Source organism: Symsagittifera roscoffensis, chromosome 4 (assembly GCF_963678635.1).
Source record: "Symsagittifera roscoffensis chromosome 4, txSymRosc1.1, whole genome shotgun sequence".
NCBI lineage: Eukaryota > Metazoa > Xenacoelomorpha > Acoela > Convolutidae > Symsagittifera > Symsagittifera roscoffensis.
Window position 1 is genome coordinate 42,995,049 of NC_087065.1, and position 72,089 is coordinate 43,067,137.

At 34.6% G+C, this 72,089-nt stretch overlaps 4 protein-coding genes across 4 annotated transcripts in view; all 4 read left to right on the forward strand.

Annotated features, from left to right (window-relative positions):
• The first annotated feature begins 11,063 nt into the window (after positions 1-11,063).
• Positions 11,064-14,823, forward strand: LOC134844107 (DNA mismatch repair protein Msh6-like). The gene has a single exon (XM_063860592.1). The coding sequence runs from the start codon at positions 11,068-11,070 to the stop codon at positions 14,683-14,685; it is 3,618 nt and encodes a 1,205-aa protein (XP_063716662.1). The 5' UTR covers positions 11,064-11,067; the 3' UTR covers positions 14,686-14,823.
• Positions 14,824-26,403: 11,580 nt separating this feature from the next.
• Positions 26,404-29,805, forward strand: LOC134844894 (interaptin-like). The gene is made up of 3 exons (XM_063861720.1): positions 26,404-26,449; positions 26,548-26,982; positions 27,176-29,805. The coding sequence occupies exons 1-3, from the start codon at positions 26,404-26,406 to the stop codon at positions 29,767-29,769; spliced, it is 3,075 nt and encodes a 1,024-aa protein (XP_063717790.1). The 3' UTR covers positions 29,770-29,805.
• Positions 29,806-41,965: 12,160 nt separating this feature from the next.
• LOC134844612 (uncharacterized) lies at positions 41,966-45,700 on the forward strand. Its single transcript, XM_063861375.1, has 5 exons — positions 41,966-42,375; positions 43,160-43,917; positions 44,125-44,485; positions 44,704-44,936; positions 45,266-45,700. The coding sequence occupies exons 1-5, from the start codon at positions 42,133-42,135 to the stop codon at positions 45,585-45,587; spliced, it is 1,917 nt and encodes a 638-aa protein (XP_063717445.1). The 5' UTR covers positions 41,966-42,132; the 3' UTR covers positions 45,588-45,700.
• Positions 45,701-71,498: 25,798 nt separating this feature from the next.
• Positions 71,499-72,089, forward strand: part of LOC134845050 (G protein-activated inward rectifier potassium channel 2-like) — a 59,237-nt gene continuing 58,646 nt past the window's right edge. The window contains exon 1 of the mRNA XM_063861885.1: positions 71,499-71,718. The gene's annotated coding sequence lies outside the window, so the exon portion shown is untranslated. The remainder of the gene's footprint in view (positions 71,719-72,089) is intronic.

A 72,089-nucleotide genomic window follows, 5' to 3' on the forward strand; every position in this document is an offset into this window, starting at 1 on the left:
TCGCTGTGGTAATGCTAGGTCGAATGTTGTAATTACAAAAAAGATTGTGTAAAATATTTATTTAAATTTTGAGTATATACTTCTGCGCTTGTAAAAACTCGATTCTCAATCAGGGGCTTTGGCAAATTAAAAACGTTGCCGAATTGAATGCATGAAATATGCATTTCTCTGAGTTATGTTAGTAGAAGTTATTGCATCTTATTAGGTAGGCAGGTGGCAATAAAAAGGTGTCGGTGGCAATAAAAACTAGTTCTTTTCTTTTTGAGCCAAATATCGATATTTCAAATCGAATATCGAAGATTATCGATATATAGATACTGTATTGATTTCTATTTTTGATTTTGATCTACTTCGATATATAGAAATCCCTGGTTGCAATGAGTTCTCAAGGCGTGTTTCAGAACTTTGTTTTGACAATTGCGAAAAGTTTTTCTCAAAAATTACCCTCGCGAATTTTTTCTAATAAGTAAAAACTGAATCGGAACAAAAAACTTACGAATCTTCCTTGCATTGACGATTCTCACCTATTTTCCCTAAAAAAAACCAGCATGATTTCTGGAAAAATGTTTTTGTAGTGGTGTATGGAAAAGTATTTTTTCAAATAGATAATTTCAGTGTTAATATGAAAACAAGGGGCAGCCTTGGTGGCCCAATAGACAATATTGAATTGTTGAAAAGTTTGATCACGACGATATCTTCTGGATTACTTATCACTGGATACTGGGTGGTACTACACTCTGGACGGCTCCTGACTTGCTGTGTTGACCATCCCAATTCCCAATCAGCTGAGTACACTCCCATCTTGTTTAATATTTTATTTTTCTTAGTTTCTATACCTTATGATCAAAATAGTAGCTGCTAGTTCTCCTTACCATTCAATCAACAAACTTGAACAATCGGAACCAGCTAAGCTTGCTGATCATGTTCACTCTTTCGTGGAGCTAAATCTTGACCCTAACACATCAAATTACTGACTCGATTATCTAATATCAGTCCCTTTTAGGAACTGCAAAGTTGTTCTCTCGCACGATTTTTTAAACAACACAAAAACAACGCACCCAAAATAGACAACATAACCCAAACAGTTGAAGAACTCATCGCGACTCTTAAACTATTCCAAATCTCTATTGCATCGTTACATGTCATTGCAAACGTGATCCCTATATATTAAATGATCTTCTAATTTCATTAGACTGTTACGTCATCGAAACGACCAAGCACATTATCAGTGCTTCCGAAAGAATTGAGGAATCGTTAATTGCCGAATACCCAAAACTGCACCAGACTGCTGACATAGAGTTGAGGACTCTAGCTATTGTGCTGCCTTATTTTACCGACTTTAGTAGAATACAAGCTTTAGTATTCAATAAGCTAGGTCGAGACGGTGACAAACAAGTAGAAAGAAGCTATCTGACGTCAACGTATCGTCGCTGTGGTAATGCTTGGTCGAATGTTGCAATTACAAAAAAGATTGTGTAAAATATTTATTTAAATTTTGAGTATATACTTCTGCGCTTGTAAAAACTCGATTCTCAATCAGGGGCTTTGGCAAATTAAAAACGTTGCCGAATTGAATGCATGAAATATGTTCGAATGTATACATTTCTCTGAGTTTTGTTAGTAGAAGTTATTGCATCTTATTAGGTAGGCAGGTGGCAATAAAAAATGTCGGTGGCAATGAAAACTAGTTCTTTCCTTTTTGAGCAAAATATCGGTATTTCAAATCAAATATCGAAGAATATCGATATATAGATACTGTATTGATTTCTATTTTCGATTCTGATCTAATTCGATATATAGAAATCCCTTGGTTGCAATGAGTTCTCAAGGCGTGTTTCAGAACTTTGTTTTGACAATTGCGAAAAATTTTTCTCAAAAAATACCCTCGCAAATACTTACTAATAAGTAAAAACTGAATCGGAACAAAAAAATTTACGAATCTTCCTTGCATTAACGATTCTCACCTATTTATCCCTAAAAAAACAGCATGATTTCTGGAAAAATGTTTTTGTAGTGGTGTATGGAAAAGTATTTTTTCAAATAGATAATTTCAGTGTTAATATGAAAACAAGGGGCAGCCTTGGTGGCCCAATAGACAATATTGAATTGTTGAAAAGTTTGATCACGAAGATATCTTCTGGATTACTTATCACTGGATACTGGGTGGAACTACATTCTGGACGGCTCCCGACTTGCTGTGTTCACCATCCCAATTCCCAATCAGCTGCGTAAATTCCAATTTGGTTTATCAATATATTTTCTTAGTCTCTATACCTTATGATCAAAATAGTAGCTGCTAGTTCTCCTTACCATTTCATCAACAAATTTGAACAATCGAAACAAGTTAAAGTTGCTGATCATGTTCAATGTTTCGCGGACCTGAACCTTGACCCTAACACATCAAATTACTGACTCGATTATCTAACATCAGTCCCTTTTAGGAACTGCAAAGTTGTTCTCTCGCACGATTTACTAAACAACACAATAACAACGCACCCAAAAAAAGACAACATACCCCAAGCAATTGGAGAACTCATTGCGACTCTTAAACTATTCCAAATCTCTATTGCATCGTTACATGTCATTGCAAACGTGCTCCCTATATGTTCAACGATCTTCTTATTTCATTAGACTGTTACGTCATCGAAGCAACCAAGCACATTATCAGTGCTTCCGAAAGAATTTGACGAATCGTTAATTGCCGAATACCCAAAACTGCACCAGACTGCTGACATAGAGTTGAGGACTCTAGCTATTGTGCTGCCTTATTTTACCGACTTTAGTAGAATACAAGCTTTAGTATTCAATAAGCTAGGTCGAGACGGTGACAAACAAGTAGAAAGAAGCTATCTGACGTCAACGTATCGTCGCTGTGGTAATGCTTGGTCGAATGTTGCAATTACAAAAAAGATTGTGTAAAATATTTATTTAAATTTTGAGTATATACTTCTGCGCTTGTAAAAACTCGATTCTCAATCAGGGGCTTTGGCAAATTAAAAACGTTGCCGAATTGAATGCATGAAATATGTTCGATAGTATGCATTTCTCTGAGTTATGTTAGTAGAAGTTATTGCATCTTATTAGGTAGGCAGGTGGCAATAAAAAGGTGTCGGTGGCAATAAAAACTAGTTCTTTTCTTTTTGAGCCAAATATCGATATTTCAAATCGAATATCGAAGATTATCGATATATAGATACTGTATTGATTCCTATTTTTGATTTTGATCTACTTCGATATATAGAAATCCCTGGTTGCAATGAGTTCTCAAGGCGTGTTTCAGAACTTTGTTTTGACAATTGAGAAAAGTTTTTCTCAAAAATTACCCTCGCGAATTTTTTCTAATAAGTAAAAACTGAATCGGAACAAAAAACTTACGAATCTTCCTTGCATTGACGATTCTCACCTATTTTCCCTAAAAAAAACCAGCATGATTTCTGGAAAAATGTTTTTGTAGTGGTATATGGAAAAGTATTTTTTTGAAATAGATAATTTCAGTGTAGTTATGAATACAAGGGGAAGCCTTGGTGGCCCGTCAGACAATATTGAATTGTTGAAAAGTTTGATCACGACGATATCTTCTGGATTACTTATCACTGGATACTGGGTGGTACTACACTCTGGGCGGCTCCTGACTTGCTGTGTTGACCATCCCAATTCCCAATCAGCTGAGTACACTCCCATCTTGTTTAATATTTTATTTTTCTTAGTTTCTATACCTTATGATCAAAATAGTAGCTGCTAGTTCTCCTTACCATTCAATCAACAAACTTGAACAATCGGAACCAGCTAAGCTTGCTGATCATGTTCACTCTTTCGTGGAGCTAAATCTTGACCCTAACACATCAAATTACTGACTCGATTATCTAATATCAGTCCCTTTTAGGAACTGCAAAGTTGTTCTCTCGCACGATTTTTTAAACAACACAAAAACAACGCACCCAAAAAAGACAACATAACCCAAACAGTTGAAGAACTCATCGCGACTCTTAAACTATTCCAAATCTCTATTGCATCGTTACATGTCATTGCAAACGTGATCCCTATATATTAAATGATCTTCTAATTTCATTAGACTGTTACGTCATCGAAACGACCAAGCACATTATCAGTGCTTCCGAAAGAATTGAGGAATCGTTAATTGCCGAATACCCAAAACTGCACCAGGCTGCTGACATAGAGTTGAGGACTCTTGCTATTGTGCTGCATTATTTTACCTAATTTAGTAGAATCTTCAAAGCACGTGGCATGGAGCGTCGAACAGCTGGCGAGAAGCGCGAAGCTAACCGATGAAAAATCTAAATCGGTACGCAAATCTGAATCCTAAACCTAAATCTCAACGGGCGTGCTCATTGAGTCTGTGGCTCTGAGCCTCTTCGAAGAGGTGTAAATATAACACCCAAAATCGGGTCAAGTCAGTCTCTGATTCTTACAGTACATGCTGCGAGAAAACCCTGAAAAATGAAAGCTGTTTCGACTGCTTTTGTTCTGGTTTTAGAATGCATCTGATTGTAGACTGCACTGGTCTAAGTGAATCCGCTATCAATTGAGTACCAGCTTGTTGAGGAAAGAATGCGCTATTGATATGCAACAAAAGCGTCGAAAAAAACCGCAAGATAAGTTGACCCAAGCCGCCCAAGAAATTACAACCTCAAAAAGAACTGCGAGAAATTCAAATGAAACCCCTGGAAAACGAAGTGACTGACCTCAAGAAAACTGTCAAAAACAATCCTTTTAAAAAGTGTCCAAAGCACATCAACGACAAATGATATTGCTATCTATAACAAAGAACTCATCGCGACCCTTAGACTACTCCAAACTTCTATTGCGTCGTTTCCTGTCATTACAAACGTGATCCCTATATATTAAACGATCTTCTAATTTCATTAGACTGTTACGTCATCGAAACGACCAAGCGCATAAGGAGTGCTTCCAAAAGAATTGACGAATCGTTAATTGCCGAATATCCAAAACTGCACCAGGTTGCTGACATAGAGTTGAAGACTCAACTATTGTGCTGCGTTATTTTCAAGACTTCAATACAATCTTTAAAACACGTGGCATGGCGTCGAACGGCTGGCGAGAAGCGCGAAGCTAAAAGGGGAAAAATCTAAACAGGTACGCAAATCTGAGTCCTAAACCTAAATCTCAACAGGCGTGGTCATTGAGTCTCTGGCTCTGAGCCTCTTTGAAGATGGCCAAACATAACACCCCAAATCGGGTCAAGTCAGTCTCTGATTCTTACAGTACATGCTGCGAGAAAATCCTGAAAATTGAAAGCTGTTTCGACTGCTTTTGTTCTGGTTTTAGAATGCATCTGATTGTAGACTGCACTGGTCTAAGTGAATCCGCTATCAATTGAGTACCAGCTTGTTGAGGAAAGAATGCGCTATTGATATGCAACAAAAGCGTCGAAAAAAAACGTCAAGATAAGTTGACCCAAGCCGCCCAAGAAATTACAACCTCAAAAAGAACTGCGAGAAATTCAAATGAAACCCCTGGAAAACGAAGTGACTGACCTCAAGAAAACTGTCAAAAACAATCCTTTTAAAAAGTGTCCAAAGCACATCAACGACAAATGATATTGCTATCTGCGAGGAAACTGAAAAACTACCCTAAACCAAGACAACTGACAAAGGAAGAAGCTGATCTAGAAAACCTTGCCCTCGTCAGAAGAAGGCAACTTATCATCGGCGAATCTGTAGACAGAAAGGACCTGAGAGTCCGAGATACAACTTTGTACATTTGGAATGGTGAAATGTGGATAAAAGAGAAACTATCCGAATCAAAAGCACCAAATTGACTAACAGCGACAATAATTATCCTTGTTTACAATGTCAGAACTATACTTGAGTATCAAAGGCGGACAACCTTCTCCAATACTGTCCAAGTAAAAAACGCTTATCAAGTCATCTGCCTAACTGAAACCTGGTAGAAAGGAAGAATCGGCGACACTGCACTTTTTCTGACAAACTAAGTTATTCACCAAAATGACGGATCGAGTGATAAAGGTTTTGGAAAAACATGATGGCGTACTTATAGCAGTAAAAAGAAACATTCCACGTGGCCAAATCAATTCCTCATTTCAAGACTATGTTATCATCCGCATATCCCTGAACAAGCCGAAATTAATATGCTTCATCTACAGCGCTGCTTCAAACAGTTCCTACACATGGGATATCTCAGATCTAGTCGAATTCCCAAAATTCATGAGGCGTGAGCAATTTGAACAACGTGCTATTTGTTCGTCATGGGTTGAAGATATAATTTTTAAATGTACACACTGGCCGTCAATAACTTGAACTTCTCTAGATGAGCAGTCAATTCTCGACAAACTCTGAGAGTCAAACGTCCAACATTTAATTAAAACCCTTGATGGAAACTCACTAGACGTTCTCCTTAAAAACAAAACGCATTTTGTCACTAGCGTAAAACTTGACAATCGTCTGAGAAGTCTAAATGGGTGAAAAGCGATTCCTCCAACCTCATCAAGTAATTAAATACACTTCAATTAAAAAATCAGCGAAAACCTACATCACCGAACGAGTTTTTTTTGTCCCTAGTAAGGTCAATTGTTCAAAGATCAACTACTTAGAAATTTGTATCGATTTTTAATTAGAACTAAGTTCTGAGGTTAATTTGGCTCACGAAACATGGCAGCAGGCATTTAAAACGATTGATGCTATAAAAAAAAATTAACCCAAATTTTCCTTGAAAACACTTCTTTAATGACTTGTTATTAGTCAATTTGATTACTCGTCCTTATTTTTGTATAATATTACTGAATTGCCCATAAGTTTGTTAGAAACGCAGGTGAACTGAGCTTTTTTCCTAGCCTGAAGCATATCATCGTGTCTTATTAAAAGGCAAGAAAACCCGAATTAGAGGTAAATCTTCAATTTATTCGCACGCATACATTAGAGGTCACAAAGGAGCGTTTTGTGGCGAAATCCAGTTTGAAACAAAAAATTTATTATTATCAATGAGAGAAAATCTAAGTCATCTTCAAGAATCATAGCACAACTGCTTTTTCCATATCGCTGCTACATAATGGACTTCACTTGAAAGGAGACAATGATTGAAAGACCACTGACTTCAAAAAAAAACTGATAATAAAGCATCTGGAAGATAACAAGAATTTCGTTTTGTTTAATTTAATTTGAAATATTAAATTGTCAATTTAATTTTCTAATAACTTAACATTTTTAGTTCAATTATTTATGAGCAGTTAATTCTCGACAAATTCTGAGAGTCAAACTTGCAACAACTAATAAAAACCCTGATGGAAAATCATTAGACGTTCTCCTTAGTAACAAAACGCATTTTGTCACCAGCGTAAAACAATCGTCTGAGAAGTCTATTCAGTTTCGACCATTTGCCACACAATGCCAAAGTCTCAATTGACTACCGACTTGTTCATAAAAAAACACCAGCCATCAAACAAAAACTAGACTTTGGCATTTTCGCGTACAGGAAAGCAAACTGGGAAGAAATGAGTGAATTCATTCGTCAACAACCCTTCCAACCACTTTGCTTGAGCAACGCTGAAATGATGGTCGATCTTTGGTACAAGTGGTTACACAAAATATCACAAGATCTGTTATCAATCACTACAAAACACAGGTCTGAACTAGCTCCTTGGGTGAGAAGCGATTCCTCCAACCTCATCAAGTAATTGAATACACTTCCATGAAAAAATCAGCGAAAACCTACCTCATCGAACGAAGGCAAAATTGAAAATCTGCAAAGTGAGCTAACACTCTCCCTTCTCAATGACCAGGATTTCCACGAAAAAATGCTTTTTGAGAATGGGAAATTCAGCAAAATTCAACGATATCTGAAATCGATCACCAAGTCTAGAACGATTCCTTCAGAGGTCTTCCTAGATTAAAAAATAGCCAATACAGACGATCAAAAAGTCGAATTGCTTAACAAATATTTTCAATCAGTTTTCACACAAGACGCCAACATTGGAAAAACAGAACGACAAGATAACGTTCTTCTGAACAGTATCAAATTCACTATCGATGAAATAGAAGAAACCCTAAACGAGCCGGACGTAAATAAGGCCAATGGACCAGAAAGATTGGTAATGATCTTCTGAAAACCTTATCAAAGTCACTATCAAAATCAATTCACTTACCGTTCAACTTGATTGCAAATAAAATGATATTTCCTACAAAAAGGAAGATTATTGAAATCACACCAATTTTCAAAGACGGGATAAACAAGACGTCTCAAGTTACAGGCCTATCAGCCTGCTCTCATCAGTGTCAATACTGCTTGAGAAAGTAATTTTTGAAAAACTGGCCCTAATTGTCTACCAACCCTAATATCAGACCAACACGGCTTTAGACCTAACCGATCGACAATAACAAACCTAATAGAGTATCTACAAGAGTTATTTGGCTGCCTAGATTTGCCAAACTGCAACTACCTGGACAACTTCTAATTGACTTTCAAAAGGCATTTGACAAAGTTTTGCACGGGATCCTCATAGAAAAGTTACCGACGTCTAGAGTTAGAGGAAATTGTTTATCTCTGATACACAGCTACCTCTCGAACGGGAATCAACCAGTGAGGCTGAATGACACAATTTCCGGAGAGCTGGAAGTCTTCAGCGGCGTTCCCCAGGGCTCTATACTCGGGCCGCTTTTCTTTCCAGTCTTCATAATTAATCTACCGTCCTGTGTCAAGTCCGCAATTTTTGGTTATGCAGACGACTACACAATTGTTGGAGACAACCCTTTAACTCTCAATATATATCTTAGGAGACTTCAGAGGTGGTGCGAGGAAAACTGCATGTCAATGAACCTGACGAAAAGCAAAACCTCCTTATCAAAGGATCAGCTAAGGTTGCACTCCTCAATTACAGCTCCGAAACCACTGAAGTAACAAAAAATCTGGATATCCTGATAAACGACAGGCTCTCTTGGACGCAACACGCAGAAAAGATGGCTGAAAAAACCTTAAACGCTCTCTTCGTACTGAAAAGAAATCTCTCAATGGCAAATTTCGCGACCAGAAAAAATGCTTTAATCTGAGACTTGTACCATTTCTGAGCCATGGTTTAGCTATCTGGAAACCATCAAAAGAAAATTAGGAACCATTGAAAGTGTGCAGCGGAAAGCGGTCTTGTGGATTTTCATGTCAAGCAATAGCCATATCTCTTATAAAGACAAACTCGTAAAACTCAACATCCTTCCTTTGTCTCTGTACCTAGAGCTTCATGTTGGACTGCTGTTGGCAAAAATACTAGCTGGAAAAGTTGAAATCGACTGAAGAAGCCATGTAAGCATCAATGAAGTTGGAAACCGAAGAGCTGAAACGACACGAAATTTTGTCTGCAAACAAATGCGTCTGAGGAAGTGCCAGTCGGATTTCTGGTTTCGGGCATGTCGTTATGCTAATCTGTACATTGAATACTTCAAATGTGACATATTGTTTGACCCAGAATGCAAAAACAGACTTCTAGGAATGTACGCGAAATTTTTCAAAACTCGTCACAACGAATCAGATACATGCACTTGGCGCATTTTATGCGCATGCAATAACTGTAGAGACCTAAAGAAACGTACACTTATAACTGAAAATAAATAAACTTTGAACACTGCAATGACCGGGTTGAATGCGAACCCTTGGATTTTATTCCTTAATCCTTTGTTATTCTTATCATTATTATATAGTTGTTGAACGTTTTTTGGTATTTTTTACATTGTGTTGAGGATTACCCTGCTAGATCTGAGATACATGTTTCAATTGGATAAACAATTGAATATAATTTCTTGTGCGTAACTCGATTCTTAAAAATTGCAGAGAAATCAGTATAAACCAAAGAGATGTTTGACCGTTTCAGTGAATTTTTTTCACTGTTCTCAAAAACTTCCCTGCCAAATCAGGTTGAGAATTCAATGGAAAGAACAAGTTTTTGAGATTTGGCCTGCTTTAGAAGAGAAAGGGCTATGGAGTAACGGTAACTTTTAGTTCTTCTGACCTTATTTTGGAAATTTTTTCAGTTTTCTCAAATTTATCCTGCTAAATCAGATTAAGAACTCAGTTAAAAAAAAACTTTATTTGCCAGTTGAAAATATTTTCAAATGTCTAAGTGTAAGTCAAATTGTGATGATAATAATGATAATCTTTGTCAAATATACCCAAGATTAGTAATACAAATTTACGCATTGAATGATAATATCATTATCTTTCGAGATTTCCATTAAAGAAATTTGAAATATTTCTATGAAGTTTTTCCATAGGTTACCACTGTTGGATCTTCTTTAAATAATAATAAATAATAATCCTTAGAAGTTGTTTTTGCTTTTCTGTACGTAAAGATATTCTTGAACTTAATTTGGTCATCATGTAACCTGTTCCAAATTGTTACTGATTTAAAAAAAAAGAATTTTCGATGTATTGCCAATTAAATCTTTCGACAAAAATTCCCTGCTTTCAGTCGCTTTTGCCGTTTTCTTGCTTGTGTACCCGAAGAGCAGCTTCGCCTCTCTTTTTAATACTTATTTCAAGTCGGCCATTTGCTGGTTGTGTGTTCCTCTAATTAAACATTGATCGAAACAAACTTTTTGTACTTTTTGGTTTTTAGACCTTCTTTGTTATTTCCGACTGGTTTTCGTTGCAATTATTTGTCTGCTAGCTTCCAATGCTATGTTTTGGTCATATCGCAAGGGCAAAAGTTTTCCGAGAGCTTTTTTCTTAACGTGAATTAAGGCGATTAAAGCTTTAATTCTCAAATGGGGTATTGCTCATGGCGCAGACAAGGAGAGATAATTGGCTCAAATTAGATCGTTGCGCCGTGGAAACAAACTGAAATAACAGTTCTAGTTTCTTGGTCTTGTTAATATCTCTAATAAATATAGATTTCTGTTGCTGGATAACTTCTGTTATTCGATGCATAAAGTAAGATTCGATATCCCAAGTTTATATGTGTGGTCCAGTTGCATGGGTTGCAGATAAGTTCAAAGCAGTGTACTCCATTATGAAAGGCTTTTTTTCCCCGAATATAAGTTTTTTTTACCGATGTTTCTATTGATTTTTTTAAATTCAGAGTGAGGGATGAAAAAGCAACAACAACAGTCTCTCATTAATTTTTTTTCGCCGACTGGCGTAAAGACTCTTGCGAAGGCTTCGCCTGTCCCGCAATCTGTGACTAAAAAACTGAAAACTCCGATCATCTCAGGACATGACAAATATGGAAAAATACGTGTTGAGGAAATTGGCGATTCAAGTGAAAATTTCTCGCAACTATCCGAACCTTTAAGCGAAGATGTTAATTTGGGTAATACTGAAAAAGAATCAGATATTAAAAATTCAGATCTCGGTAAACCCTCCAGAAATACTGAAAGCGAATCCCCTGTTAAGAAAACTCCGGTTGCATCGAAAAAGTACAAAAGGATAAGAATTGAGGATAGTGATGAAGACGATGGATCAGATAGTTCGCAGCTTGCTGAAACGGAACAGTTAAATAAGAGCTTGTGTACACCTGTTGCCAAGTCCCGAAAAGTTCAACCACCTTTAGAATCTGAAAGCCCTTCACAGCTACTAAGCCCTTTCTCGTTTTCATCAGCAACACCTGTAAATGCAAAAGAGTCGAACATCAATTTCAATGAAAGTTTCACTTTCCAAAAAACTCCGAAGTCCAAGTCTCTGAAAAAGATAGAAGTCGCCGAAGATGCAGAAAATGATACGTTTAAACACCTGGGTTTTAAATTTCTGAAGATGAGTCAGGTCAAGGACAAACTGATGCGTCCTGTTGATCACCCTGATTATGACCCGACGACATTGCATGTCCCGAAAGACTTCTTGAATGATCAAACACCTGGACATCAGCAATGGTGGATGTTCAAGTCTAATTATTTTGACACTATTTTGTTTTTTAAAGTGGGCAAGTTTTATGAATTGTACCACATGGATGCAGTTACAGCTGTAGAAGAACTGGGGCTAACGTATATGCGCGGAGATTATGCCCATTGTGGTTTTCCTGAGATTGGGTTCGACAAATTCTCAGATATCCTGGTCCAAAAAGGATACAAAATAGCCAGAGTAGAACAGACTGAAACGCCAGATGAAATGCAGTCACGAATTTCGAAAATGTCTAAGAGTGGCAAGAAAGTGATGAAATATGACAAGGTGGTGGCGAGAGAACTTTGTCAAATTACAACAAAAGCAACTCAGTTGCCAACATCAGTTAATAATCAGGGAACTTCTCAATCTTGTGCGAACAATTTTCTCATGGCAATTGTTGAAAAAACTGGCGAGTTTAATACGAGCAGTTATGGAGTTTGTTTTGTGGACACAAAAATTGGAACTTTAAATTTTTCACAATTTGCAGACGACCGATTTTCTTCACTTCTGCGTGTTTTCTTTTCTCATTTATGCCCAGTCGAAATAATACACCCCAAAAGTAATTTGTCAGCGAAGACTATGCAGGTCATAAAATCTCTTCTTCCTTCGGTGAAACTTTTTGCTTTGAAAAACGAATCCCAGTTTTATAGCGGTGTAACTGCACTGAAAAAAGTCCAAGAGAGTTCTTATTTCGATAATGAAAAACAATGGCCTGAGCTGCTGCAGAAAGCATCCCAAGACGAACTGCACCAGTGCGATAAAATTGACTCGCAATACGAATTGGCAGTGAATGCTTTTGGAGGAATCCTGTTCAAATTGAAACAGTTTTTGATTGACTATGACATAATCACCCTTGGTGATTTTGTGCTTGTAGAGCCTCCAATCCCAAGTGAACGCTTGAATGCTCACAATTCATTGAGTAGTTTGAATACTAGTGCAACCAATTCTCGGACTTTTGCTCGAGGAGCGAAGATGATACTTGATTCATCGACCATTGCGAACTTGGGTATCGTGGACAATTTTGGGAAGTCTAATTTCACTTTGCTGACTACACTTGATACTTGCATGACACCATTTGGTAAAAGGATGCTCAAACAAGTTTTATGCTCACCGCCTTGCGACCCTTATTGTATAAAAGAGCGCCAAGAAGCTATAGTTTGGCTGATGAATAACCGCAATGAATTCGTAGAAAAAGTTCAAAATGTTCTTCAAAAGTGCCCAGATCTAGAGCAGCTACTGTGTCGTGTTCATTCATTGAGTGTCGATCGATGTGCTACAGACCATCCCGATTCACGAGCAAACTTTTTTGAAGTATCGGTATATAAAAAACGTAATGTTCAAGACTTTGTCTTGACGTTGAACACACTTAAAAAATGTCTAGAAATTGCCCGAATTTTCGGAAAGTTGGACTGCGAATCTGATTTACTGAATTATTTATTGAGCAGCAAAAGTGAAGGAGGTAAGTTTCCAAGTGGTATCGACGAGTTCATTGGAAACTTTGAGTCGTCGTTTGACCAAAAAGAAGCATGCGAAACAGGTGAGATACAGCCTAAACCGGGCTTGGCTGAAGCTTATGACAGAGCATTAGAGGAACTTGCGAGAATCAAAAATGAAAGTGAAAGATACTTACGTGAACAGAAAAAGATGTTCAGGTGTGAAAGAATTCAGTACGCAACTAGCAAATCTTCTCAGTTTCAACTAGAAGTTCCAGCTGATGAAGTTTCCAGAGTTCCTGATGAATATCAGTTTGCTTCTAAGCGAAAAGGATGGGACAGGTTCCAAACAACCGAGACGTTGAGGTTTGTACAACGGTGGACAGCCGCTGAAAGTAATCGTGACGAGTCTTTGAAAAATCTAGCTCGACTAGTGTTCAGCGATTTCTCGAAAGAATTCGCGAAATGTTCAAAAGTCGTCCGTTCAATTGCAACGCTGGATGTTCTAATCGCCTTGGCAGAATTTAGTAGAACGGCAGACCCTGTTATGTGTCGCCCTCAGGTTTTAGACCAATGGGATACATTTCTGGACATTAAAAACGGCAAACATCCGTGCATGGAAAACGTAATGAAAGGAGGTTACATACCCAACGACATGAAACTCGGAAAAGGTTTCGGTGATCCAGAATCGCAATCATGTGATTCGCAAACAAAAGGTTCTTACTTGGTTCTACTGACAGGGCCAAATATGGGTGGTAAATCAACTCTAATGCGTCAAACTGGTTTGTTGGTGATTCTGGCGCAACTAGGTTGCTTTGTTCCAGCTGAGAAGATGTCATTTACTCCTGTAGACAGAGTTTTCACGCGACTGGGGGCAATGGATCGAATATTGTGTGGAGAAAGTACCTTTTTTGTTGAAATGAGCGAAACTTGTGTGGTGCTGAACTATGCCACTCGACACAGTTTGGTGCTGCTTGATGAGCTTGGCCGTGGTACGTCAACATTTGACGGAACCGCCATTGCTTCGGCTGTTGCACGAAAACTTGCCAATGAAATTGGATGTCGAACTTTGTTCTCAACCCACTATCATTTGCTTGTTTCTGATTTCCGAGACAACCCGAGGGTTTTTCTGGGTCACATGGCATGTATGGAAGAAGACACCGAAGAGGAAGATGAAGATGGGGTCACTGAACAGCGCGTGACCTTTTTGTACAAATTTGTTCAGGGGTCATGTCCTAAAAGCTATGGGTTCAATGCTGCGAGAATGGCCGGGATAGATAGCTCAATCACGAGGCAGGCCCAGCAATATTCGAGCCAGTTGGAAGATTTGTTCTTAGAGAGGCAAAAGTTTATTCATTTTGGAAAACTTTTTGCCAACCTTGAAGTAACCAACTAACTTAACTGAGTTGAGTTTTCTTAATGACTGATTTGAGAAAGAGTTAGCAACTCTGAGATGCGATTTCTAATGATGAGCTTGAATTTGAATTGCAATAATCGCTGATTGATTTGATTTTGAATTAATTTTGTTTGAATACTTTTTAAATCGTTATGCGCATCGTGAAATTTATTTTTCTGAACGAAATTAGAGGATATGCGACCAGCGAATTGTTTCCGTGCGTTTAAAACTATTCTGTCTTGTCTCATTCACCGTTAAAACTAGCAGGATCCAGCAATTTTTTACGGTGATTTAGTATTAATTTCTATTTAATTTCTAAGAGGTTAAGCAGAAGACACTTCAAAAATAAAAAAGGTTAAGAGATTTCAAAAGTTTTTGTGTCATCTAAATTTCCAATTACTTTTTGTTCCATTGTTGATGTTGTTTTTCCACTACTGCAATGCTTGTGTTATATTACAATTTGATTTTTTTTCCAATGTGATTCGAACATTTCTGATTAAAAGTAAAGAACGTAGTGAATAATCTTAAACAGGTCATGGTGATTTTTTTTCAGGAAAAAGACTAAATATTCTACTAAAAATTTTTAATGCATATTAATGTATTTGTGAATGCTTTTAGGTGTATATGAACTTTTTGAGTTCAACTCTAATTCAAAAGTTAGGTAAATTGCGCTCTTCAAATACGAAAGTCGAATTGGCGCGAAAAAAAGATGTGAATGACCACGTGTTTCGAAAGTGGATTTGATTTTTACGTTTTTCAGTGGAATGAAACTTAGCCTGTTAATCCAGTTTCCTCGAATTGATTTAATTTTATCAAAAAAGTGTCAATTATAAATTATTCCTGAAATTCAAAGAGCTGTAAAGCCATATACTTTTTAATGTGAAATTAAATCAATACTTTTAAAATCATGCCATGCGTTCATGACTCTTTTCCAATTGTCTGCTGGCTGTTTAGTTTTAATGAAATTTTGAATAGCTGTTTTCGATGTATTAGTTATTTTCATTAGTTTTGGTTATGTTAGTTCATGCTTTTTCCTCAAGCTTATTCTTACTTTTAAGAGTAATGATCGGAGTGAAGACTCTTATATAGATCTTGCTGATTTTTTTGTTTTTTTTTTCAGGAAAAAATCTTAAAATAGTAATGCACTTAGGCATAATTCACTTTTTGAGTTCAATTGAAATTTATCTGCTGAAAATGACATAAATAGCACTCTCCAAATACGAACGTGGAAATGGCGCAAAAAACGTGAACGATTTCTAGTTTCGAAACTGGAATTTATTTTTCAGATTTACCAGCGGAAAAAAAACTTTACCTATTGATTCAGTTTTCTCTAGTTGGGTTTATGTTGTCAAAAAAGCGTCAATCATGAATTGTTCTGGAAATTCAAAGAGCTTAAAGGTCATCTATGTTTTTATTTGAAATTCGAAAGTTGAGATTTTTTCAAGAAAGTCAGTGTTTTTTTATGTTTGCTTGCGTTCATTACTCTTTTCCAATCTTCGATTGCTTATGTTTTTCTTTAATTTTTTATGCAAATAAATTTAAAATTTGTTTTAATTCGCAAAAAACGTTTGTTTCTTGTGCCTGTATTTTCTTTGCGGGAATTGAAACTTTTCGAAAGGTTTTATCCCCAAAATATTTGTCAACAACCTTTTTTTTGGTCAACGGCTGTCTGCCCAATTGTTGTCGGTTTCATTAGTTTTTCATCAATTTCATTTGTTTTTTTATCGCAAGTAATGCGAAGCTCCGCTTCGCCTCTGTGAAATGCTTCGAATTCTTTTCATAGTTTGAAGTATCTTTTGATTTGGTTTTTTTTTTCAAATTGATGTAGTCGAATGGAAAGTCTCAACATGAAAAGATTCATGATTTTCAAATAGTCGTTTCTTGGGTTCATTAGCAGTTTTCAGAGCAATCGTCTTTTGGCAAGTTTACGTTTTGCTGATCAGGTCATATCCTATCGTCGTGTGTTTATTCGGTCTGTTTTTAGGTCTTAAGCAATTGTATACATGACGGTATAATTTGGATTTTTCTGAAATATGATCTAATTGATGGAAAAATGTTGGAAAAACTTTTAGCCCCAGTTCTTCCGAATTACTTTCATCACCTAGCTTACATTGGTCAGTAAAATTTCTTTCAGTAATTAGGATTTGTGTATGTGGAAATCTGCTCCTCTTGAACTCTATTTTTGAAGAAGTGTTTTCAAGTAAGATTATTTCACCTTTCTTCGCATGAAGGCTTTCATGTTTTGTTGCAATGTTCTTAATCAAAAGTCCATTTTCTGTGGGGAAATTGTCTATTCAAACTGACTGCTGGTAGCATTCATTTTTCCTTGAATTTGAGTAACATACTGTTTTTGCGAAAAGTTGTTGTTCCGACCATTGAAAATGGGAGGAACTTTGTTTGGGTGTGATAAGCAATCGGTTACTAGACTTTTTTCCCGTAAATATCTTTGTTTACAGAATGGTCAAAATTAGAAATAGTAAATTTAGATTCAGTTCATAATAATATCGTATTTCATTGCGTCTCCGGCGCTCGTGGTACGAAAGTAACGAATAGGCGTGGGATGGCAAAGATCTTGGGTTCTAATCTGACAAGACCTTTTTTTTTCAAACGGGAAATATTCCGTTTGAAAATGTAGGCTTATTATTTGCCTGCTTATGTTTTGTCGTCTTAGTTACCACGTTGTAGAGTTTCTTTCTCTTTGCTGTTCGCAATTATATCGTAGTTGCTTATAGTGTTTTGATTTTTTTCAGCTATCTGTAATTTTACTAACCTTGATTTTCGCTTAAAACAAACTTTTTCTGCACAAATGAGTTCGGCTTATATTTATCGGCTTGTTGACCTAATTTTGAGCAGTTTCAGGAAATTGTAAGTTTTTTGCTCCCCTCTGGATGGCCTTAAGTGCTAAAAAACTCTGGATGGCTTAAAGTGCTTAAGTCAGCTTAAAGAGCTGACTTAAGAATTTTAGTTCGACTTTTTTTGAATTTTTTTTCGGCTTTTTTAAAGTTTTTTTTCGGCTTAAAAGGTTTCAGCTTATAATATATCGGCTTAGTGACCTGATATTTTTTCATTTGACGAGCAAACAAAATTTGATGTGTTTTTGTTTTGTGGGACTTAATATTTTTTATGTCTTCATTTTTTTACTGACAAGGTTTGCCAAGGTATTGTCAGCTTTATTACAGCTTGGTAATTTTTCTTCCGATGCTAATTTCGCATTATGTTGTTTTGGCATATTTTTATTTCAAAAATAGCCTTATTCAGTTCGATAGATCTAGTTTTTTTCAATTTTTTTTAGATTTAGCGGCTTTCTTGTTTTGTCTTGCAAGTGATGCGAAGCTCAGCTTCGCCTCTGTGTTAAGTTTTATGTTCCACGCAAAATCAGGTGTCACAAATAATCATCGGAATGGTTCGGGTTAGTATAATTTTGAAACCAGTTCAGTTGTGATTCGAACGACATCAAAAATGTCCCAAATTGCTTTCCACTCTCGAGAAAAACCGGTTTGAAACTTCTGACTCTGACTTTTCGTCTAATTTCGAGCTAGTAACGATCGTTATATGGAAAATTACTGTTTATTTGTGGTTGTTTATTTGTGGTACTTCACTAACTTTCTACGCCATCGTATAGTTCTCGAATCAGACCACCCTATGAAAATGATACTAATTTAAAGAAACTTAAAAAATCTATTGTTGTATGAATGTGGTAGGAAGGTTCTGTGCTACTTGTGCGTTCTGTGCTACTTGTGCGTTCTGTGCTACTTGCAGAGCAACCGGCTAGCCTTGATTTTTGTGTAATTGTTGTGAAAATTATTACGACTCAGCGGAGACATATTTCGCTAAAAGCATGCAGTGATTTAGATCTGTTTTCAAGAGCACAGTCATGGAAGTGACGTTTGCCTAGTTTTCATTGTACAATTTTTCCATTTGCTTTGGAAGATCAATTCAGTTCTGTCAGATTTAGTTTTAAATTATGCTGAAAAAGGTTGCCGAGAACTCTTTCGCCTGATATCATTCAAACTTTCGGTAGTTTCAGGTTTTTAATTTGGTTTTCAAATATTTTTTTGAGCGGAGAAGAGAAAGTTACGCTTTTCGAACTGCAAATAAAAATAATGCCAAAGAATGTTTTTTTAACAAAAATGAATTTTTCGTCGTTCTCAAACAATGGAGCTAGTGTTAGATTAAGAATCCATTTTTTTCTGGAAATAGTTGCTGAAAAATAGTGCTTATTTAGTAGCACTGTTGCTGCCTAGCAGTGGCAAATTAATAGCATGTGATTATCCCTCTTATTTAGAGTAATGAACGAAGTGAAGACTGTTATAAAAGTCTTCGTTATTTTTTTAAGGAAAAAGGCTGTATTTTGATTGTTCACGCTCAATTTTTTTGCGGTTTGATTTCTTTTCAAGTTCAGTTCATTTCTATTGTGGTTCAGATCAGCATAAGTTAAAGGTCATGAAAAACTTGATCGACTTCTAGTTTTGAAAGGGGATTTTAATGTTCAAATTTCCCAGCGGATTTGATCATTTATCTCAAATTGAGTTAGTTATATCGAAAAGCATCAATTGTTTTTGATATTCAACGAGCTTTAAGGGCAAATATTTTCTGTAAAAGTCTTTTTCATACACAAATTTTTTTGTTTTCTTGCGTTCATTACTTTTTCCCAACTATCAGTTGGTATGTTTAGTGGCTAGTGTTTTTATGAATTCAAGAGCACATTACGTAGGTCTGATGACGCGAGACTAAAGTATTTTTGAAGGATTATTTTGCCTTTTCATTTTTTGACATATTTAGAGCGATTTGTACCGTTTTCTAGCTTGTGCTCGCAAAGCGGAGCATTGTGCAGAAGTGATTGCAAACAAGATAGAATAGTACCGAAGGGACCCTGTGGGTTTTATATGGAGGGGCCCAATTATTGGTAAGGCGGGCACCACAACTCTTCCGCTTCGACGTCAATTACATACTGGAGAGCAGTGCTCTTAGCAGAATGGTCCCTAGAAGAGAGAAAGGTCCCTAGAAGAACTATTTAATTGAGCAAATTTATAGTCAGAAACTATTAACAATACCGCTATTGAGTGTTATTTGTAAGTTAAAAGCATAAAAACAACTGAAAAAGATTATTCGAATTTTTGTCCATGTTTTCGATTTTTTTTGTCTTTTTGCTGATGTCCGACTTTCATGTAATTGCCCTTGTGTCTTAAAAACGCTTTTTGCCTGGCTATTAAAGATAAGAGAGATGTCTTCCTATTGTGCAGATAGGTATGTTAGGAGCGTTTATTTTTGCTTTACTTTTTCATATTGCTTACTGAACTTTGAAGTAGAGATTATATTTTTGGAATATCAATTTCCTCAGCTCTCCACCAAAATTATATGGTATTGTTTGCAACCGAATAGGTCTTTTGTGAGGTTAATGAATCATTTAGATAATCAGATTGGTAAAATAAACACGTCTGTTTCATTTTTCCATGGAATTATATAGATTTGACAAAGCAGGTGATATTATTGAGAGCGTTTGAATCAGACTTAACTTCGCTCGATTAGATTTAATCTCTTTATAGTAAAAAAAAAGCCTGATCCCCAGTACTTTTAAGAATATGTACTGCTAATTAAACTTCGTGCATTATCATATTGAACACTTTTAGTCTTCAAATGCAGGTTCATTTGCATTTTTGTCAAAATGAGGAAAATTTTGTCTCGAATGCATTATTAATGCTCAGTACATTTTTGATCAGGACAAATTGTGTGGCAAAATAGAAGGCAGATGAAATTGAAAAACAAGGGAAAGTGGCTTCAAAAACAGAATTATTCTCTGCTACTTCTGATCGACCTGAAAAATCTGAACCACAGGTTAAAGGTGAGTTGCAACGTGCGCAATCAAAGATTTTTGAGGTGATTTTTGTTTGTGAAAAGCGTTTTCATGATCGGACGGCAACCTGTAAACGTACGGCAATTGTAATCGGACGGCAATTGTATTATAATTTTGCGTGATGTAACAAATGTTGTTTGCATACTGACTGAAATTGGTCGTAGCTTATTTAAACCAATAAATTAGAATCTATTTTTCCTTCAGTTTAGTGACATCTTAGCTCGAGTCATATTTCCCAGAAAAATTTTCATAGCTTGACAATTTTTTTGTAACTTTTTTGGTCGTCCCAAGTTTTGTTGACTGAGTTACCGATTATTATTTTCAAATAATTACATAATAATCAATAGGAACTTATTTTTTATAAATATTTTCTTCACATGCGCTTATTTCGTCGAAGGAATCTTCTGTAATCACTAAGACCTTTTCCGGGAACGGGCTTTTTAAACATCTGATAAACACCAGAGTAACATCAGAAGAGCTCAACTGTATGAAAGGAATTACAACCGTTCCCCATTTTTCTTGTCACCAAAAATGTTTTCAGGTTTCCGTCGAATCATGTTCTTATTCACTGCGGTCTGCTTGTTTCAATTTTTTTAAAGGCTTCATTTCACTTGTGACAGCAAGTGGTTTTTTATCGTGAACTAGACTTTTTGTCCCCGTAAACAACTTGTCTTACATTATTCGCACTTGAAAGTTACTGCACTAACTGCACGTATTTCATGCACGTTTTCGGCTTAACAATGTTCGGCACATTTTTGTCGCCTTAGTTGCCACTCGGTGATTGATTCTCAATGCTTGTTATGGCTGTTCATAAACATCATCAAAGACAACGGCAAAAAATTTTTATAGATGTTATTTTTCGGACTTAGTTCAAGTCATTTTTTTAGCTTAATTTTTTCAAAAAAAAAACAATTTTCTTCTTTTCTTTTAAATACATCGTGTATTGAAAGGTTTTCATTGTATAGCAAGTGTTTCGAAGATCAGCATCGTTTTCGGCTTAACAATGGTCGACGCATTTTTTGTCGCCTTAGTTGCCACTCGGTCACTGATTCTCAATGCTTGTTATGGCTGTTCACAAACATCAATCATCAAAGACGAAGGCAAAAAATTTTATAGATGTTATTTTTCAGACTTAGTTCAAGTAATTTTTTAGCTTAATTTTTCAAGAAAAAAAAACAATTTTCTCCGTTTTTTAAAAATATATTGTGTATTGAAAGGTTTTCATTGTATAGCAAGTGTTTCGAAGATCAGCTTCGTTTTCGGCTTGACAATGGTCGACGCATTTTTTGTCGCCTTAGTTGCCACTCGGTCACTGATTTTCAATGCTTGTTTTGGCTGTTCATAAACATCATCCAAGACAAAGGCAAAAAATTTTTATAGATGTTATTTTTCCGACTTAGTTCGAGTCATTTTTTTAGCTTAATTTTTTCAAAAAAAAAACAATTTTCTTCTTTTCTTTTAAATACATCGTGTATTGAAAGGTTTTCATTGTATAGCAAGTGTTTCGAAGATCAGCATCGTTTTCGGCTTAACAATGGTCGACGCATTTTTTGTCGCCTTAGTTGCCACTCGGTCACTGATTCTCAATGCTTGTTATGGCTGTTCACAAACATCAATCATCAAAGACGAAGGCAAAAAATTTTATAGATGTTATTTTTCAGACTTAGTTCAAGTAATTTTTTAGCTTAATTTTTCAAGAAAAAAAAACAATTTTCTCCGTTTTTTAAAAATATATTGTGTATTGAAAGGTTTTCATTGTATAGCAAGTGTTTCGAAGATCAGCTTCGTTTTCGGCTTGACAATGGTCGACGCATTTTTTGTCGCCTTAGTTGCCACTCGGTCACTGATTTTCAATGCTTGTTTTGGCTGTTCATAAACATCATCCAAGACAAAGGCAAAAAATTTTTATAGATGTTATTTTTCCGACATAGTTCGAGTCATTTTTTTAGCCTAATTTTTCAAAAAAAAAATCATTTTTTTTTCTTTTTAGTATCGTTGTATTTAAGTGTTTTGATTGTATTGCAAGTGTTTCGAAGATCAGCTCCGACTCTGTTTTGTTTTTTTTGTATTAAACAATTTTCACCTAAATGAAATTTGTTCTACAGTTTGTAAAGCAACTCTGATTTTTAATTTTTTTTCGGTAATTTTATCGTGTTAGTCAAGTTATGATGCGTAGTTTCAGGCTAATTGTTAAATGCTTTTGCTTGTTTGAGTGTAGATGGGTCGTAGAAGTTTTGATTTTTTCACCAGCGTATCGATGTCATATTACGGTCCCTCCTTATGAAAATTTTTGCATTTTTGGCGAAAATTTCAATTATTCTCGAGATTTGGTTTAGTGATTTTCGAACACGTATTACAAATGGAGAGATCGGCTGCTCCCCTATTGGCTTAGATATTATGCTTATTTCTTCTTTACTTTACCTGGTGTTCTGCGACCTTCAGATAATTCAGTGGGCGGGAATTTTTGACCAATCTTTCTTGAATTATTTTTTCCCCGGAAAACATGATGACAAATCTGAGATAAAGGATTCACTCAAAAAGGCGTTGCTTATGGGTATGCCTTGCTTAAATTAACACGCCCTAATTGGTAGACAAGAAATTTTCTTGATATTTTAGACCGTTTTTTGGTTACTTTTTCCTTTTCTCGAGAACTCGCTGTACAACTGATGTTGCCCTTATTTTTGTTATGAAAAAAGTAATCGCCTTGAAAACGTGCATTTATTGAAATTGTGCTCCATTTTTTAGAAACTGTCTGACTTTTGGAGTTTTTTGGTTGACCCAAGTTTTTTCGCCTAAGTTTCCCCTCTGTCCTGTATTCTCAATGTTTGTTCCGGCTGTTTATGAACATCATTTGAGACGAATGTATGAAATTTTTTAGTTATAGTTTTATCGATTTTTTTCAAGTAATTTTTTCAGCTTGATTTTTCAAAAAAAATAATAAATTGCTTCTTTTTTATATTCAATATCTTTTAATGCAATGTTGCAAATTGTATCGCAACTGTTGCGAAGCTCCGCTTCACCTCTCAACCTTTGTTGTAGTTTTTTGTAATTTTTTTTCTGTTCAAGTGTCAATAGACGCAGTGAAGACACTTATATAAGTCGTGATAATTTTTTCAGGAAGACGTCTAAAATTTGTTTGCGCTCAATTTTAATTTTTCGCTTTTTGTCTTTTTATTTGTTTCTAAGTTCACTTCATCTGTTTTTTAAAAGAAAGGTTAATTACTTTATTGTACAGCAAAAAAAGTCACAAAAAACGTGATCGAGTTTTTGTTTCGTAAGTGGATTTTCATTTTCAGATTTCGAGGGAAATAAGAAAATTACCTAAGATCTAAAGAATAATATGGCTTGATATTTTCAAATGATTGTTAAAAGATAATTTTCCAGAGAAGGTTTTTATTTCTTTTTGGGCTTTTTTTGCGCGCAAAATCTGATAAAAATCAGGTAACACAAAAGCATCATTTGGATCGAGTTTTGAGCCTATATATTTAATACAGTTTCAACAGAGTCTAAGAAATCCATTTTTGTGAGCATGATATTTGAGCTTCCCAGCAATAACGACATTTCAAAAGTTAACACTCATAATGAATGTTGCTGGAAAATTTAAAGGCAGCTACAGATTCTAATTTATAGTTTTAGATCAAATAAATAGGCCAAAAAATTACGAAATTGTTCAGTCAGTAAAGAATATTTAACATATAGTTTTAGAACCTAAAAATGAGTTATAAGACTAACAGTTAAAACGAGAATTTTTGAATACAGGTAGTTAGATTTTCAGGTTACGTAGCAGTATTTAGACAATGGTGTATTCATACTCATTATTAAAAAGACATACTAATTAATCAATCAGAATCGAGATGAGAAAACAAAGTTCTGAAATAAATAATAATTCCTGTTTGATAAAATTGGTATTATAAAAATGTATTGGATTTTTTTTGAGACGCTTTGGAAAACTTTTTCATTTTTTCAAATAATTTAGTTTTTCTGAAAAACTACTATCGATTTTTTTTAAAATAAAACCAATGGGAAGTCCGCCCAAAATCCTGTGTGCCTGCATAATTCCCTAGGCTCTTTTTACCTGACCCCACTTTCTACCGCCTTCGAAAAAGTGGGTGGGGGAATTTTTGACCTATATTTTTTGGGTTTATGACATTTTCTCAAAAACTATCCCGACAAATCTGAGATTACACAAAAAGTTATGACACTCGGAGAAGTCAAATTTTCAATTTTTTAACCATTTTTTCTGACTTTCTCGAAAACTACTTTCTCAAATCTGAATTTTTGGTTAAAAAGTAAAAACAGATTGTTCGAAGCCCCACTGCATAACGGCTACCCTTTTTTACACGAAAAGTAATGACCTCGTAAATGTCAAAGTTTTGATTTTTTGACCGTTTTTTGAATCTTCTTGACTTTTTTTGGAAACTACAAATCTAAATGTGAGGTCTTGAGTTCAATCCAAAAAAAGGTTTGAAGAAAGTTTTCCTGTACCAGCAGCTAAGTTCAAATGTTCTTCAAAAAAGATTATGGCCCTCAGAAAAGTCAAGGTTTTAATTTCTAGTACGTTTTTTGAAACTTGGCCTTTCTCGAAAACTACCCAGCCGAATCTAATATCAAATTTTTTAATTGAAACAACAGACAGGCTACGCCTTAAAAATTGTAAGAAAAACATTGTTCTTGGTAAATTCTCAAAAAACCCAATCCTTCTTAATTGTTTAGAGAACCAACTAAGCCTTTAGATGAAGCCCAATTTTCGAAATTTTGAAATTATCCGGTTCATTCCGCATCGGTACAAAAAGTTCAAAAATTATCAAACAGGTAATTCTATCTTTAGCTAGCCCCTAGTTTTTTCCGCTTGCGATTGGTAAGCGTTATTAAATCGGAATATAGACTTTTTTGGGTTAGCAAATAGTTTAACAAAATCACTTGAATCACTTGCTGCTATGTTGCCGACTATGCTAATGGCATGCTCAAGTTTTTGAAAAATTAAATGTAACTAACGGGTATTAGTTACTGCTGGTGCATGCAATTTATAGATCTTAAACCATTAAATGAAAGATTAGAGAGTTTCGATATTTTTTTTCTGCTGATGATTTTTTGGCTTCATAGTTGTCAACTTAAGCTTTATCGGTTTGTGTCCAAATTATGTATTCCACTTTGCATACACTACTTATATAGCGTTACATAGTTGCCGTTACATGTATTTATGTGCAATTAGATTTTTTCACGAAAATTTTTGGCTGAATTTCAGCTTATTGACTGTCGACTAATTATGTCGGCCTATTTACCTATTTTTACCCTTGAAATTTCCGGTAGTATTTTTTGAGATTGGTAATACTCTGTCTGACACCAATACTTGCATGCCCAAAATTAACATCACTTGGACATCTTTGAAATTTTTTGTTGATTTAAACACGAAACAAAATATCTTTTTTAAAAATAAAATCCCATTTCTTTAATTAACCTCGCTAAGTTCTGTTTGCTTATTATTGAGCGTTATGGTGCTTTCATCATACATATATTGTATCGGAAGTGGTTCGAAGCTCAGCTTTGACTCTATGTTTTAAATTCCTTCCTTGTCTCGATTCTGTTTGGTTGATATAGTGTTTGCCTACTTACAGGCGAGTATGAATATGCGGTTGTCTAAACACAGGCCGCACTTTAATTCTCAGCTCAGCTGAAACTCTATAATTTTCATTTTCTTTTTGCTGAAATTGTTTGCATGCAATTTTCATTTAGGCTTAGACTAGTAAATTATATCGTTCAAATAACTTGCTTTGATCAGTGTTATTGAATCTTGCTGGCCTCCCAAGTTTTGACAACATATTCACTCTGAGTCAAAGTTTCTAAAATGCATTCAAAATTTTGGAATGCGGTTGACTCGAAAAGATGATGATCAAAATTTCTTCCCCTTATGTGAGTTAGAATCGAATATGTATCAGTTGCCAGTTGCAACATAACATATTCTGATTCAAAGTATTTGGTCTTCCTAAAAACCAGCTGGTTTGTTTTAGCTAAAGTACAGAAGCATTTAGTCTGTATCAATCTTAAAGGACGTCAGGTTGTGATTACTCGAACAAACCAGAATACCCTTTTCAATTCAAACCCAAATTCCACAGACGAAGCGAAACTTAAAGATAAAGCAACTGAAAACCACGTCAAGATAGGTTCCTTCGTGTTTAACTCTCATAACTTCAACAAGGCAGGTAACGTCAATCCCTTTGACCTTGAGGATTACCTGGAAGATGATCAGGATGGTTTGACCCAGAGCAGTCACGTGAACGGATTGAGGGCGCAGCGGAAATACTCCAAAGTGAAAGATTTCTGGGAAAAACAGCAAGATCAACAGCAGAAAAAGTGCTCATTGCAAACCAGCTTGAAAGTAACTAATCGCAGAGCTGTGTCAAGCTCACCGAAACCACCACCGAGGTCCAAAATGATATCTTCCGGTAAGCTTAGTGTTAGTATATTTTTGGCGTGCTTTTTGCAAAGATGGTTTTATCCCGCAATCTGCTCAGATAAATTGTTTGTTTGATAATTTTGTTTTCGACCAAATTCTTACAATCGAGTCTTTTGATTTAAGCCTATGAATCAAGCAATTTTATCTCAACGTTGATATGTTTTAATTGTTTCCGTGTTCAGGAGAAGATGAACCTGACAACGCAAACGCCACCGAAACCTTCAATTACATCGAAAACAAGGCTAAAAAGCTGCAAGACGAGATTGCAAAACGACAACCAGTTATTTCCAAACACAAGAAAATGACCGCCATCAAACGAGAACAGATGGATATAAGCTCCGACCAATCAATTCGTGACAATGGCTTAGCTTCGCTTGCTTCAAAATCAGCGAGTGATGTCTCGCTCGCCGAAAGCGAATTAACCGACGTGTTAGCCAAAAAACAAGGAGCTTTGAAAGAGCTGAGGATTTTACAGGAGGCCGCGAAGAAAAATCGAGATGAAATAAAAAGCTCAGAAGAGGAGATGAAAGAAAGGATAAAAAGGTACGAAATGGATATTCTTAATTTAGAGAAGAAAACAGATCAAGTCAGATTAGAACTGGAACTGAAAAGTTCGAAACTAAAACAGGCGGAACTGAAGTTGGAAAACAAGCTGGCTCTCAACACTTCAAAAGTAGATGCAATAATCAATGAAAATGGTGAGCTGAAATTCAAACTAGAAAGTTTGGAAAGTACCAAAAGTGATTTAGAACTGGAATTCCAATCTCAGACGGACAAATTTTCTGATGAACTGAAAGCCAAAAATTCTAAAATCGATACGCTTACGGTCGAAATAGAAGAACTGAGTACTCAAAATGAAGAATTGGAAAAAGAAATTTCATTCATTCAACAAAATAATTCAAATGCTGAAAATGAGTTCAAAGAAGTGGTATTGAAACTTCAGATGCAAATTGGAAAGTTAAACGAAGAAATGCAATCCAAAAATAAAGAAATTATCAGTGCGAATGCGAAAAACCAGGAGTTAGAAAATAATTTTGCATCTGAAGTGAACAGATTGAAAAAAATTGTAGTTGAAAAAGATCAAGAAAATAGAAGTGTGAATGAAAAGCAAATATCAACGATGTCTCAAAAAGTTACTGAAATAAATAGAATGAAAGAACTAATGGCCGAAGCAATTCAGGTTCTGAAAAGTGCAAAACTAAATGAAGATGAAAATGAAAGTATTAACGTAGAGTTCATAGTTCATGAGGCAAAGTTATTCAAAAGAGATCGCTTAAACATGGCGAAAGAAATCGATCGACTGAACAATGAGTTGAACGAATTGAACAAATTCGTGTCTAAAATTAAAGGAGAAACTTCAGAACGTGAACAAAACCTGAAGAAAACTGTCGAAAGTTTATCGGACGAATTGCGCTTGAAGAATATCAAATTAGAAAATGAAGCTAGTGATTTCGAGAGACGTGAGAAAAACTTAAAACTTGATTTAGAAAAAGCCAAAAACGAGCTCGATTTGAAGCTGCTAGCCGCAAATGAAACTTTTCAGCAAAAAGTTTCAAATTATGAAGCAAAAATAGAGAAACTACACTTGCAGCTGGCTGAAAATATCAAAGATCACCATGAAAAAATCAATCAACTCACGATAAGTTTTCAGTCCGAAAAAGAAAACTTAGAGAGAACTAAGAATGAAGAAATATCTCGTATGTCGGATGACTTCAAAAACCAATCGGAACAAGATATAAACAAAATTCAAGATAATGCTTCGAGTTATTATCATGAATTAAACGAAGTCACTACCGAATTAAAAGTACTGAAAAAATCCGAGGACAGGATTCGAAAGGAGCTCAACGCTCTAGAAAAAACTGTGGACGTAGAAATAGAAAATGCTTGTAAGGTCCTCAGTTCTGTGATGGGTCTTGGATTACCCGTCACATTTCCGCCATTTGGCAATGTTTCGAACCGCATCAAAGATATTTTGTCTAAACTTGCCCTTCTGAGGGCTTTAGTGTCAGAATTGAGAGGTTATGTGGATAACATAAACCAAAATTCAGAACAACTGCGAAATAAAGTTATCGAAACTGAGCAGAAATCTCGATTTGAGCTTCAAAACCTCGAAAAGCGCCTAAAGCAGGATAAAAACGAAGCGATGGCGAAGGTGAGGGAAGAAATTATAGATGAGTATTTGACTCAAATTGAAGAACTGAGAAAACTTATCGAAGACGAAAAAAATGTTTCGCGCAAAATTAGATGTCAGCTGCGCGAAAAGGATGAGCAAATACATAGCATGAAAATTTCGATGAATGACTGGAAAATGAAGACGATGAATGAATTGGAGAAAACTATTCGAGATCAAATTGAAGTCGAAATAGAATCTAGGATACAGAGACAAAATTTAGTGAGACGAGAACTCCTGAATGAAAAAGAAAGAGAAGCCAAGAGACTCAGTGATCAAGTTTTGCACCTCAATTCTAGGATTCAAACTTTATCAAACCCATCAGTCGAAAGTACAGAAGATGAGGTAACTAGGAACGCTGCTATTCGGCTAATACGCCAACTTCAGAAGAAAAACAGACAGCTGCAACAGGATAACATGCAGTTAAGACTAAAAGAAAGAACATCGTATCAGAAAACTTCGAATTTAGCTGAAGGTTGTCTAAGTGCAAACACCGCGTCGGTTGAAAATTTCGAGCTGCTGGGAAGCTGCGTGAAGAAGTTGCTAGACGAGGATAGAAAGAAACTGGCTGCTTCAATGTCTGATTTGACCATATATGGTGTTTAGTATTTTATTAAATTCAAATTAGTATTTAAATCATCTTTCCTGGTAAATGTATTTGTTTTAAAAATTAAAACTTTATGTTCATAATTTAGTTCATCGCTTTGTTTTTTTAAATATAATAGGGTACTGTACTATAAATTGTACGACTGATTATGGTTTTTGACAAAATCTACCAAATTCTCTTGTCAGGTTTTTATTCCGACCAGTTAAAATGGGGAGGAACTTTGTATTCGGGTGTGTTTTAGTTTTTTTGTTCCGACCATTGAAAATGGGGAGGAACTTTGTATTCGGGTGTGTTTTAGTTATGTTTGTTTTCCACGCAAAATCAGTTACCGCAAATAATCATCGGGCGGGGTTGAGTGATATATCATATTAAAGCCTTTTCAGTCGTGATTTGAACGACGTTGAAAAATTAAAAAAAAATTTCAGTGTCGAGAAAAACCGGTTTGAAATTTTTGATTTTTGGTCTAATTCGAGCTAATCAGTAAGGTAGTTAGCAATAGCAATAGCTTATTTAAGCTTAATTTCAGCCGTGAAAACTTGGTTTTATTCAAGAAAAGGTAGTTTTTTTGAGTTTTTTAGCGCAATTTTGGGAATCAAAAACTTGAAATCTCAAAAAATTCGCGCAAAAATTTTTTTCTCAATTTTCTTAGAATTTATTTTTTCAAATTTTTGTTTTGTTTTTATTATTCTTCGAAGACTGTTTTCCAATTGATCTATTTGGCTATGACTCTAATATGCCGAAGTGCTATAATTTCGTTCAGATTTTTTTTATCACAACATGAAGAAGAAAACGACATCAATTTGAGAAAACATTTTTGTATTTTTTAAGACTGGTCGGAACATTCTGTGCTACTTGCACAGTAACTGGCTATCCTTGTTTGACTATCCAATTATCTCAAAAACACATGAAGGCTTAACTGTGTAGGCATTCGAAAACCTGGCACTGTTGAAGCTTTACACTTGCAAAAGTAAACTCATAATCGAGAACTCGACTCAGGGAACTCTTAATCGAGAACTCGACTTTCCTTTGAACAACCTTGTATAATTTTGATAAAACGCCGGCTAAAAATTGACTGCATTCTTTCAGTATTGCATCAACATCGAGAACGTATTTGAGCTCTCTAATTGAAACAATTTATCGACTTTTTTCGACTTCAGAGACCCGAATGTTGTTTTTAGTGTTGATTTTTTGTAGCTTATGCAGTTTTTTCCTGGAACACACATGCAAGCCTTTTCAAAGCAAAATCTGTCCATGCTTTCTTGTTTTCATATACTTCTTTACCATTGGCTTTCGTCTCAATTTCTGTCTGCTAGTTTTTCATGCTATGTTTGTTGTATTGGAGGTGTAGCGACGCTCAGCTTCGCCTCTTCGTTAAAAATCTGTAAATTCAGTGGTGGTTCGATTGGCCTGCTTCAGAAGCTTCCTCCAGGGACTTAGTCCGGGTCGGCCTTGTTTTTTTTCGCTAGGTAAATTTGTAGATCTTTCAATTTTTTCTGTTTATTGGTTTGCGTCTCACATCCTATATCTATCTTTCTGACCATTGTGAATGAAACGATCGAACCTTGAAATGTATTTTTCGCCGATGATTTTTTTGGACTCAGTTTTTTCGACTAAACCTCTGGCGAGTTTTTTCAATGGTGATTTTCATTCATGTCAAAGCGCAATAACTCATTCAAGAGCGTGACCAGACTTTGTTTTATCTTTGTACTTTCAATTTTTTTGGATTGAGTTTCAAGAAAGATTTTTTGCTTTTCAGGTTTCTGCCAACTTTCGTTCTTAAATCCAAGTTTCCAACTTTTTGGTTTTGACATTTAGTTGATCTTTAGTTTGCCATGGTTAAGATTTGATTTGATTTGAAGGACTGGATTGAAACTGTTTGTCATGTGTGTGAATAAGTTTGTTTCAAGTAGTGCAATAATTCAACAATATAGAGAACTTATCATTGAAAGAGCACCAATTTGAGTCAGCGCAGAAAGTAATTCAAGTTGTTGAAGCGCCGCTGAGAACTTTCTATTAAGTACTATTTTATATGGACCTGAAGTTGTTTAATCGAAGTAACTTTTATCCAGAAAAAAAAGATAATGGATTTAAAGAAAAAAATATATATTTCAAAACCTTTCAGTTCGCCTATTGTGAATCTTTTTGATATTTTTTTTTTCAGAAGTATTTACGATCAAAGAACAAAAGCAAAAAAACAGTTTTCAGACTTGAAAATTGTTTTCACTATTATTTGCTTGATTTCAATTAATACGATGTTTTTTTAGGTGTACGATTTGTAGTCCAATTATTTTTGTAAAAATAATTATCTCAATATTTTTTTTACCAAAACAATTTGTTGAAGTAGTCGCAATCAATTAAACAAGTATCTCTGATTCTATGAATAAGGTTGTCTATAGGCTGTTTAGGCTGAATTCAAATTTCTGTAATGATTTTAATATTGAAATCAATTAGAGAATTATATAGTGTTCGTAATCGCACAGATATTAATTTTTTTTGATAATTTGTGTAATTTTTTTTTTTGTTGTTGGCGATTTTATTCTTCTAGTGGTATCGAGTGACTTGTATAATTTTTTTTCTAGAGTGTAATTGCAGCAGCTCGTATACGTTTTATTCATTGATTGAGCAAATTCCATGCGTTTTTTTTATTATCCTTAGTTCTTGTGTTTTTTTGAGGCGAAACGCAAATTGAATTAAAAAATTTTGATGTAGTTTCAAATTTTTTAAAGCGGTTTTATTGGCAACTCCATATACTAATACTCCATTTTGATACATTGGATGTATAAACTGCTTGTAAATTCTAATGAGAACAGATGAGCTGAGAAACTGTCTTGTTTGATAAAAAATGGATATGAATCGTTGCACTTTTTTCTTACTGATACAATATGTTGGTTGAAGGTAACTTTTTGATGCAAAGGAAATCCCAGGTATTTAGCTGCACTTCTTAGTTCTATCGTGTTTTGGTTCCAGGTAAATTTTTCAAATTTTTTTTTTCTATTGCTAATCATAATTTGTGTTTTTCCTTTGTTTGTTGTAAGTTAATTATTTTCCATTCATTCTGATATTAATTCGAAATCAGTTTTGAGTTCTTTAGTTTCGTTGAGTGTTCCAAAAATGTTAATGTCATCCGCATAGAGAAAACATTCACTGTGCTGTGGTATGTTGGGAACAAAACAGAAGCTTGAGGTACCCCACAGTGAATTTTCTCTGTTGTTGAACAATTGTTTGGATAAAAGATGACTGGTTTTATTGCTGAGGTAATATTTCAGTAAATTAAGAGGAACTCCTCTCAGCCCGTAACGGTGACACTTGTGAATAAGTGTGTCATGATCAACGGTATCAAAAGCTTTTGATAGATGTAAGAGTGCAGTACGCTATTTTATGTGTTTTTTTTGCTTTCAATAAGAACCTTTAAAATTTCCACAAAACCATCAAATGTAGAGCGTCTGTTGCAAAATCCAAACTGTTTATTGCTTAAGACTTCAAACTGATTGAAAATTTAATGAGAAGATTTGAGAGACCCATGTCACCTTCACTTTTTTGTTGGGCAGTTGCTATATTGTGTCAAAAACTTTCACAAAATTGTGACGGGAAGAAAGAATTAATTTTTATTTGCAATAATTTTGGAAAAATCACTCTTTTTTTGAAATCCAGATAAAAACTCTGAACCGTTTTCGACGAAATAGTCGTTCAACTCTTGTGCAGTTATAGGATTTTCTTCAGCTTTCAAACTTTTTTTTTTGCCCTCAACTTCTTTCACATAAAACTTTCATTGGGTTGTCCATTGTTTCAAAGAATAGGCCATTGTAAAAACTTTACTATTTTCTGATATATATATATTTTTGACTTTGAGTGTTTGCTGTCTCAGTTTTTGCTTTACCTCTGATGTACCCCGATTTTGATATGCTTTAAATAATTTGTGTTTTTAATCATTCGCATTTGTGATATCGTTCGGTATTCAACTTTTTTTGAAAAATTTTGTTTTTCTAACTCAATTTTGATTAGTTTTTTTTTGTGAAAGCCACTTCATTTCACAACTTCTGCGGCAAAAATGTTCCCATTTTCACATCTTCACGTTTTTACATTTGTTCATGAGTCCAATAATGAATTCAACTTTAACACCATAATGATGAATGATCGCGTGTTCAAAACGTTTAATGGTGCATGAAAAAAATTGCAAAGGCCAACTCTATGGTTTTTCGAGAGTTCTGTGTAACACGCGTGCTGTCATTTGGCCCAGATATCAGATTTAAATCAAGCAAATCCATGTTTTTAATGAGTTGCGTGCTATCTTGTGTCACAGCAGTTACATCTATATTAAAGTGTCTACTTAATATAAGTTTTTTTTAGTGTCAATTTTAAGTTCGAAGATATGAGTCAAAAAAATTTAAGAAAGTTTACTTTTTTTTGCCCTTGGCGACTTGTAAACCGCAGTTAGAAACAATTTCTGTTTGTTACTGATTGTCCAGACCGTAAAAACTTGGATTTGTTTTGAGGCTAAAAGTTTCAATGTTTTTCTATGTTCAGAACTGCATAAGAAAAACTTTTTTTAATTTTTGAATTAGATTCAAAACAAAGAGAAAAGAAAATCAGATGCATGATTCGCTCTATTTGATTTTAATACTCATCTTGAGAAAGAAGATAATTTTTGCAAATTAGAGATCAATTTGAGCGTCAGCGGAAACCGATTTGCTCTCCCGCACCTCAAGTTTAGTAACTTTACTCATTACAGAAGTATTGCGGGATAGTTTCACTGAAGTCTAAGTTCAGCGGAAAATCGCTTCAGGCAGAAATATAGTGTTTGTAAGAATCTACTAAAAGCCAGAATCTTTTTTTGCTAGAAGTTAAATTTAATTTGTAAACTTGATAGATCAGCGCAACTCGCTTCCCATCTGTAACCTTTTTCATAACATTGGTAAAAAAGTTTATAATATTGATACAATTTTGCGTTAAATTCAAGATCAGCGGAAAAATTGCTTCACTTGAACAACATAAAGAGGTAATTGAAAATAACAAAAAGAAAGATAGACTGACCCCGGTCATCACATTTGTGATAGAAATTAGCAAAAATTGCCTATCCCTTATCTTATGTAACCCTAGACTTGTGAAGTTTTTTTTTTTAGTTTTTGTGGCTTTTGTTTTTTTGTTTACGACATAAGCATAATAATAATTCGTTTTAATGTGAAAAGCGCCACGGAAATTTGCTAATTTTTATGATTTTTTCATTTTATACCATAATTGGCCCAATTTGAGTTTTTTGAGTTTCAGCGGAAAATCGTTTTGAACTCGATATCTTATTCTGTTTGAATCAATTTTTCTTCATTCTTGCTGTTGTGATGTGTTGTTTTTATTGTTAACTAATGTATAATTTTAGCCTGACAAAATCACGAAAAATTTAGATGTCTAACCTGAAAGGTAGATATTAGGATCCGAATTTTTTTTCTTGTTTCAATCGATTTTTTTCATAATAAACTTGATAGAAACCTCAGTACAAAAAGAAAATAGAAACAATGTTAACTTCTATCCAAAATCAATGAATTTTTTTTAACATATCAGTAAAATTCAACAAAGCATGTTAGTGTGAATAACTTACATCACTGAGGAAAGTAAATATTAACAAATGAGTTGTTTTAGTCTTCGATATAACTAAACACACATATCACAAAATTAAAGAACATGCTGAAAACTTAAATAACATAAATTTGATCTAAAAGATAAGTTGATTACACTGAGTACCCGACAACACTGATTGATGTAGTTTAAACACGAAGACTTTCTAACAAAAGATAAGAGTAACGTTGTACCAGCAACACGACAGCGTCACTTACAAATTAACAAGAACTAGTTACTTAATACAGGGACTGTGTTAATTGTTTTTGTCTGCTCTGGAGACAAATTGGCAAAGAACTTAGCCGATTTCTCATCACGATAGCAATGTTTCGCTTGAAAGAGTTTGCACTAGACGAAGTTCTCCCATTTGAGTGCCGACTTGGTTTTTATGAATGGGTTTTTCAAGAGCGAGTACATCTTTTGGTGATTTCACCTGAGTCCATCTTTTGTTGCTTGCATCGTTTTCGTCAGAGCAAAGAACAAATATACAGCAGTTGTTCGTAGAAAACGCTTAATTTCGTGAGTGAGATGTTTTTAAAAATCATCTCATTTTTTTATCCTCATTTTTCAAATTTTTTCGATTGCGGTACACATCATCTTGAACCTTCAACTTAATAAATTTTTAATACAGTCTGGCATGAAGCCACCGTGCAACTCTCTGCGAGTAGGCAACACGTAATGAGCCTCCATGCCAGTATGAGTGACATCAACATTCAAATGTTTTTTTTTACAAAACCAAATAACGTTTCTCGCCAAGTTTTTTTTCGGTTTTTGCATCAAAAGGTGTATTTTTTATGGACCACAGAATCCTTTCTGGAAAATTTTTCCTGATCTTTCAACCGCTTGTGGAGGTCTCACAGGAAGCCATTAGTTTATCAAACCTGTCTGTGTTGTCCAACTGATTTTTGTTTTTCTTCGTAGCCAAAAACTCCAACTTTTTTCTTGTGCTGGCAGCATCAACACTCAGAATCCTCGCCCAAAACTACCCTCTGCGCCGTTGCTACACTAGATTCGCTCACAGCATTCATTAGTAATCAAATAATTCGGGTACTCAATGGTAATAATCACAAAAAAGAACTAGAATCTTTTTCTCAAATTCTGCCGAAACTCAGTTCATTTCTCATTCAAAACGCTGCTTAAAAGCGCAATCCAAATGCGCAGTCTGAAAAAAAAGCTAAAGAATTAGTTCAAATTCAAAGCGACCGTTTCGCAGACACTCATTCTCTATCTAACCGGAATACAGACTTTTTTCGGGTTAACAACTAAATTGACAGAATCTTTTGAATAATTTTACCTTTGCTTCGTATGAACTAAAAAATCAGACTTTAATTCTTCCTTGTGGCAAAAAGGTTGCGCATCTGTCTTTAAAGATAAGGGTCATTAGTTCGAATCCGACCAGGACCTGTTTTTTTCGAAAGCGGAAAATAGTCGGCTCGTCAAAAAATATTCTTCTGGTTGTCTGCTTTTTACATCGGCTTAGTTTCCACAGTACCAGATTTGCCTAAAGTTTTAGCAGTGTACTCAAATAAAAAAACTTTTAAATAAATTCCGGGGTTGGGCAAGTAATTGAGTTCCAAGAAGTTTTGCCTATTTTTTTTTGGTATTTTTCAAATTTTTTTCACGTTGTTCATTAAAAGTTTTTGAAAGTTCTTTTCTTTATAAATTTAAAGAGTGATCAGGGTAGTTTTGCAAGGATTTGTTTCAGTGGTAACAATCATGCTTGAGAAGACAAATCACAGAAGTTTGATTCAAGTCAGGACCTGTTTTTTGTGGAAAATTTTAGAGTTTCGTGTCTGCCGTCTTCTCGTCGTCTTAGGTCCCACCACAGATAATTTCGGCTTCTTTTCAGCATTTTGAAAGGTTTGTTTAAAGTTTTTTTATGATGCAGCTAATTTTATTCCAGAATTTTTGTTTTGCAATTTTAACACTTTTTTTGAAAAAAAAAGATGTTTTGATATTTTTTTCTTAAATTTTTTCATTTGTCTTTTCATTTGCTGGTAATCATAACCATTCAATTTTTGCCTTTCAAGTGATGCGAAGCTACGCTTCACGGCTGCGTAGAAAATCATAACAGAAGTTGATTATTTACGATATGTTTGAATTTACTTTTTTTAGTGGATTTTTAGCATAACTTTTGACTTGAAACAGTTCAAAATGTATTGATTTTTTCCAGCCACCCTCTAGGGGTAGGCAGGAACTATTTTTTTGTGATTTGTTGATTTTTTTAAGCTGATTTGGGCTGTTGGGGAAAACATGTTGGGGATCAAGCGTGGCTTAAACTTGTAGCTGCTACAGCCGTGATTCAGATTATTCAAAAATTAGCAAACATTTGTGTCAATAACGAGTAAAACTGGTCTAATTTTTTTCCTTTCTGGGCTGAATTAGGTAAAAGCTGACAGAATTTTGATTAGAGGCTGGAATTCAAAATTAGGTCTTCTACAATTTTAACTTTAATATAGCTAAAAGTCTAGTAACATCAGCTAAAGTCAATTGCCCCTATTACAAACTGAAAAAAGCAGGAAATTTTTTTTGCATCATTTTTTTTTTCAATTTGATCTATGATCAGTATCAGTTCGCTAGGAATTTTTGGTACTTAATGCACAGAAAACGGCTATGCTTTCCAAAACTTTTTTTACTTTAAAAAGATTTAAGTTTAGCCTATTTGATCCTGTGTTCTTCTGCTGGCAAGTTTTTTGAATAGTCTTACCCTGCTATTAAAAACCGGGGCTGATTCATAAGGAACGTCATTGCGCGAAGAAAAAGCTTAGTTTTTACCCTTGCGACAAGCAAAGGTATTTTAATCGGATACCAGTTTGTTTCCACGTGAAAAACTATGTTCACAGAAGGGTCAAATTTAGTAATAGAAAACTTATGCTCAGTTCATTATAAATTCATTTTTTTGTATCTGGGATTTTTATTCTGGAGTTAGTGAATTTGCCTGGGACGTCAAAGTTCCTGTGTTTGAATCTGACAGGACCTCTTTTTTTTTCAAGTGGGAGTTATTTGTTTAAAAAATTTTTTGTCTCTATATTTGCCTGCTTATGTTTTGTTGGCTTATATGCCACATCGTAGAAATAGTTTTTTTTGCGTTACACAGGTCACATTGTAGTTGCTTTTAGTCTTTTCAATTACTTCTGCTGATTGTACTTTTCCTAACCTTGATAGATTTTCCTTTTTTAGGATTTTTTTTCGCTTAAAAAATTTATTGTACCCGGCTGAATGATCTAGTTTTCAGTCGTATCTAGCGAAACAAGATTTTAATGCTCATCTTTGAATTGCATAAAAGTTTCAGACAAATTAGTTTTTTTTGTCAGCTCAATGATTTCGTCCCAGTTTTTGTCGGTTCACTGACCGGGTATTTGATTTCTGTATATTGTTGGTAGATTTTAGGTACTTTTTTCATTTTTAAGCGAGGGTAAATATAGTTAATTATTTCCTGAATTTTAAACGCGCCTAAATTTTCTATTAGAAGGTTAAAAACGGTTGCATTAAAATATTCTATTTTTTTCGGTGCAAGGTTTTTGATTTATCTAAAAGTGCGTAGAATAGGTTTGAATTTTAATTTATTGGTGTGTTTTAAGATCAGAATTTTTGGCTTGACTATTTTGTCTACAAAGATACATGGCGAATGTCGCACGATATTCAGGATTGTGATTTTTCCAGCTAAAATTTTCAAAAAATGTTTGTCCGAACAAAATTATTTTCAGTTTTTCTGCAAGTTATTAATGGAATTTTTTAAAAACTTCAGCATTCAATTTTTTGTTTCATTTTAATCTAAGTTTATAGCAAATTTTTCCTGTAGGTTTTGTGAGTTGTTTGGTTGCATATTTTATGAAAAGCTTTTGAGTACACAGTTTTTTTTCCGATGCCAAAAAGTTTTTCGCTTTTTGTTCGAGACACATTATGTTTTGGCATTTTTCTGTGTTGCAATTGGTGCGAAGCTTGGCATAGCCTCTTTGCAATGTTCAACTTACTTTTTGAAGGTTTTTGCTCAACCATCTCAATTTTTAGCATATCGTGTTTCTTTTTGAATGAAAATGGGCCGGCTAATTATGCTTCACTAAGAAATTAGGGATATCATAGTTTTGAATTTGTTGAATATGAAAAGGTTTTTGATGTGAGTTGGTGTATTTACCCAATTTTCTTGAAGAACCCTAACCTAGTTGAGATCCGAATACAGCCCTGTCCTCAGTATGTACGAGAACCAAATTGACCACAACGTCCCTACAACTGGCCCCACTATCCTACCCCTACACCATTCTCTATCTTTTTAACTGTTCCCAGAGCACCTTTTTTTAAAATCCCAAAAGATTTTTGGCTTCGTTCGTGCGAATTTTCTGGGGCTAGGTTTGAGTATGTCAGGCGCGCCCCCTCGGGGCTTAAAACTACAACATTGAAATTTTTATTTTTCTGAGAAAACAGGTACGATCTTGAAGCTACTAGCTGTTTAGTAGCGATAGTTTTTGGCATAATTAAATTTGGAAATTTGATTGAGTGTCCTGCGATGAGTTAAGGTATTTTTTTTGGTCGGAGTTTGTTTCGCTAGTAGCTTGCTGCGCTGGGTATAATTAGGTTTTTAGCCGCTGCTTTAAAACGAAATTGGGCATTTTGTTACGAAATTCTTTTCAACTAGGATTGTTATGAAGATTAAAGGTCATACATAGGTTATCGGGTTCAGTATCGTCTTTACGCAATAATTCAGACTTCAAGCGTAAACTGAAAATGTGGTTTCAGTGTCTAGTAAACCGTTCTAAAGCTGCTGCTTTTCAAACCAAAATAGAGCGAAGGAACGTTTCCGCAGACATATTTACTAAATTTGAAACTTAAAACTTGTAAAAGACATTAGTTTGACAAAATCAAAATGCATGATAAGCTTTCCATCACCCGAGAATTGAAAAATTTATTAAATATTGTATTTATAGTTTTTGATATCAAGGAAAAACATTAAGGGTCAATAAAATTGAAAACAGATATTACTGCACTATAACAAGAAGCACCTCTCTATAGTTTTTTTGTTTTTTTTTCGCTTAAAACTTGTGCCAAAACTATCAATATGATGATACCTTACCTAGATTTTTTCAGAGAAGCCTACCGAGGTTAATTTAGCCAAGGTTAACAAGAGAACTAAAATACAAACTGTTTTTTATATAATCAGCTTTGATAAAAGAACGTTATCAAAACCGACTGTTGTCAAACATTCGATGTTTTCATTGTTTTTTGTTTCTTGATGCCGGTCCTTGCTTGAAATTAGCTTTACGGTGAGCACTAAGATTAGCTGATGCTCAATCATTGGGAAGTTATTTGCTGCATACTTTGGTGGCGTCCCTCATGCTTGAAGGACCGAATGCTTGAAATTTATTTTAGCTTACTTTCAGCCAATCAGAATTGAGCATTCAAAATCTCAAGGTAAACCGTGAATATCTCAAAGTAAGAAAATAAATCCAGGCCATTAGTGTTTATACTGACCGATTAAATAATAAGCAGATGAGTTTTCAAGACTAAAAAATTCTTATGAACTTGAACTCATGAATCTTGATGTTTATCTGATTAGTATTGTGGTTGTAACCCTCAGTTTCTAATATTTTTGATTATTTTCCACTGATTTAAAACAATTTCTGTTAATATTGACTTCGATTTTGTGCGAAAGACATTTAGCCAATACGAACGCTTAGCGATTTTGATTGACTGAAACTTTTCAAGCATTCGGTCCTTCAAGCATGAGAACCCTCCCCGCACACTTTGTTTGCAGTGCAATTTAAGTTGTTGCCAAGGTGAAATCAGGAGACAAAATCCGGGCATTATCTGTTTAATCCCTAATGGGTATCCAATTAGGCCTATGAGTTTTTTTCAGACCAATTTCGACTTCATACTAGACAGTTTGAACGAAATTTTTATTATCATCTTATCGATATTGACGTCCTGAGCTCAAATTTAAAAGGATGATTGTCATGTAAGCCTTTTTTTAAAAGCCTATGTCTCGCTCGTGTTTGCGAAGTGCAGCTGCGCCTCTCTGTAAACGGTACATATATACATAATAGCTAACTTTAATAAGTTTTGTTGACCGTTCTATAGAAAGGTCGATCACACGCAAGCACGCACGCACACACACACACACACACACACACTCACACACGCACATACACACACACACAAACGAACAAACGAGGGTTACAATCATCTGCCATGTCAGTTCTTTTAGCCCCGTTATACGACTAGGTAGTAAACTCACTGATTATTTTCACTAATTTTGTCGGATGCCCTCCAAGAGAATAGCCTCACAAGATATCTGCTAATTAAAGTCCATAACCAGCAGTAAAAAAAAAAACATTTATCCGTTGCATTGCTTTGGCACTACGTTTCAAGCGCATTCAATTGTCTCTCAATTGTGCATTCAATTTTCGGGTGTTTCGACCCGAGTTATTCTGATAAACCAACTCTTTGAATTTTTGTTTGAATTGTTTGCTGCCTTGATGCTAGCAGAGAAGCAGACTTCATAATAGTTAATTCCAGATTGCACTTTTTGACAATAAATTTGTATGAAAGAGTTCCTTTGACGCAAAAAGCAGAAAACAAAGCGTGGATGTATTTGCAGCACGTGTCTCTTTATCGCACGGTAAGCAACACTGTTACCAAATACTGTTCTGTACTACAATCTGATGATAAATATTTTGATTCTTGTTGCTTTCATCATATGGTAGTTTAATTATTCAGATCTTGTCAAAATTAATTTTTGGTTGATTTTTGAGTCGTAAAACATGGTCAAAACTGTGTTTTTCTCGGTTCTGAATTCGCATAAAAATGTGGCGTTTCTGATCGACTGTTGTGATGGAAGCGTGAACAAATTCCCCTTCATCAGACGACAGCTAAAAGAAGAGGTTATTCAGAGGGAGGATGATGGATTGAACCTGTTTGCCCTGAACTTCGCCAAATATGGAAATAGTAGTGTCGAGTGCTGGAGTCCCGAACCTAGATTCGCCAGCGTCGGAAATGTTGTACAGGTAGATAATACTTCAAATAAATATAATTTTGAAGCCCTGATATAACATTGAGCTTGACATAAATTGATTGAAAAAGATTGAAAACTTTGAAATGTAGAAGCTGATTTATCACGCAGGAGCAAATCGATCAAATGAATTGAAAAAAAAATAATAATAATAGTCTGATTTATTGTTCCAACCATTTGAAAATTGCAGAGGAACTTTGTATTCGGGTGTGTTTGGTTTTGTTTCTTCTTCATGTACGACAAATAATCATCGGAATGGGTCGAGTTATATATCATATTAAAGACCTTTCAGGTGTGATTTGACGTGTTGAGAAAAACCGGTTTGAAGTTTTTGATTTTTGGTCTAATTTCGAGCTAATAGGGTCAATGTGCAGGCTTATAATAGCTTATCTAAGCTTAATTTAAGCCGTAAAATTTCGTTTTACTCGTGCAAATTTAGTTTGTGGAGTTTCTAAGCGCCATTTTGTGAATCAAAACTTTCAAAAAGTTTTTGAATTTATTTTAAATTTTTATAATTTTTTTTTGCGTTTTTCTACAAAAACTGTTTTCCAATTGGCCTATTTGGTTGTGACTGTCGAATATGCCTATTTTTTTTCCATTGAGATCTTTTTATTACACCACACAGAAAAAAAAACATTAACTTGAAAAAAAGTAATTTTATTTAAGGTTATGGTCGGAGCATTGATATATTTGCACAGCAACCGGCTATCCTTGTTTTTTGTCCTTGTTCAATTATTAAAATTTAAGCTGATTTTTGACCTGTTTGTTTATTTTTACAGGCTGCCCATTGGATCAACGATAGGGTAGGTTTGTCCAGCTTCGGCAGTCCCAAACTGATCCCAGCCATCACTCAGGTCGTCCAATCAAAACCCGACACGTCACCAGTTGATTGCATCACAGTCATCACTGATCACAGACCGCAAGAGTGCTTCGGTGATATCCTTCTAGCTCTAGAGGTCAGAGGTCAAATGATACCCTTAAACGTCGTATATCTCCATCATATTTCGAGCGAAGGCGACACTCTTGAATTTTACCGAAACCTGTGCTTGAAATCAGGAGGCGATCTGAAAGCAGTGGAACTTTCCTGTGAAGGCGACTTGGTAAATTGTGACGTAATTGTTGAAAACTCCAGGGCAAACGTAGTTCATAAGTTCACACCGTGTTTTCAATCCTGCTTCAACTGCTTGAAAGAAACGCAGAAAAATTGTATGTCTACTAGTTCATCCAGGAGCCCAAGCTATCGTGCGATAACCATGCAGGAAAGACCAAAGCCAATCCCAGTTCCGGCTATGGAACCTTATTCAGGTCTGACCAAAAATGCGATAGTCTTGGCACGCAGAAACGAGTCAGATGGGTACTTCTATCTAGCGAAAGTACTGGACTCAAGTTTGGCTCATGAGAAGCTGGTTGAATTCCTAGAAACTCCTAGACCGGAAGTGACGAAGTGTTCCAATTATGACTTGATTAACATCCGAGAGGCAATGACATACTCGATGTTTCCTGGATCGAGAGTGCTCGGCAAAATCGACACCCAAAAGTGAATGAACTAAATTCTATTCGAAAAAATTAAAATAACATTGATATCGGTTTTCCAAAAAAACTTCTCACTGAAATAAAATTTCCAAGGGCATGTTTGTTCATCAAGCGTTGAAAATATGCAGATATAAAAATATTGGATAAATTAAATGATATTTATTGAGTCCTAAATTTGTACCAACGATCAAAAGCTGTAATTATTTTATAGGTTCTGTCCTGGGACTGTTTTGCATGGATCATTGGACGCCTCTGCAGGCGAAGGTGCCAGAAAAACTCACGACAACCTTGTGATCGAGTATTGCAACGGTGAAATCATAGCGACGGCACCAAGCCGATTGGTACGCATACCCGAGTCGCAATTCTATTGGCTGCAAAAGTTTTTCAATTCGACCAATCAATGTAGAGTTACCAGGGAGGATCTTGATATCAATGCGGCAACTGCACAGTTGGGATCGCGAAGACCTGAAACGGGAGTTAAGGCGAAACTGGACAGGTTTTTCGGAGACGAAGAACCGACTACATGGCATCGACATATGTACTCGCAGTTGCCTCACTACGACTTTGACAGGGTGGGTTTCTAATTTTTTCTTTTCTATTTTTCAAATGATCATAGTTTCCTTTACAAATTACTGTTGGAATCTCACATAAAAATGGGACTCTGATTTGATACCACAGTTACCGCTTACTCGCAGCTAATCAAAAATTTCATTTTTTTTTTATTTCTGAGTTAATTGAATAAAATTACATCTTAAAGTTGGACGAAAAGTTATATATTTTTCTCAACTAGAACAAGTACGAGAGTGACAAGCAGTTGATTAAGTGGTACCAGGAGAGGTATCGGAAGCCAGTGTTTCTGGACTCTGATTCAGAACCCGAGGAAGACACTTTTGAGTTCACTCGGCAGCCGAAGAAGCTGCAGTTGAGGCAGACGTGGCACGACCACTACCTCAGTCTGAGGAGGGCGGACAGTGAGCGGGAGTGGTACAAGAAACTGCTCAAGAGGGAAAACGAAATCATGAGGTATGTTTGATCATGTGCAATTTGAAGTAGTACTTTATCATGCGTAATATGAAGTAGATTGGAGCGAGTATATTTGTATTTGATTTGACTAATTCGTCGTATCATTCTGAATCTTTGAAATTTAAGTTTTGCGTTGGTGCTATGAATGAGGCAAAAGCTATCATTTTGAAAAGGAGTTCTTTTGAAGAACAATATACATTTAAAAATAATTACCATTATAGCTTATTTAGGCAAACGAGAAACATTTTCCTGTTAAACCGCCATTCAGGATAATTGTTTGCTGTCGTTTGTTGCTTTTTTCGCAAAACCCGTTAACTGATTTAATGTAGACGCCGACTTACGAGACGACCCAAAAGTGCCTTCGACGCTCCTCCGGCTCCATGGCGCCAGTGGCTGAAACAAGGACAGGAGCCGCCTGCAGAATACCAGAGGCCTCCAAGGACCAACTTCGGAACCAACACAGATGACAGAAGTACTTCCAGACTAGGAATGCACATCATGCCCTCAAACAAGCATGACTCACTGTTTAAGACTCCGGGGGGCAGCCATGGTAGAGACGTGAGCGTGAAAAGATTGCTGATTCAGACCGACCCTAATAACCCTCCTGGGTCACGTGACCATACTGAAGCTATATACTCAAAGAGATGGTGACGTAGAGTCATCGAATATCTATTCAGTAATTGTGTGTATTAGAGATACTCATTCTGTCATTCCGACTAAAAAAATTGTGATCTTGCGTTCAAATTAAATAATAACTGTTTTCATCGTTTTCAGAGCTGCATTTCAAAAATGAAATCAAGAATAAAGAAACGTTTTTATGTTTAGAACTGTTTTTTGATTATTTTGATTGTTTTGTTTCGACGCAAATAGTTTGAATTGAGTTTCTGTTAATGAACGGGGCAAAATTCATTGCTGTACTCGTTTCCAACGGCCCAAGGGTGCAAAAAGCGGTTGCCTATGCTCGGTTTTTGATCACGCGCTTTAGGTACCTCGTATGTTCAATATATTTCATTGGTCTGTGGTGATGCCAAAAGCTGTTCCTTGATTGGCTTTGTCCTGTGGAATACTGAGTTTTATCAAATCGATTATCTGAGTTTAATTAAAGAAATTAACTTGCTTTGAAAAATAATTTGAATAAACTCGAATTCTTTCGCGTCAAAATCAAGAAAAGCCGTCTTCTGAACGTCATCTTTTTCAGCAACTAAAAACAGAAGATATACGTCACCTAAATATCATTACCCATAATCAGTTTTCACATCAAAATAGACTAAATTGGCAAAAGATAGCCCTTTCCGTTGTACCATGTAATGATAAACTTAACGATACTAATATTTAGTCCCGATCAAAATAATAAACTATTAGTACAAAGTAATGTCCAATTGATATTTTGTGTAAAGTAAAAAAGATTTTTTTTCATGACATTAGAACGATCAGATTCTTGTTTCTAAATTAGCTGAAAATGAGCACTTCTGCAACTCTGAGAACAAGTAACTACAGTATCTATTGCATTTATCGGTGAAATGATATGTTGAGTTACAATTACTTCTTTTTGCTGAGCTCATTAGTTCGATAGAACCGGAAAGAAACTCCATTATAAATACTAGAAACTTGAAAAAAAACTAATTGTGGTTGGAACCAGGGGCGGGGGATTCGACATCCCCCCCCCCGGGGTTCGACCCTCTGCCGACCCTAAAGGTCTCCCTTTGAACTATTTTGAGATATCGATTTTTGGCTGACGGACCCCAAAATTTTTCTTAAGGCGCCTTTGGTGCCAATATATACTAATTTTGAGGGGGGAGTGCGCGCCGAAACAAACGCGATTTTTTTGTCTAAATTTTCCAAAAACTGACTAAAAACGCCCTTTTTGGTCTGTTTTTCAAAATTTTGCATACGGCGCAAAAAATGGCCAAAATAGGGTCTTTAGTGATTGCAAGAGCTCAGAAACTCAATTTAGCCGATCTAAGCAAATCAACAAAATTTTCGTTTTTTTTTTGAAAATCCGCCCTCCCCACGATAAAATCCTAGATCCGCCCCTGTTCATAACATACATTTCTCAGCTTTTTTTTTCAGATATTCGACCCCCTGACTACCCAAAAAGTCCCTCCTTTGCTACTGTTTTAAGATTTCTATTTTCGGCTGGTTGACAAAAAAAATTGCTAAAGGCTCCTTCGACGCCAATATATACAATTTTTAGTGTCCAAAAAGTGACTAAGAACGCCTTTTTGGGCCTTTTAAAAATAATTTGGGCAAACAATTTGACCAAAACAGAGTCTTTTAGTGATTTGGGAGAGTTCGGAAAATCTATTTGGTCGACCTGAAAAAAAGGTCGACAATATTTTCAGAAATTTTTTGAAAATCCGCCCCCCTCGTGAAAATCATAGATCCGTCCCTGGTGGGAACTTTAAAATAAATCAGGTATTCTGGGGAGAACAAGTTGACAATACTTCTTCAAACTAAAAAAATTTCAGGGCAAATTTTTTTCTCATGAAAACCAAGAAATATTATCAGCATTACGGTAATCGATAACTCTGCCCAATCGAAGAAGTTTATCTAATAATAATACTTACCCCAGTCCGGATAAGACTTGTCCAAGTCAGATTGGCCACATTTGCCCCGTTTATACTTGTCCCAGTCAGACTCGTTTGGTTTTAAACGTTCACCTACGTTTTTGTGTTGAAAAATGTTTTTTCACTTTTTTGTGTTGAACTTCCTTAAAAATTCATTGAATTCTCATTGCTTTTGAAAAAAATTTTAAAAATAATTTTCATATGCTTGGAGTGTTTTTCATTCAGACTAATTTCGGCGATCGAAATATGCGTTTAAAAAAATGTATTTCAATGAAGATATCGTCTCCTTCATTTCAATCTCAAAAAAATATCGGTTTTTGATTTTTTGGGATTTGAAAACTGCCAATTATGTATGCGCTTTTTTACTCAAGTGAAGCGTAGTGTAGTATAATGAGAAATTTTTTTCTAACTTGAGTCGCAAATATAAAAGGCTCATTTGGTGGCTTTTTTGGTATAAATCAATTTAATCATATTTAAGCTTATTTAAACAAAAACAATTTAATAGCATTTGTTGCTGCTTTATTTTTGGCTAGTGTTAGGTTTCATTTAAAAAAGTTTCCTATGAAAAAGTATGGGATTTGTTGTTTTAAATGCACTTTTCTCTAAAATTACTACACCGCTTTTTAAAAACAAATAGTACGAATAGAAAACCCGGCCTGCATATTTCACATAACATAATTGCGTACCCGGCCTATTTCGCATCATTCGCATAACCTGCTTTCTATGTGTCTGCATGTTACGCTAATCTCTTTTTATTTTACCTCTTGTTCTACGGCCTTCAAAAGTTTCAGTAGGAGGATTTGTGGCCTACTTGTTTTGATTTCTTACATTTTCTCAAATATAACTTTCACAAATCTGAGATGAAAGTTTTATTCAAATGAAAAATATGCGGATCTCCCTTTCTCAAGCGGCTGTTCCCTAAATTCGGCGGAAAAATCATAAATGCCTCAAACAAGCCCATTTTTTGACAATTTGCAAATTTTTAAAACCATTTACTCTTTTCTCAAAAACTACCCTGCCAAATCGGAGATTAAGGGTTTAACCAAAAAATTTAGTTATGCTAATCCTACTTGCGCAAGCGGTTATACCCTGCGTTTTGAAAAACATGGCCCCCAAATTTGTCCAATTTTCGAAATTTTGATGTTTTTTGGAAAGTTGTTCTTTTTTTTCAAAAACTAACCAGCCAATATCAGTTTAATATATTAGAAATTACAAATCTTATAACAAGTTATTTCAATATCGGCGACCGTGGCGCAAATTCGAGGACATAAGACTCCTAATCAACAGGTGGGATTTTCGGATTTGGAATATTTAAAAAGTTTTTTGGTCGAGTTTTTGCTGTTTAACTTTGGCAAGCTGATAGAAACTGTAGCTGCTTTTCTGGTGGCTAGTGTAAGTAAAATTACAAGCGTTCGTGAAGCAGATGTGAGAACGTGATACTCCTAATCTCAACAATTTTTTTTCAAGGGTCATTTATAGGCTTTGTTTATTTCATTTTGTTTTGCTTGCTTATATCTTTTTTTTGCATTTCCTAGCTTGTTTTGGCGAAGCGCAGCTTCGCCTCTGTGTTTAAAATTTATCATTGCTGTTGAAAACGTAACTTGATTATTTTATTCATGGCGAAATATCCCGCAGTTTAAAATTGATTTGAGGCAAGCTCATATCATTACACAAGCAAAGCGTAGTGTCATAGTATGAACTGTTATTTCCAACCGCTCTATTTTGGTGGCAATTTTGCAGCATTATATCAAATTTACTGCGAATGCATAGCATTATGTCTTGGTATTTGGTTTATTGGTTGCTAGTTCCTATTTGAGCAAAACAAATACTATGAAAATGTATGGAATTTAGTTTTTTGATGATGGTTTTTTGTGGAGTTTTTAGACATTGATAATGTTTTGGGTATTTTCCCAATTTTAAAATTCTTCTGGAGTATTGCTGAACCAATTGTTGAAAAATGATAGCAAAAAAAGACTAGTTTTTTTACCCGACGTTCTACGGTTTTCAAAAATTTCAGTGGGGAAATTTTTTACCCAACTTTTTTTGAATTTTTTCAGTTTCTCGAAAACAACTTTGTAAAATTACTAAGATCGACAAATAAATCAGAAGAAATTAAATTCTGGAGATTTTATCGCATAACCTGCTATAACCTAATTTGAGTAGAAAATAGCTATACAAGGAAAATGTCAAAATTTGACAGTTTTTCCGAAACTTTATTTTCTCAACAACTACCCTGCCAAATCTGAGATCAATAAGTCAATTGTAAAAACCATCACCGTAATTTCTCCTTGCATAAACGGCTAAGCTGAAAGTTTTGCAGAAAAAATATAAACATAGAAGGTCCATAAACATAGGTCCAATTTGTAATAATGACTGTTTTTGAAAAGTTTTGATTATCCGCAAAAACTACCCTGAGGTTAAGGACAGGGAAATCTTCTCTGTATAAGTAGTGTGGCTCTATTTTTTTATTTAAACGTTTTTTTGGTCTTCGCAAATGAAAAGTTAATGAAATTTTCGCGTGCTTTGGAAACTACCCGGCCAAAGCGTAAATAAATAGTTCAATCGAAAAACAGGTACTAAAACTTTTCTCTGCATAACAGTAAGTCGCAATTTTTGTAGAAAAACTATTTTATTACATGAAAATTTCCTTGTTTTGAAATGTTGGCCGTTTTTTCTCAAAAGCAACGGGATCCAATGTATAATTAAGTGTTCGATTGAAAAACAAGCTTCAGGGGTATTCCCTGTATAAATGGATTGATCCAAATAATTAGGCAACCTGCTTTAGACTTAAGGAAATCTCAACAATATGTAGTTTGAGTTAATTAAAATCATTGAGAAACTATAACCCACAAAACTTCAGTTTTTAAAATAGTGACCGTTTTTCTTGAAAGTTTTTTACTTTTGCAAAACTACGGAGTCAAATCTGATACTAGGGGTTCAATTGAAAAAACAAGCTGGAGAAGTGTCCGTTGCTGCTTGAACATTTTTTTGTCAAATTTTGCCAACACATCTGCTATAAACCAGAAATACACGCATTTTCATACGCATTTTTTGAACTTCGTGTAAATCTCCAAAAACGACTGTACCAATTCTGAATTTAAAAATATAATTGAAAAAAAAAACTCGCCTTTTTCTGAAAAAAAGTTTGCGCGTTTTGATAGAAATGAACTATGGACTTTGTATATGGTATATGACATTTTGAAAATTAAACTTTAGCCTTCGCATCATTGCACATAATTAATTTTTATCAAGCCAATAGCCTTAAATTACTTTTCAGTTATTGAACAATTTAACTCTATTATTTCCCTTTCTAGCTTGTGTTTGGTTTGCAAAGTCGCAGCTTCGCCTCTGTTTAACTGCAATTATTTTATGTTGACTGCTGGGTGAGAAATATAAAAAGAGATTAGAAATGTTTAGTCATTTATCAAATTTTGTCGGCAAAAGCGTATCGAGATTTGTTGAATGGTAGTCGGTTTTCAAGTTACGAACAGCAACTACTTCATATTGGCGCCGTATAGTGAGTAATCTAAGGAACGGTCAAATATTCAAAATGCATAGTAACTTATCCAATGTTGTCAGCAAAAATGTAACAAGACTTGTTAAATAGCAATCGGAATGGAAGTAAAAACAGTAAAAACGAGCCTAATTGTGGAAGGAATGAAGGAAGGCATGGGAAGAATTTATGTTTCAGTTTAGATGAAACTTCAAAAAACTTATGCTTATTGTATAGTTTTCCAATTAAAATTCTATTTTTCACTAGCCTTTAAATCCTATCATTGATCAATGATTCAAAATGTATAGTGATATATCAATTTTTTGTCAGCAAAAACGTATAGAGGCCTGTTTAATGGCAATCGACAGGCAGGTTTGATTTATACCCATTTTTTGAAATTTTAAAGTTTACATTTTAACTTTTGCATGAAAAACTTGCTTACGTTTTATCAAATTTGTAGCCTTAGTTGGGCCCCTAGTGTTCAAACTTTGAGAAGAGGACATGACGCCAATGCTAGGACTTGTGACTCTTAATCGCGAGCTCGGGGTATGACTCCCGATTCTAGTAGATTTTTTCTATTAATTTTTTTTCACTTCTCGACCATTTTGAAGTTAGTTCCGGCTTTCTAGCTGGTTTTCATTTGCGAAGTTGCAGCTTCGCCTCTGTGTACCAGCAACTATTTCATATTGACTGCTAAGTGAGAAACAAAAAACAGCGATTCAGAATATAAAGTAATTTTTCAAGTTTTTTTTCAGCAAAAACGTATTGAGATTTGTTGAATGACAGTCGGTTTTCAAGTTATTAATAGCAACTATTCCATATTGACTGTTAAATGAGAAAAATAAACAACGTTCATAGATTCAAAAAGTATTGTGATTTATCAAATTTTGTCAGCAAAAGCGTATCGAGACCTGCTGAATGACGCTCGGAATGGAAAAAAGAACAACAAAAACGGGTCTAGTTGTGCGAGGAATGAACGAAGGCCTTTTAAGAATTTATATTTCAGTTTGAGAAGAAACTTCAAAAAATTTGTGCTTGTATAGTTTTCCAAATAAATTTCTAACTTTTAACAAGTTTTTCAAGCCTATCAACTATCAAAGATTCAAAATGTATATTAATTTATCAATCTTTTGTCAGCAAAAACGTACCGAGACCTGTTGAGTGGCAGTCGGCTTCCAAATTTTGAACAGCAACAATTCATATTGGCTGTTGGTTGAGAGAAATTAACAATGATGAAAGATTCAAATTTATGGTATTTTATCAAAATTTGTCAGCAAAAACGTATCGGGACCTGTTGGATGACTGTCGGAACACTCAGTGTTTTGACCAGGTTTGATCAGTGTTTTTATTTCAGGTGCATCTCAAAAAAATTTAGTTTGTGAGAATGTTTTGCGAAATTTGGTGTTCTATGTTAAAATCTTACAGTTATTACTTAAGTAATAAGTAAGAACAAAAAAACGGGTCTTGTTGTGCCAGGAATTAACCAAAGAATTCCTTAAGTGACAGAATAGTTGTGCTTGTTAGACTGTTTTCCAAATAAATTTCTGATTTTAACTATCTTTTTTACAAAATTTTTTATATCGTTTAGAAACCGTTAACTTTTTGAGTTCAATTTAAAATTATACGCATGTGATGAGGTTTAATAACGTTATGATGTTTGAATTTTGCCACTTTGGCCAAATTTAGGACAGTTACCATTCGAGCTTTTTTGTAAGAGAAACATTTTTGTAAGTGGTGGTTTATTCCCAATCAGAAAAAAATCCAATTTAATTTGAGACGAGGTACTTCTACTAATTAATACTTCAAAAATCGCTTAAAACATCCTTTTGTAATTTCTATACATAGTGTGTGGAAGTTAACTTTTTTTAAATTTGAAGTTAACAAAAAAAATTTCTTCCTTTTTTACGCTAGCGATTAGCAAACTTGAACAAATCGCCGCCTTTCTTTTCTTTGTGAGCATTTTGTCTAATAGAATCCCTAACAGTATCACTAAATTACGTCCACGCAGGGGCGGATTCAGGATTTTCTCCAGGGGGATATTTTCAAAAAAATTTCGAAAATTTTGTCGGCTTTTTTTAGGTCGAGCAAATTGATTTTCGGAGCTCTCCAAAATCACTCAGTTTGATCAAATTTTCTGCACCGCAGCCAATTTGTTGAAAAAAAAAACATGCCAAAAAAGGTGTTTTAAGGCACTTTTTGGGAAATTTTGGCCGAAAAATTGGATTTTTGGCGCTCCCCCTCATAATGAGTATATTTTGGCGCCAAAGACGCCTTTTGAAAAAATTTAAGGTTAGTCAGCCAAAAATTGGTATCTCAAAACAGTACCCTCTCTCCCCCCCCCCCCCCCCCCCCCCCCCTAAATCCGCTGGTGCGTCCACTTCTGGTATTCTGGGTTCGGTTCCGGCCGGGATCTGCCAGTTTTTACTACAAAAAAAGTTTCCAACTGAAAAATAATTGTGAAATTTATGTTCGTTTAATCATATTTGTCGGCTTAGTTGCTACCCAATGAGCTGCTGAATTACACAAATCAAATTAATTTGATTCTTGATTTTACAGTTTAAAAGTTTTTTTTTGTATTCCGTATCCTCTTAGTAAATTTTCGCGTGCTTTGGAAACTACCCGGCCAAAGCGTAAATAAATAGTTCAATCGAAAAACAGGTACTAAAACTTTTCTCTGCATAACAGTAAGTCGCAATTTTTGTAGAAAAACTATTTTATTACATGAAAATTTCCTTGTTTTGAAATGTTGGCCGTTTTTTCTCAAAAGCAACGGGATCCAATGTATAATTAAGTGTTCGATTGAAAAACAAGCTTCAGGGGTATTCCCTGCATAAATGGATTGATCCAAATAATTAGGCAACCTGCTTTAGACTTAAGGAAATCTCAACAATTTGTAGTTTGAGTTAATTAAAATCATTGAGAAACTATAACCCACAAAACTTCAGTTTTTAAAATAGTGTTCGTTTTCCTTGAAAGTTTTTTACTTTTGCAAAACTACGGAGTCAAATCTGATACTAGGGGTTCAATTGAAAAAACAAGCTGGAGAAGTGTCCGTTGCTGCTTGAACATTTTTTTGTCAAATTTTGCCAACACATCTGCTATAAACCAGAAATACACGCATTTTCATACGCATTTTTTGAACTTCGTGCAAATCTCCAAAAACGACTGTACCAATTCTGAATTTAAAAATATAATTGAAAAAAAAACTCGCCTTTTTCTGAAAAAAAGTTTGCGCGTTTTGATAGAAATGAACTATGGACTTTGTATATGGTATATGACATTTTGAAAATTAAACTTTAGCCTTCGCATCATTGCACATAATTAATTTTTATCAAGCCAATAGCCTTAAATTACCTTTCAGTTATTGAACAATTTAACTCTATTATTTCCCTTTCTAGCTTGTGTTTGGTTTGCAAAGTCGCAGCTTCGCCTCTGTTTAACTGCAATTATTTTATGTTGACTGCTGGGTGAGAAATATAAAAAGAGATTAGAAATGTTTAGTCATTTATCAAATTTTGTCGGCAAAAGCGTATCGAGATTTGTTGAATGGTAGTCGGTTTTCAAGTTACGAACAGCAACTACTTCATATTGGCGCCGTATAGTGAGTAATCTAAGGAACGGTCAAATATTCAAAATGCATAGTAACTTATCCAATGTTGTCAGCAAAAATGTAACAAGACTTGTTAAATAGCAATCGGAATGGAAGTAAAAACAGTAAAAACGAGCCTAATTGTGGAAGGAATGAAGGAAGGCATGGGAAGAATTTATGTTTCAGTTTAGATGAAACTTCAAAAAACTTATGCTTATTGTATAGTTTTCCAATTAAAATTCTATTTTTCACTAGCCTTTAAATCCTATCATTGATCAATGATTCAAAATGTATAGTGATATATCAATTTTTTGTCAGCAAAAACGTATAGAGGCCTGTTTAATGGCAATCGACAGGCAGGTTTGATTTATACCCATTTTTTGAAATTTTAAAGTTTACATTTTAACTTTTGCATGAAAAACTTGCTTACGTTTTATCAAATTTGTAGCCTTAGTTGGGCCCCTAGTGTTCAAACTTTGAGAAGAGGACATGACGCCAATGCTAGGACTTGTGACTCTTAATCGCGAGCTCGGGGTATGACTCCCGATTCTAGTAGATTTTTTCTATTAATTTTTTTTCACTTCTCGACCATTTTGAAGTTATCGCTTCCGGCTTTCTAGCTGGTTTTCATTTGCGAAGTTGCAGCTTCGCCTCTGTGTACCAGCAACTATTTCATATTGACTGCTAAGTGAGAAACAAAAAACAGCGATTCAGAATATAAAGTAATTTTTCAAGTTTTTTTTTCAGCAAAAACGTATTGAGATTTGTTGAATGACAGTCGGTTTTCAAGTTATTAATAGCAACTATTCCATATTGACTGTTAAATGAGAAAAATAAACAACGTTCATAGATTCAAAAAGTATTGTGATTTATCAAATTTTGTCAGCAAAAGCGTATCGAGACCTGCTGAATGACGCTCGGAATGGAAAAAAGAACAACAAAAACGGGTCTAGTTGTGCGAGGAATGAACGAAGGCCTTTTAAGAATTTATATTTCAGTTTGAGAAGAAACTTCAAAAAATTTGTGCTTGTATAGTTTTCCAAATAAATTTCTAACTTTTAACAAGTTTTTCAAGCCTATCAACTATCAAAGATTCAAAATGTATATTAATTTATCAATCTTTTGTCAGCAAAAACGTACCGAGACCTGTTGAGTGGCAGTCGGCTTCCAAATTTTGAACAGCAACAATTCATATTGGCTGTTGGTTGAGAGAAATTAACAATGATGAAAGATTCAAATTTATGGTATTTTATCAAAATTTGTCAGCAAAAACGTATCGGGACCTGTTGGATGACTGTCGGAACACTCAGTGTTTTGACCAGGTTTGATCAGTGTTTTTATTTCAGGTGCATCTCAAAAAAATTTAGTTTGTGAGAATGTTTTGCGAAATTTGGTGTTCTATGTTAAAATCTTACAGTTATTACTTAAGTAATAAGTAAGAACAAAAAAAACGGGTCTTGTTGTGCCAGGAATTAACCAAAGAATTCCTTAAGTGACAGAATAGTTGTGCTTGTTAGACTGTTTTCCAAATAAATTTCTGATTTTAACTATCTTTTTTACAAAATTTTTTATATCGTTTAGAAACCGTTAACTTTTTGAGTTCAATTTAAAATTATACGCATGTGATGAGGTTTAATAACGTTATGATGTTTGAATTTTGCCACTTTGGCCAAATTTAGGACAGTTACCATTCGAGCTTTTTTGTAAGAGAAACATTTTTGTAAGTGGTGGTTTATTCCCAATCAGAAAAAAATCCAATTTAATTTGAGACGAGGTACTTCTACTAATTAATACTTCAAAAATCGCTTAAAACATCCTTTTGTAATTTCTATACATAGTGTGTGGAAGTTAACTTTTTTAAATTCGAAGTTAACAAAAAAAATTTCTTCCTTTTTTACGCTAGCGATTAGCAAACGTGAACAAATCGCCGCCTTTTTTTTCTTTATGAGCATTTTGTCTAATAGAATCCCTAACAGTATCACTAAATTACGTCCACGCAGGGGCGGATTCAGGATTTTCTCCAGGGGGATATTTTCAAAAAAATTTCGAAAATTTTGTCGGCTTTTTTTAGGTCGAGCAAATTGATTTTCGGAGCTCTCCAAAATCACTCAGTTTGATCAAATTTTCTGCACCGCAGCCAATTTGTTGAAAAAAAAACATGCCAAAAAAGGTGTTTTAAGGCACTTTTTGGGAAATTTTGGCCGAAAAATTGGATTTTTGGCGCTCCCCCCTCATAATGAGTATATTTTAGCGCCAAAGACGCCTTTTGAAAAAATTTAAGGTTAGTCAGCCAAAAATTGGTATCTCAAAACAGTACCCTCTCCCCCCCCCCCCTAAATCCGCTGGTGCGTCCACTTCTGGTATTCTGGGTTCGGTTCCGGCCGGGATCTGCCAGTTTTTACTACAAAAAAAGTTTCCAACTGAAAAATAATTGTGAAATTTATGTTCGTTTAATCATATTTGTCGGCTTAGTTGCTACCCAATGAGCTGCTGAATTACACAAATCAAATTAATTTGATTCTTGATTTTACAGTTTAAAAGTTTTTTTTTGTATTCCGTATCCTCTTAGTAAAAGAGGCATTAAATAGAATCTTGCCTGAAGTCTTTTAGGATATGATATTGATTTGAACCAAAAATTTCAAAAAGTTATAACTTTTTCCCGCTTTAACAAATTTTGTCCCAATTTAACAAATGGCTCAATTTTGTCAAATGATTTTGTGCAATCACTTGGACGCCAGAGAACGGCACTATTTTGAAGTTCTGAAAACAATGAAAATGAAATATGACGTACTTTGCTTCTGCGAATTTCTTAGCTTAAACAATGGTATATATTTGCATCGCAAGTGGTGGGAAACTCCAATTTGCATTTTTTGAATTATGAAAACAAAAATTTGTCTAAAACTTTTTCGCTGGCGTTAACCTTCAGTCAGAACATTCAGGGTCTTGCCCTAATAGGAGCAGATTGTTTAACGTGTATATCTCTTCGGCTCATATAGTCTCTCTGCATTTTTTAGTTTCGCATAGATCTCGTAAAGTCAATCAATTTTTTCAATAATATGTAAGTGGTATAATTTTTTTTGTCAAAATTTGATTAAAAATACTCATGATAAAGGTAATGAGAAATTTACAGACAGAAAAATTACAGTTTTAAATTGGGCTGCCTTAATGTAACACAGAACACTAACATGATGCACATACTTCTGGCAAGGAATAACAGAACATAGTGTTAATTTTTTTGCTTTTAACATTTTTTTTTGCTTTATTAAGAAAGAAAGGAAGAATATATTTCTCCAACTCATAAATAAGTGAACCAAGTGAAAAATCTTTTATCGAAAATTAGTTTACAAAAGGAGAATATAGACAAAGGGCAACAGCAGTGCCTTCCATGAAAACAATTACAATGAAAAAAACGAAGACAATTAATATTTAAGAAATAATAATTTTAAGAAATTAAGTTTTTTTCTAATTTTTTTATTTTACTCTTTACATTGCTCATTAAATGGTTAGCAAAAAATAATAACTTCTATATAGCTCGTTTGTCAAAAGTGATTTCTACCTTTCAAGTTAAAAGTATATCTTGAAGGGGTGCCAGACATCAAGCCGACTGGACTTGAATCCGAATGGTAAAATTAGGGACTTCAAGTCAAAAATTCTCTCAGTAAGTCATAAAATATGAATAATTTGAAAATTTTTTTAAATAATTTATCAATTTCATTATCATTCTCCAGTAGTTATTGCCGTTTTCAAAAAATTTAGGCCTCCGAATGATATTAAGGAAAGTTGAAAAATAAAACATGGCTGAGGGCAATTTCCTTGTTTTTAAGCTATGCATTTCAAAAACCGCCTGATATTATTAACGAAAACCAAAGTGATTCATATGTTATGAACAAAGCTTATTATGGGCTAAATTTGTCTACAATTTTGAAAAGCAACGTTTTACAGATGAAAAAATAGTTGTTTGAGGTGCTTGAAAAGTTTAAATTTCGGCCTGAAGCCCCTTCGGCTTGAAGTCCCGTCGGCTTGTTGTCCTAGACCCATCTTGAAGGCGGCTTATAATCATTTGCTTCAATATTTTATGGTGGTGGTTTAATTTTAGTTGAAGTTTTAGTTTCAGTTACAAGTAAAACAACCGCACTATATGGAGGCGGAGCAATAAGCAGAATGGTCCAAGTGCAGAATGGGTCCAAGAGCAGAAAAACTGAAAAATTTTGACTTCTTTTGGTTCATACGGGCTATTTAATAAAACAAATTTTAGAATCGTCAAAAAATACTAAGAAAACGAATAAATTATGCATGAATTGTCTAATTTCATTAAATTTTTTATCATTTATTTTTTTAAATTCTTGATTAAATTACTCAAACTGTGCATAAAATGTTCGTTGCGTTGGTATTATTGACATTTCTGATATTTAATTAACCGATTAGCTTATAAAAGTTGATTTTTTTTTCTGTTTTTTTGCTCTTGGACCCATTCTGCTCTTAGACCATTCTGCTTTTTGACTGGCCACCGCAGTCTATATTGGCGTACTTTATTTAGTTGCTTATTTTTTAATTCTCATAAAGTTGTTTTTGATTAAACAAACAGTTTTTGAAGAGAACACATATTCGTACGTAGTTTCTTGGATATTATTGCATGATTTATAAGCATCATTTGATTTTTTTTTGCATTAATTTGATAAATTCAGAGCCATATGACAAGCTTTGGGCCAAAGTGTGTTCGACATGTGAACAACAGTACCAGCCTTCGGTGCAACGATTGCGAAGTTAGCTTGTGCGTAGAATGCATGGAGACCGACCATTTCAATCACAGTTTTAAAAGTTACAGAGCTCATATGCAAGAACGCGCGGAAATGATGCTTGGTAAAATACCTGATCTTAATCAGCATGCTATTGTCATAGAGACAGAACTAAACGACAGCCAACAGATAATCAATGACTTGAAACGAAAATTGTCAGAGCATGAGAAGAAAAACTCGGAACTAAATACACAGAGAAAAAAACTGCGAGAACTCACCGAATTGGAACCATCACTGAAATCGCTGGCAAACGGATTCCCTGTAATCAATGATTGTCTTCATTCAACACTAAATGATGAAAGGTGGTTCAAATTCATGAAGACCAATAAAGAACCTGTTGCAAGCAGGGAAACTGGTATCGTACGAAGATCGCATGCACAAAAGAAACAGTTTGTTTTCGAAGAAACATTTGATGGCATTTCGTCGCTCAAGAAAATGAGCTGGGAGTCCAATCTTCATAGCTACAGAGATCATGATCTTTATGTGCAACTTCAGTATAAAACAATTGACGGCACAGCTTGGCTGGGTTTATTTTTGGGCGTTTCACCAATCGAAAAAATAGACGACAAATGGGAATTGCAGCTAAACTTCAGCGTTCATCTCATAAACAAGTCTGGAAAAAGATCATTTGATATCAGAGGGCCTGCTGTATTCAATGAAAGGCGATCACAATTGGGTTCAACAAAGTTCATGAAATGGAACCGTCTTTTGAATCCTAGATCAGGCTGGCATTCTAACGAAAGAATCAGAATTAGAGTTGAAATTTTAGAGCAAGCTGACTAAAACTGCTACTATTAATCTGTTCATAAAATCTTTCAGCAAACTGGAATGCTAATAATATCATAACTCTGTTCAAAAATCCCACGTTAAATTTAGTCAAGATTGAGTTGTTTACCTTGTTTTCCATCGGCTTCAGAAATAAACTACCCAAACGAAGTAAGTAAGGGTAGAATTTTTTTATCTGAACCAAAAAGGTTAACCCCAACAAGGAAAGAATAACTTCTTCTAAGAGTTGGACTTTCTTCGAAATTGATATTGTAACTTTGCGAAATATAGACCGCTCAGCATAAATATGAGATTCACTTAATTGACCTTAACACCTCTCGCTATGAATTAAATGAAACAAACATTTTTGAGAAAAACTATGCAGCAAATTTTTTTTGAGTAAAAAAAACTTAGTTAAAAATTTGTTAAAAAAACTATACATTTTAGTCAAAGTTACTTTTGTGTTTTTCTAAATTCCATAAACCCATTTTTTTCCTGTTCCAATTAATAACGCTTCACAAAAAAAATCAGGTTTAAAATAAAAATCATAAAATAAAGGAATCTGTTTGGCAAGAACATTAGTCTTCAAAAAATCGGTTTTAGCAGGTAAACTGCACTTTAAGCGGAGTGACTGATATTTGTTTAGCGTTTTATTCATTTCTTGCACTCAAAGCACCAAAGGTTGGACGGTCTTGCATTTACATTGCATAGAAAACGACCTGAATTGTCTTCGAGCTGTCTTTCTCAAATGATATAACAAAAGTAACAAACTTTGAATTTTTGGCAAAATTTTTCACTGATGATTATTTTAAATTTGTGAATTTTCAAAATATCAGACATTAATCAAGGCATACATACACACGCCATACAAAAGAAATAGGAGTTTTCAGCGTTTTTGAGAAAAAAAAATTTAACTGATAAGAAAAAAAAGCTACTATTATCGTATCCAAGACCACGTTATGCACACAAAAAAATAAATTTTGCATGCAAAATTTTTTTTCGGAAAATGTTTTTTTTTGCGTACAAAATTCGATTTGCGCTTGAAAAAAAAATTTGTGTCGTATATGGAAATTGTATGGCAAGCATTTTTTTCAAAAAAAATTTAAAATCAGTTTTTTTTGTCACCAGTCTGCTCAACTGTTCTCAAAAAGCCGCAAAAATGGTTTAATTTTTTTTCTAGTTTGCTGTGTCCAATGAAAGGCGATCACAATTGGGTTCAACAAAGTTCATGAAATGGAACTGTCTTTTGAATCCTAGATCAGGCTGGCATTCTAACGAAAGAATCAGAATTAGAGTTGAAATTTTAGAGCAAGCTGACTAAAACTGCTACTAATAATCTGTTCATAAAATCTTTCAGCAAATTGGAATGCTAATAATATCATAACTCTGTTCAAAAATCCCACGTGAAATTTAGTCAAGATTGAGTTGTTTACCTTGTTTTCCATCGGCTTCAGAAATAAACTACCCAAACGAAGTAAGTAAGGGTAGAATTTTTTTATCTGAACCAAAAAGGTTAACCCCAACCAGGAAAGAATAACTTCTTCTAAGAGTTGGACTTTCTTCGAAATTGATATTGTAACTTTGCGAAATATAGACCGCTCATCATAAATATGAGATTCACTTAATTGACCTTAACACCTCTCGCTATGAATTAAATGAATCAAACATTTTTGAGAAAAACTATGCAGCAAATTTTTTTTGAGTAAAAAAAACTTTGTTAAAAATTTGTTAACAAAACTATACATTTTAGTCAAAGTTACTTTTGTGTTTTTCTAAATTCCGTAAACCCATTTTTTTCCTGTTCCAATTAATAACGCTTCACAAAAAAAATCAGGTTTAAAATAAAAATCATAAAAAAAAGGAAGCTGTTTGGCAAGAACATTAGTCTTCAAAAAATCGGTTTTAGCAGGTAAACTGCCCTTTAAGCGGAGTGACTGATATTTGTTTAGCGTTTTGTTGATTTCTTGTACTCAAAGCACCAAAGGTTGGACGGTCTTGCATTTACATTGCATAGAAAACGACCTGAATTGTCTTCGAGCTGTCTTTCTCAATTGATATAACAAAAGTAACAAACTTTGAATTTTTGGCAAAATTTTTCACTGATGATTATTTTCAATTTGTGAATTTTCAAAATATCAGACATTGATCAAGGCATACATACACACGCCATACAAAAGAAATAGGAGTTTTCAGCGTTTTTGAGAAAAAAAATTTAACTGAAAGGAAAAAAAAGCTACTATTATTGTATCCAAGACCACGTTATGCACACAAAAATTTAAATTTTGCATGCAAAAATTTTTTTTCGGAAAATGTTTTTTTTGCGTACAAAATTCGATTTGCGCTTGAAAAAAAATTTTTGTGTCGTATATGGAAATTGTATGGCAAGCATTTTTTTCAAAAAAAATTTAAAATCAGTTTTTTTTTGTCACCAGTCTGCTCAACTGTTCTCAAAAAGCCGCAAAAATGGTTTAATTTTTTTTCTAGTTTGCTGTGTTCAATGAAAGGCGATCACAATGGGGTTCAACAAAGTTCATGAAATGGAACTGTCTTTTGAATCCTAGATCAGGCTGGCATTCTAACGAAAGAATCAGAATTAGAGTTGAAATTTTAGAGCAAGCTGACTAAAACTGCTACTATTAATCTGTTCATAAAATCTTTCAGCAAACTGGAATGCTAATAATATCATAACTCTGTTCAAAAATCCCACGTTAAATTTAGTCAAGATTGAGTTGTTTACCTTGTTTTCCATCGGCTTCAGAAATAAACTACCCAAACGAAGTAAGTAAGGGTAGAATTTTTTTATCTGAACCAAAAAGGTTAACCCCAACAAGGAAAGAATAACTTCTTCTAAGAGTTGGACTTTCTTCGAAATTGATATTGTAACTTTGCGAAATATAGACCGCTCAGCATAAATATGAGATTCACTTAATTGACCTTAACACCTCTCGCTATGAATTAAATGAAACAAACATTTTTGAGAAAAACTATGCAGCAAATTTTTTTTGAGTAAAAAAAACTTAGTTAAAAATTTGTTAAAAAAACTATACATTTTAGTCAAAGTTACTTTTGTGTTTTTCTAAATTCCATAAACCCATTTTTTTCCTGTTCCAATTAATAACGCTTCACAAAAAAAATCAGGTTTAAAATAAAAATCATAAAATAAAGGAATCTGTTTGGCAAGAACATTAGTCTTCAAAAAATCGGTTTTAGCAGGTAAACTGCACTTTAAGCGGAGTGACTGATATTTGTTTAGCGTTTTATTCATTTCTTGCACTCAAAGCACCAAAGGTTGGACGGTCTTGCATTTACATTGCATAGAAAACGACCTGAATTGTCTTCGAGCTGTCTTTCTCAAATGATATAACAAAAGTAACAAACTTTGAATTTTTGGCAATATTTTTCACTGATGATTATTGTAAATTTGTGAATTTTCAAACTATCAGACATTGATCAAGGCATACATACACACGCCATACAAAACAAATAGGATTTTTCAGCGTTTTTGAGAAAAAAAAATTAAGTGAAAAGAAAAAAAGCTACTATTATCGTATCCAAGACCACGTTATGCACACAAAAAATTAAATTTTGCATGCAAAAAATTTTTTTCGGAAAATGTTTTTTTTTTTGCGTACAAAATTCGATTTGCGCTTGAAAAAAAAGATTTGTGTCGTACATGGAAACTGTATGGCAAGCATTTTTTTCAAAAAAAATTTAAAATCAGTTTTTTTTTGTCACCAGTCTGCTCAACTGTTCTCAAAAAGCCGCAAAAATGGTTTAACTTTTTTTCTATTGTTTTTCGAAAATGTATGAAAATTGTATGACAAGCATTTTCTCCATACACTTGATGTATGGAATTGTATGATAATGATTTTTGTTGTATGGAATTGTATGATAAGCATTTTCGGTGTATGGAGGTCAACCAGGGCGGTTATATATTTTTTTTCATAGAATAGCTGATAACTGGTGACAGCGACTTTGATCAATAATTTAAGGGATTGACACGACAACAAAAACAAAAATAGTATAGTTTTGCTAGTTTTAAGGAAGCACAGAAACAAATCTGATCTAAGCAATGATTTATCATTTCTTGTCAACATGCTTGAGTAGAGAAACACGAGGACTAAAACCATCTTTGAGCGTATCCAGTCGGTTATTTTGGTTTTTTAAACACTTTTTATCAATGGTGAAACTGACTTAATTTAACAGGTCTTGATGTTCGCTTTACTGTAAATTTTCTGAAGGCTAGGCTCACTGAAACAAAAAAAAGTATTTTGTTTGTAAGCTACTGTCATGCATTTAACAAGTTTTCTTTTTGACTGTCAATCCCTTAAAATCTCAATTTTTATCATTATTATGATGATTTCTTTAAACTGTTTGTTGTGTGTCATAAATGGACATCGTGTAATACCCGATGTTGCTTCTCTCCAAAGGTTCACTTTTTCCCCACTATTCCCAACACTTAGATTTTGTTTGATACTAACTGATCGATACTGGCACAATCTAACTGGCGCGTTTTGAACACTAGCCGTTTTTACTTAATACAACGTTTTTGGCCCTAATAACCATTCAGTTGCGAGCTGAATCTGCTTCTCTCTTTAGCGGAATAAACATGTTAACTGATCTGTTGAGTATTGTAGACAAAAGGTCTATTGTGCTTTCATGTACTAAAAATCAGATAGTAGAAACATATTTTATTAAAAATCGCGTGCAATTGTCTCTAAAAATACTTGGTGTAACACTCGCTGAATTTTTCGCAGAGTTACTAGTCACCGTTCATTAAAATAGCTGGCAACCAAAGTTTTAGAGAATGTTTCTTATTGTATAAGTTTGACCGTCTCTCAATATGGCCTACAACACATCGAACATCTGTTTTTCACTATCATTTTTTTGTTTTTCTAGGAGATAGCAAATCAATTCTTAATGCTGATTTATTATTGATATTACATATCATAGAAACGAATAAAATAAAACAATCATTTTTAATAGAAAAGAGGTTCGAACGTCAAAAACTTTCATTCAGGAGAAAGAAAAAGTTCTGATTAAACAAATTCCAGTTTCTGAGGCAAAATTATATCAACATCCAAGAAATATTTTTAGTTGACGCAAAAAAAAAATATGTTCGATACATAGCTCAACTCATTTGCTCCTAAATTGATGTTATCGTTTCCATGTCTCGGATTTTGCCAATCCGGATGTTTGTGTGCTTGAGAATGTTCCTCAAAAACTGCGAAGTGTGTATTATCATCTTGCGATAGTTTTGCGCTGGTAAATTCGGTTTTACTAGGCTTGGGCTGTCTATTGATTTCATAAGGTTTCTGAATATATAAAAATTGGAGATCTTATTGAAATTGGATATTTTTTTGATAGTATCAGTTTTCGGCTTCGCGCTTAATGTCTAGCACCTCCTTCTGTAAACGAACTCCTTCTTAGATTCCGAATCCGCACTTGCTATCGTAGATCCGCAATTGCGAATGCAATTCTTTATGACATTCGCTATCGAATTTTTCGGTAGATCAATCGGTAGCTCTCTGGTGAAAACTTTTGAAGCCGTCAAGAAAACTTGTAAAGAAACTCAAAACGCGAGAAAAATATATTTCTGTTTAGAGATTCGCCAAGTCGAAGCACGAAAAAATGTTGTCAATTCACTATTTTGGAATAGTAGAGGAAACTGGATCATTCAGAATTAAAATAACCGCATATAGTATAAACCAAAAGTCCCAGGTGTTTTCTGTGAGTATATTCGGAATCAAAAATACGGGTTTCCATACGCGTTTCAATCTGAATGAATAGGCTTGTATATGGGTGAGAAGAAAGTACACTTTAGGCCATATTTCTATGGAATCAACAATAAAACTTGTAATGAGCAAAGTTTGGAAGATGTTTCTTAAAAACTGTACACTGTCTCCAGCCATGTTTTGAAGTGCCTTCAATTAGCACACGCGGTTGCCGACCAATTGAGGTTCGGTCCAAAAACATTCTGGTGCATATGCTTAATATGACGCTCATATTGGCAAGCTCACAATCTTATTTATTTTTTTTGCTTATCTTCTTTATGTACACTCAAGCGTTGCGTTAATCCAGATGGACTCACGATACTTTTGCAGAAGGTATGCCTTATTTTTTGCCTAATAGCATATTCATAGTATCCAGCATGCCAAGTTTGTTGCTAAAAAAGAAACAAGTAAGAAATTAGAATCACTTTCAAGCATCTTGATAGAGTATTTCATAGTTTTTGTTCCGTTTATGCCTTAAAATCTTTAGAAACAACTTTTTTCATATGTGTAGAATTGAACTTGCTTCCTCTGGAACAATCACTCTACCTCGCTCAAGTAGTCTTCCTGCACCAGTTCCAATTTTTCCAGCTGTGGCAACAGTCGTCGGCTAAAAGTAGTCTGGGTGAGGCCGATGTTGCTTCTATGCTTCGTACTTGCCTGAAACTTTCCTTAAAACTCAATTTAGCTGAGACTCTCCATAAAAATTGCGTTTAAACTTCTCTTAAAACTACTGTTGTAACACTGGCTGAAGTTTGCGCAGAGTTACTATACGCTGTTTTTTTTAATAACAGAAAGTCACATTTAATTTCTGAGAATTTATTCTGAAATTTCATTACGGGCTTTCATACGCGTTTCAATCTGAATCAAAAGGTTTTCATATAGATGAGGAAAAAATACATCTGAGGCCATTCTTTCGTGCAATTAACAATGAAACTTTTTCGAATCAAAGCTTGGAAGGTGTTTATTACAAAAAAATGACAATGTCTCCAGCCATGTACTGAAGTGCTTGAAATTAGCGCGCCAAAATTTAATCTGGTGCTTATACAAACTGTGACGCCTATAGTTGCAGCCCAGGTTGAGAAAAAATGTATATCATAAAATTTCATTCTATAAAAAAAATGTTTGTCGAAATATTCCATAGATCAGAAACAAAAATTTGAATATAGCATGACAAGCATTTTTCCATACTAAGAAATTTTTAATAAGCATTTTTGCAACATTTTGGAATTGAATAACAATTTCTTTGCCACAAGTTTATCACAAAAATTTTATGAAAAAAGAAAATAATTTTTTTTGTTCCTTGTAATTATTTGATAAGCATTTTTTTCCAAAGTTTGAATGTTAATATACGAAATGATTAGATACAAATACAAAAAAATTTTGTTTTAAAATTTTTGTTTCATCCAAGATACACAAACCAAAGATTTTTTGTCATAAGGAAACCAACCGTGTAACTAGCAGTTACCATGCATATGAACTGCATTTGGTGATATTGGTCATGTATGTTAATGTAACATTTTCACACATAATTATATGCCAAAAACGTAACTTTTTGTAAATGTCTAGATATTTTTTTTTTGAAATTTTAGGTGATCTTAAAAAAGGCCTGTTTTTTACCCATTTATATTCATCTCAGGATATGAAAACATTTAAAATGTGTTTATTAAAAAACTTTTGCTAGTATTTTTTGGATGTTTTGGGCAAAAAACTTAACATTATCTAGGCTATAGGCACACACAAAAAAATTTTGTATGCGAAATTGTTTATCTGACAATGTATAAGAAGCAAATTTGCAACCAAAAAAAATAACAAAATTCTTACCTCAAATTTACATTTTTTAATGAAAAAATGGACATCAAAAAATGTTCAAAAAATTCTTATGATGCCAAAGTTGCTCTCATGTACTAAAATTGCCACCAATTTTTTTTATATGAGTCTTAAATCAATTAGCGATAATTTTCGGAAAAAAAACAGTTCATTGAAAAAAGTTCATGTCAATCACTTCTTTTTCTAAGAAAATTGTGTGATAAGTCTTTTTTCCATAGACCCCATATAAGAAATTGTATGATAGGCATTTTTCTTGTATGAAAGTCCGACCGGGAGGTTCAAAAATTCAGTTTTTTTTTCGTTTCTTTTTCGTATGTACTCTCATGCGCTGCGTTGATCCGAACATAACCATGGTACCTTTGCGTCTCGTTTCTGCGACCTTAGAAATATATAATAAAAAAACACGAGAAAAAATAAACTCCACTATTTATGAACTGATTTTTTCATAAATGTAGAAGTGACCTTGTTTCCTCCAGAACAATCCCTCTAACTCGCTCCAGTAATCTTTCTGCACCAGGTCTAATTTTTCCCAGCTTCTGCAACAGTCGGCTAGCCAAAAGTAATCTGGGTGACCCCGATTTTGCTTCTGTACTTCGCACTTAGATGAGCCCAGCGCTACTTATTTTGTGATATCCAACTCTGTTCACGTTCTTTGTTTTCATCTCTGGTCCATTTTTCATCCATGCTGCTTCTGAATTAATTCAGCCACTTAAGTCTTCGGTTGCTCAGGAGTTTTCCAAAATAATTAAATTGGTCATGATGCTTCATCTAAATAAGTTATTGTTTTCTCGCCTACTTAGCACGTTGTTAAATTGCGATCCTAAATTCGAATTCTTTTTGTTATTTGGCCCTATCTATGAATGTACGGTTCCGCGTGAATGTTTAAAGTCGGAGTTTGGATTTCGTGTCAAAACTTTAAACCCTTCCAAACAAAAATTTTACCTCTCCAAAACACCCTCCTATATTTTAAGAAGATGTGTTTTAACTTTTCAAGTCTCATTGCCAAACATAAAAATTTCCCGTTCCTAAATTTCAGTATGTTTCACAGCAACCGCTCAGCAGATTGTTCTTCTATTCTTGTGTTAAAAGTATGCTTCGCGTACCCAAGCTTTCAGTTATCACCAAAATCAAATCGGAGTTACGAATCGTTTTTGCCTTGTCTTTGTGAGGGCGGTTTCATCTTAGTCTAAACAATTTTCGAAGATTTCGTCAAAACTTGATTCCCCAAAATCCAAATTCTTTTGAAAAAGGGTTTGAACTCTCCAAAATTGAAATTCTTTCGAAGAAAACGGTATATTTATGCTCTGTGTGGTATATTATACTCAGTCAATTTTCGCCTATCAAAATATTAGTATTCAACAAAAAAAATTATACCCCTTTAAGATATCGACTTCCTGAGTTCAAATATAAAAAGATCTTCTACCTCCAGTTATTTTTTGTTAAGTTCTGGGGGTTTGAAAATTGTCAACTTGGCCAGTAATGGGGACTAAATTGTGCGCGCCTTGAAGAATTCATTCATAATGCTGAGAGCGTAACGCAAATTATTTATGAATGACAATTGTCCCGCACAACAAAACCGTTCCGAATTGAATTTAGGGTAGCTAATTGGTCGTTTAATTTCGTACGACTCAAACTTCATTTTTTGATATTGTCCGAAATTTATAAATATTTCCAATATTTTCCTAAAAAACTATTCGTTATGAAATAAGGGGCAGTCTGAACATTCAGGGCTTTGGCCTGATATACGAGCAGTCCTGTTATGCTCAGTGCTAGAAATTCATCGTGTAATGTCTATTCCCTTAAAATTTTTCCAACACTGCGTTTTTACCCAGTAGTTAGTCAAATTGGACATAATTCTCGGGAGAATTTCCCCCTTGTCTCTTTACCTAACCGTTCTCCTCTTCTCTCACTCCCTATCTTTTTTCTTTTAAAGAATACACTGAGTTTTTGATAAGATAAATGCTGATAAATTTTCATTTTAGATTAATTCTTTTCCTGTGACATTGTCTGAGTTATTTTCGTTGACGTAGTTTTTGCCGAGGATATTTTTGACCATGCAACTCGAACAATTTTAGCTATATAGTTACGTGACAGGTTTGAATGGATTTAAATGTAAAACAGGCTCAAATATTAAAAGGAAAAATTATAGTCAATCAAACCAGGAGCGGTTTTTCAGGAGGGATTTTTTTTTTGGGGGGGGGCGGGGGAATTGGATTTTACTAAATACCAAAGGATCCCCCTTTGGCATTTTTTACGATTATTTTTTCAAAGTGCAACGAAACCAGCCTACAATGCAAGTTTGGCCATTCGAACTTGTGACAACACAGGGAAACAAGAAAAGCAAATTTTTGGCACCCCTGCAGCAGTTCCTGGCCTAATCCATGATAAAAAAAGGGACTGTGATACCGCTTCTACTTCTGCGTTGCCGACCTGGAAGAAATAAAAAAAGGATATCAAGGAGGAAGAAAGTGATAATCTGGTCCGGTTATTTTAAGGAGTACTTCAAGATGGTGACTTCCCCAGCGATCTCGAATTTTGAAAAACCGGTGGTGCTTCCCCATGTACAACGATACGCCGTAAAATTTTACAGCTGCGCTGTCAGTGTGTCACAAAGCCACCATTCCAATGTAACTTTTGCTTTCATCCAGGTTGCTGCTATCTTCCCTGTGACTGTCTGCACTGCTGAGAGCTCTTTTCCGAGCATGAAACTACATTATGTACGTAAAGGTTAGTTTCAGAGGCGGAGCTAAGATTTTTTTGAGGGGGACTGAGATAAATGTTGACCAAAACAGGGAGTTATTTGAATATAAAAGACATTATATTTAACTATATGTAGGTCATTGCATCCGATTGGTTCGACCTCATTTTTCTGACACTCACAAAGGAAGAGTGGTTAATCGCTGCTGTCAAATGTGCTCTTTTTTACCGGCCTACTCACTGCAGGACCTTCCTGGAAGAGCAGGGCGTCATCCATTTGTCGTTGACGTTGAGAATCCGCCGACTGGGACTGAAGTGAGATTCGAACCCTTACTCTAAAGTTATTATTTTCTCGGAACTGATGCTTTCTTTCGTCAATTTTCGTTAATACTTCGTTCTGGACAATTTCGACAATCATACTTTTTATGATCGCTTTTGTTGTGACCGCGTCAATGGCATATTAGGTCAATCTTGATCAGTTATGACGACTTCCCTGGTTCATAAAACCTGTGTAAACTTAGTGATAGTCAAAACAAGTGATAGCCAGTGGAATTTTTGTAGGGCGAAGAAATGCAGGCAAATCTAATTACATTATTGCATTTTAGTCGTTGCTAAATGACACTACACTATTTTTTGTTCGTAACATACTTCGAGCATTGGTTGTAAATTGAACTATGGTAACTTCTCATTTGCATATTAGAAAAAGGGACTGTACAATTTTTGTTTCCATTTTTACGTTCAAAGTCTTATCAGTTTTTTTTAAGATTACTAAGATTAAGCAAGTAAATGCATGCAGCTTCAAAGAATACGGGTATATGGCTTTTTAAAACCCTTTTATAGCATTTTCATGCTTGGTTTTTGCTGTTATCATTGGCGTTTATAGAGTTAATTGACAATTGAGATTCATGAAGGCCATAAGACTGTTGATTAATATTCTTCTGGCGAAGTCATTATTCTTTTGTTTCTGTTTTGGCGTCTTCAGATTATTGTTTCTCTTACGCTCAGATACACATTCACTTTTCATAAGTCACCATTTGTCTTTATGAACAATAAATAAATCACAAGCCATTTGGACGATTAAAACTTAAAGCCTTTTTAAACTGGCTCATTTATTGCTTTTTAATAATGAAATGTCATATTATTGTCACTTACATTGTGTATAGTTTCATAGGTAAAAAACGACTCTTTCTCGCCACTTAATAACTATATCAGCTTTTTTATTGTACCTTGGAATCGACTGAATTGACAGACTGAAAATTGAACTCAAAATACAGGTTAGTAGGTCAGACAACTGTTCAGCCATCGATCAGCTCGATGAGCAGTTGAAGTTTTCCTGTGGCCAGAAGCTTGTGTAACATCGATTTCTTTTAGACAATGCAGTTGGTCGGGGTTCCAGTTAAGATATTTATTAGAATTTTTTAATCATCATATTTCGCGGGTTGGCTTACAAGGTTATCAGTTAAGCAGAGACTTACTTACGTCATCCGTTTGTGGTCAAATCTGAATTAAGGAACCAAAAAAGGCCCAACAACGGCATTTGCTAAACTTTTGCGGCGCAGAATTTTTGCAAATTAGATTTTGTATAGATATTTGAGAGAATCAATTTCTTCGATCTAAAAAAGTATCGACAAACTTTTCATTTTTT

Bases quoted from the DNA above. Each gene is read 5' to 3' on its own strand.
- LOC134844107 (XM_063860592.1), top strand. From the start codon at position 11,068: ATGAAAAAGCAACAACAACAGTCTCTCATTAATTTTTTTTCGCCGACT.
- LOC134844612 (XM_063861375.1), top strand. From the start codon at position 42,133: ATGGTCAAAACTGTGTTTTTCTCGGTTCTGAATTCGCATAAAAATGTG. The intron at 43,918-44,124 runs GTGAATGAACTA...ATTATTTTATAG, and splicing joins GGCAAAATCGACACCCAAAA to GTTCTGTCCTGGGACTGTTT. The intron at 44,937-45,265 runs GTATGTTTGATC...GATTTAATGTAG, and splicing joins AGGGAAAACGAAATCATGAG to ACGCCGACTTACGAGACGAC.
- LOC134844894 (XM_063861720.1), top strand. From the start codon at position 26,404: ATGCGGTTGACTCGAAAAGATGATGATCAAAATTTCTTCCCCTTAT. The intron at 26,450-26,547 runs GTGAGTTAGAAT...GGTTTGTTTTAG, and splicing joins TCAAAATTTCTTCCCCTTAT to CTAAAGTACAGAAGCATTTA. The intron at 26,983-27,175 runs GTAAGCTTAGTG...TTCCGTGTTCAG, and splicing joins GTCCAAAATGATATCTTCCG to GAGAAGATGAACCTGACAAC.